Source organism: Capra hircus, chromosome 1, assembly GCF_001704415.2.
Source record: "Capra hircus breed San Clemente chromosome 1, ASM170441v1, whole genome shotgun sequence".
In the NCBI taxonomy this organism is placed as follows: domain Eukaryota; kingdom Metazoa; phylum Chordata; class Mammalia; order Artiodactyla; family Bovidae; genus Capra; species Capra hircus.
In genome coordinates, this window is record NC_030808.1 from 115,702,919 (window position 1) to 115,775,007 (window position 72,089).

The following is a 72,089-nucleotide window of genomic DNA, read 5'->3' on the forward strand; positions in this document are numbered from 1 at the left end:
ATCTATTTTAATGTTAAACCTATCACATTCTACTGGAATAAATGAAAGATAATCATGCTATGCTACCTTTTTGATGTATTGCTTAATTTTTTGGCTAGTAATTCATTTCAGGATTTTGTATCTATGCTCATAAATGTGAATGCCTGTAATTTTTCTTTCTTAAACTGACCTTGTCAGGTTAAAAATCATGACATATCCACTTCTCAAAATGCAACTTTTGTTAATTTTCTGAATTCTTTTTTAGAAGTAGAGATATTTGTTTTAGAAATACATGTTAGCGTTTGTGTTTAAATCTATTTGACCCTTTACTAAGTATGTGTCTGTGTGTAAAAATATTAAAATGATGATTCAGTTTATTTCATGATAGTAGAATAATTCTTGTTCTATATTTCTCCTACAGTCAGATCTTCCTTTGGTGAATCTTTCCATTTCATTAAATTTAACAGCATAGCAGTAAAAGCTTTCAAAGTATACTATTGTCCTTTTAATATCTGTGAGATATGTAGTTATAGTCCCCTCTTCATTCTTTATATTGGTTTATTAAGAGTCTCCTCCTTTTTTTTTGTTTTGTTTTGTTTTGTTTTGTTTTGGTCTATCTCACCAGAGATTAGAGCTTCCCTGATGGCTCAGTAGTAAAGTATTCATCTGCAATGCAGGAAGGAAGATTTCCCTTGGAGAAGGAAATGGCAACCCACACCAGTATCCTTGTTTGGGAAATCCCATGGACAGAAGAACCTGGCAATTAAAGTTCATGGGGACGCAAAAGAGTCAGACACAACTTAAGCGACTAACCACCACCACCAGAGATTAATCAATGGAAGTACATTTGTTGACTTTGCTGATTCTATTGTGTTTGTTTTCAATTTCATTTGTATGTTTTTCTATCTCTCATATCCTTACTTCTATTATTTTATCTTTCCTTCTAATTTTTAGGGACTCTTCTTTTTTTAGTTTCATGACATAGTTGCTGACTGGTTCATTTCAATAATTTTTATATATTTAGTTAAGGCTGTATATTTTCCCCTAGATATTGATATAGATGTATTTCATAAAGCATAACAATAATATTTTCATTGTATTGTGAAAGTCACTTAGTGGTCTCCAACTCTTTGCTACCCCATGGACTATACAGTCCATGGAATTCTCCAGACCAGAATATTGGAGTGGGTAGCCTTTCCATTCTCCAGGGGATCTTCCCAACCCAGGGATTGAACTCAGGTCCCCCTCATTGCAGACAGATTCTTTACCAGCTGAGCCACAAGGGAAGCCCAATAATATTGGACTGGGTAGCAGTTCAAAGATTTGCACATTTTCATTGTTATTTCTTCTTTCACACTTGGATTCACCAGGAATGAGCATTTTACTATCAAAACATAGACTTTTCTCAACATTTTATTGGTAATCCAAAGTATTATGCTAACTATGGATAGAGATATAATCAAAATAACTTGATTTCTCAAATTTTATTGTGCATATAAATCACTTGGAACCCTTGCTAATATGCATATTGCTATTCAGGAACTCTGTGATAAGAGCAATAATTCTGCATGTCTAATAAGTGCCCAGATACTGCTGATACTGCTAGTCCACAGACTATGCTATGAATATCAGGGGTCTATTTGGTTTCTGTTCTTTGAATTGATTGATGCTTGGTTATAACTCTGCATATGCTTGATTAGAAAAAAATATTTTGTGTGCTTGAAAAGAATGTACTTTCTGATAATTATTATTTTATGTTCACTGTTAAATTTATTAGCCAAGTTGTTCTAATACTGAAAGAGGTTAGTAAAAATCTTCCACTTTTGCTATTAATTTGTCAATTTTTCCTTTATTTCTATCAGTTTTTTTCTGTGTATTTGGAGACTATGTTATTAATTGCATATAAATTGATGGGATCTTTTTCATCTTCCAGTGGAATGGATTTTAAATTAGGAATGTTGCATGCTAAATCTGGTGATAGGTTTTTCTTCTAAAACTAATTAATCTGATTATAAAGTATTAATGATCATACTAATTAGCATTTGCATGACATATATTTTACTAACTTTTAAATTTCTATCTATTTACTTATATTTTATTGCATCTTTCACACAACTTATGGTTATTTTAAAATTTTATCATTTCCTTATTTTATATTCTACCAGAAGTTTTAAGCTTCACTGGTGGCTTAGTGGTTAAAGCTTCTGCCTCCAATGCAGGAGACCCGGGTTCGATCCCTGGGTCAGGAAGATCCCCTGAGGAGGAAATGGTAACCCACTCCAGTATTCTTGCCTGGAGATTCCCATGGACAGAGAAGCCCAGTAGGCTACAGTCCACAGGGTAGCAAAGAGTCGGACACAACTGAGTGACTTCACTTTCACTTTTCACACTAAAACCTTCATTAATATATTTGGTTTAAATTTATAAAATTTATCTATTATTGTACATTAAGTTTATCTCACCTATTCTTTTTTCTGTCTTTTGCATTTTTTAATGTAATATCTCATTATTCTATTATCTTGGGATATCATTTTATTTGTACTTTTTTTGAATAAATTTTTATAGGATACAATAGGAATTAAAATAAAATTCATTAATTTATGAATGTCTAATATGAATTGTATCTTTATTATCTTCTTAGACAATAGAAAGCTACTCAGTTCAGTTTGGTCACTAAGTTGTGTCTGCACCCTGTGAATTGCAGCACACCAGGCCTCCCTGTCCATCACCAACTCCTGGAGTTCACTCAGACTCATGTCCATTGAGTCAGTGATGCCATCCAGCCATCTCATCCTCTGTCGTCCCCTTCTCCTCCTGCCCCCAATCCCTCCCAGCATCAGGGTCTTTTCCAATGAGTCAACTCTTCGCATCAGGTGGCCAAAGTACTGGAGTTTCAGCTTTAGTATCATTCCTTCCAAAGAACACCCAGGGCTGATCTCCTTTAGAATGGACTGGTTGGATCTCCTTGCAGTCCAAGGGACTCTCAAGAGTCTTCTCCAACACCACAGTTCAAAAGCATCAATTCTTCGGTGCTCAATTTCTTCACAGTCCAACTCTAATACCCATACATGACCACTGGAAAAACCATAGCCTTGACTAGACAGACCTTTGTTGGCAAAGTAATGTCTCTCCTTTTCAACATGCTATCTAGGATGGTCATAATTTTCCTTCCAAGGAGTAAGTGTCTTTTAATTTCATGATGTAGTCACCAACTGCAGTGATTTTGGAGCCCAAAAAATAAAGTCTGACACTGTTTCCTCATCTATTTCCCATGAAATGATGGGACCAGATGCCATGATCCTCGTTTTCTGAATGTTGAGCTTTAAGCCAACTTTTTCACTCTCCTCTTTCACTTTCATCAAGAGGCTTTTTAGTTCCTCTTTACTTTCTGCCATAAGGGTGGTGTCATCTGCATATCTGAGGCTATTGATATTTCTCCCGGCAATCTTGATTCCAGCTTGTGCGTCCTCCAGCCCAGCATTTCTCATGAAATACTCTGCATATAAGTTAAATAAGCAGGGTGACAATATACAGCCTTGACGTACTCCTTTTCGTATTTGGAACCAGTCTGTTCCATGTCCAGTTCTAACTGTTGCTTCCTGACCTGCATACAGATTTCTCAAGAGGCAGATCAGGTGGTCTGTTAGTCCCATCTCTTTCAGAATTTTCCACAGTTTATTGTGATCCACACAGTCAAAGGTTTTGGCATAGTCAATAAAGCAGAAATAAATGTTTTTCTGGAACTCTCTTGCTTTTTCCATGATGCAGTGGATGTTGACGATTTGATTTCTGGTTCCTGTGCTTTTTCTAAAACCAGCTTGAACATCTGGAAGTTCACGGTTCAATTATTGCTGAAGCCTGGCTTGGAGAATTTTGAGCATTACTGTACTAGCATGTGAGATGAGTGCAATTGTGCAGTAGTTTGAGCATTCTTTGGCATTGCCTTTCTTTGGGATTGCAATGAAAACTGACCTTTTCCAGTCCTGTGGCCACTGCTGAGTTTTCCAAATTTTGAGTGCAGCACTTTCACAGCATCATCTTTCAGGATTTGAAATAGCTCCACTGGAATTCCATCACCTCCACTAGCTTTGTTCGTAGTGATGCTTTCTAAGGCCCGCTTGACTTCACATTCCAGCATGTCTGGCTCTAGGTGAGTGATCACATCATCATGATTATCTTGGTCATGAAGATCTTTTTTGTATAGTTCTTCTGTGTTTTCTTACCACCTCTTTCGTAATATCTCTGCTTCTGTTAAGTCCATACCATTTCTGTCCTTTATCGAGCCCATCTTTGCATGAAATGTTCCCTTGGTATCTCTAATTTTCTTAAAGAGATCTCTAGTCTTTCCCATTCTGTTGTTTTCCTCTATTTCTTTGCATTGATCACTGAGGAAGGCTTTCTTATCTCTCCTTGCTATTCTTTGGAACTCTGCATTCAGATGCTTATATCTTTCCTTTTCTCCTTTGCTTTTTGCTTCTCTTCCTTTCACAGCTATTTGTAAGGCCTCCCCAGACAGCCATTTTGCTTTTTTGCTTTTCTTTTTCATGGAGCTGATCTTGATCCCTGTCTCCTGTACAATGTCATGAACCTCATTCCATAGTTCATCAGGCACTCTATCTATTAGATCTAGTCCCTTAAATCTATTTCTCACTTCCACTGTATAATCATAAGGGATTTTATTTAGGTTTTACCTGAATGGTCTAGTGGTTTTCCCTACTTTCTTCAATTTGAGTCTGAATTTGGCAATAAGGAGTTCATGATCTGAGCCACAGTCAGCTCCTGGTCTTGTTTTTGCTGACTGTATAGAGCTTCTCCATCTTTGGCTGCAAAGAATAGAATCAATCTGATTTTGGTGTTGACCATCTGGTGATGTCCATGTGTAGAATCTTCTCTTGTATTGTTGGAAGAGGGTGTTTGCTATGACCAGTGCATATTCTTGGCAAAACTCTATTAGTCTTTGCCCTGCTTCATTCCGTATTCTAAAGCCAAATTTGCCTGTTACTCCAGGTGTTTCTTGACTTCCTACTTTTGCATTCCAGTTCCCTATAATGAAAAGAATATCTTTTTTAGAATACTACAATGTTGTAATTAGTCCTTCATGCATGTGTTACTGTCAGTTTTTAATATTAATTTCTTTCTATTTTTAGATCACAAGACATAGCTATTAATGTTTTATACAGTCAACATTCATTTTCATTTTTGGTTTGTCAATATATTTACCTTTTTTTTTTAATTTTGTAATTAGTCCTTCATGCATGTGTTACTGTCAGTTTTTAATATTAATTTCTTTCTATTTTTAGATCACAAGACATAGCTATTAATGTTTTATACAGTCAACATTCATTTTCATTTTTGGTTTGTCAATATATTTACCTTTTTTTTTCCTGTTCTTTATTTTTCCCTGCCTTTTTGACCCTTCATCTGGGGTTCATTTTCTTCTGCTTGAAATAATCCTCTTTAAAATCCAAAGGATATTATGTTGGGTTGTGAACTCTCTTGAATTTTATTTGTAAGAAAAGTGCTCATTTTGTCCTCAGACTAGAAAAGTATATTCATTTTAGTCTTTTTCTGGTGCTTTTTCTGTGCTAAGTCGCTTTAGTAGTGACTCTATGAACTGTAGCCTGCCAGGCTCCTTTGTCCATGAGATTCTCCAAGCATAAGACTGGAGTGGGTTGCCATGCCCTCCTCCAGGGGATCCTCCTGACCCAGGGATTGAACCCATGGTTCTTGCATTGGGAGGTAGGTTCTTTACTACTAGCATTGCATGGGAAGCCCTTTCACCATATGTTAATGACTATTCTCATTATTTTGTATTTTCTGTCTTTTAATTTCTGTGTTCAAAATACAATTTGTCTAACCTCTCCCAATATTCTATACTGTATTGCAGTCAATATATTGACCAACTTCTACACTGTAAAACCAAGAGTGAACTCCAACATAAACTATGGACTTTAGATGATTATGAGGTGTAAATACAAATTCATTAACTGTAACAAATGTATTACTCTGAGTGGGAACATTGAAAATGAAAGAGGTTATGTTATGCATGGCAGAGGGTATATTGGAAATTTAAAAAATATATATTTGTTTAGACTATGCTGTATCTTCACTGCTATGAAGGCTTTTCTGGCTGCAGGGAGCAGGGGCTACTCTCTCTAGTTGTGGTGTGTGGGCTTCTCATTGTGGTGACTTCTCTTGTGGTGGAGCATGGGCTCTAGGGCACACAGGCTCAGTAGTTATGGTTCCCAGGCTGTATAGCACAAGATCAATAGTTGCGGTGCGTGGGTTTAGTTGCTCTGTCGCATGTGGGATCTTCCCAGACCAGGGATCAAGCCCATGTCTCCTGCATTAGCAGGTGGATTCTTTATTACAGAGAAACCAGGGAAGTTCTGGAAATTTCATATCTTCTCATAAAGGCCAGGTCAAATCTTCCAGCTTTAGCATAGGAGAAAAATATTTGTGGAACTCCAAGATAGAAAAGAATATTCCTTCTCAAAGATTCTGGAAAATAGATTAGAAGCACATTCCCCCTGTGAGAGCAGTAAGTGAAGGAAGCCATAAAAGTTTTTGATATATCTTTACTATATCTTTAATAAAAGCCACTCAATTATATGTAAATAGAGTATCATAAGAGATATGCATTGATTGGAATAGGTTTTGAAAGAATGGTGGAAAACTTTGCTGTACCCAAGCCCAAGCTGTTTGATAAACAGGAGAAAGGTAAAGCACTGTGCAAAATAAAAAGCACTGACATAGACTTTGTAAGTCCAATTTTTAAAGTTCATTTCTGAGTTTAATATATAACTTGCTATTTCAAGCAATATATTGGTTAATATATAACCTCAACTTAAACGTTGTTAAATAACTCCACTATAAAATGTTGGAAGTCAAGATGTCTTATATGGGTCTTTAAGCTAACTCTGATGACTTTAAGGTAAAATAAGTGTTTTCTTTGTCAGATTGTACTTCCTAGAGAACAAGAAAAAGAATTTGGATAACTACTTTTTCTATGTTTTCAAAGGAATTCCTGCATAGAGTTTGGTTGGTACAAAAGGAAAAATTTTAACGTACAGATCTATTTGCCCAGGAGAGAGAGAATCGAAACTTAAAGCTGTATTTCACTAGAACACTTCCGACACTCATTTTCTTAACAAACCATGAACTTTAAATAACCCAACCTCAGATATGCAGATAATACCACCCTTATGGCAGAAAGTGAAGAGGAACTAAAAAGCCTCTTGATGAAAGCGAAAGAGGCGAGTGAAAAAGTTGACTTAAAGCTCAACATTCAGAAAACTAAGATCATGGCATCTGGTCCCATCACTTCATGGGAAATAAATGGGGAAACAGTGGAAACAGTGTCAGACTTTATTTTTGGGGCTCCAAAATCACTGTAGATGGTGACTGCAGCCATGAAATTAAAAGACGCTTACTCCTTGGAAGAAAAGTTATGACCAACCTAGATAGCATATTCAAAAGCACAAGGCCATGGTTTTTCCAGCAGTCATGTATGGATGTAAGAGTTGGACTCTGAAGAAACCTGAGCACCGAAGAACTGACGCTTTTGAACTGTGGTGTTGGAGAAGACTCCTGAGAGTCCCTTGGACTGCAAGGAGATCCAACCAGTCCATTCTAAAGGAGATCAGCCCTGGGATTTCTTTGGAAGGAATGATACTAAAGCTGAAACTCCAGTACTTTGGCCACCTCATGCAAAGAGTTGACTCATTGGAAAAGACTCTGATGCTGGGAGGGATTGGGGGCAGGAGGAGAAGGGGATGACCGAGGATGAGATGTCTGGATGGCATCACCGACTCGATGGACGTGAGTCTGAGTGAACTCCAGGAGTTGGTGATGGACAGGGAGGCCTGGCGTGCTGAGATTCATGGGGTCACAAAGAGTCGAACACGACTGAGCTACTGAACTGAACTGAACTTAACTGACCTGAATCTAACTGGAGATTCTTTCATGAATAATGATTAAGGGCATTTGTATACAGACCTATGGACTCAACAGTACTACATGGACAGCTACCTTTCAGTTCTTAATGACCACAGCCATTGTGGTGGATGCCCTTTCACTTTTCAGTTCTCAAAAAGTCTGCTTTTCCTCCTTCAAAAATGACTCAGTGAATTTCTTGTCTAATATGCAGTCTTTGCCTGGCAATTAACTTAGCATTAAAACAAAAACATATAAATTTTTCATATAGTCTGCAGGATTACATAACAGGTTAAGACTCAGGGGGAAATGTTTAAAGATTACCTATCACTCTTCTCTCTCTGTCTGTCTCTGTCTCTCTTGTTTTGATTTGTTCAACAATTTCTTTTCTTAAAATATATACTTTAATTTTCAAAGCATTCAGGTGAAACTAGTAATAAGTCATGGTAATAGATCTAAGTAATAGAAATTGTGGGGAATAATTTTCTTAACCAAAGGCAAATCTTTCTCAGGTTAAAATAGATATGTAGAAATTAAACTTCACCCTTAAGATGCTATCTTTAAAAAAAAGTTATTGAGGAATCTGCATACCATTTTTCAGAGTAGCAGTACCAATTTACATTCCTTCCAGCATTGGATCAAGGTTTTCTTTTCTCCACATTGTCACTAGCATCTCCCTCTTGTCTGTTTTTAAAATCATCATCCTAACTTGTGTGAGGTGATATTTCACTGTGGTTTTGATTTGTATTTCCTTGATGATTAGTGATATTGAGTACTTCTTCATGTACTTGTTGATAGGTTTGATGGAAGGAATTTACATGTGTTGAGGTATAGGGAGGTCATTTTGGCTTATACATGATTTGGTTTGAACTTTATGCCAACCCAAAAGAGTCTGTCTTATGACCTGTCAAACATCCACTTGCTTTAACCAATTTTTAAAAATGCAATTACTAGATTGTGTAGAAGGTCCATTTTTGAAGACAGGGATAAATGCCTCCACTTCCTATGTCACTGATGCTAGTTCTCCCTTGATGAGGTTTTCTTCCCAAATACCAACATCATGCTGATTCTTTGTGTATGTTCTAGTCCATCTCTTTTGAAAGCTTGTAGGAATGTACCCATCATGTTTGATATTTGTTCTTTGTTCTGACAGGATATAAAACTGTGGATCAGGCACCCAAAATGGAGCCAGGTAGCCATTTTGTGGATGTAGTTTTGGATATGTTCTTGCATCACTGAAAACTTGAACTTTCTGAACTGTATAAAATTCAAGGACAGCATCAGCCATTCTCAAAATATCATCTGCTAGTGTTAATGAACATGAGTCTGGGTCTGTTCATCCAAAACACAGCAAAGTCAATCTACTGACACTGGATTGTGGTGAAGGAAAGCACAGCATTTAATGCAGGATGCCAGGCAAGGAGAATGAGCAGTTAGTGCTCAAAAGATCTGAACTCCCCACTAGTTTTTGGAGATGGATTTTTAAAGGCAATTCTGGTGGTGTGGTTGCAGGGTGCCTGAGTATCTTTCATATCTTTTTAAATTGATTGTTGGCTGAGGGTGATATTTTGGGAGTCAACATCATCAACCTTGTTTTCCCAACTGGTTTGAGGTCCATATGCTGGTTGTTAGTAGTTTCCATCTGTGGGAATCTGGTGTCTATAAAAACAACTCAGGAGGGGCTTCCCTGGTGGTCCAATGTTGAAGACTCTGGCCTCCCAATCCATGGAGTCCAGCTTTGAACCCTGCTCAGGGAACTAGATGCCCCACGCAGCAATGAAGATGAAAGATTCCATGGCCCCCAACTAAGACAGGTGCAGCAAAAATAAATACAGAAGCACTTTTTTTTTTTTTTAAGTACATTAGGAATGTGCTTCAGACACTGTTATCAATGTTCTACTGGGAGATCCTGTGTCTCTGCTATACTCTTGATCTATTGTTTAAAGTGTTATCAGTTTGCTGGCCCTATCACTATTCTTTGTTGGTACATGTTCACATTTTCTTAATCATCAGCATTCTAAAAGTTGGAGTATAATTGCTTTTACAACGTTGTCTTAGTTTCTGTTGTATGATGAAGTAAATCAGCTATGTTTACACATATATCCCCTCCCTCTTGAGTCTTCCTCCCCTCCCCCATATCCAAACACTCTGTCATCACAGAATACCAAGCTGAGCTCCCTGTGTTATACAGCAACTTCCTGCTAGCTATCTACTTTCATACATCAACCCTACTCTCTCAATTCGTCCCACCCTCCCCTTTCCCACCGTGTCCACATGCCCATACCCTATGTCTACACCTCTATTCCAGCACTGCAAACAGAATTTCTCAAAAACCTCTATCAGAACAAATAGGCTTGGCAATAGATTGAATGGAATGAGACAGTGTCCGTCTGGTGGTAGGGATGCACACATGAAAGCACTTTGTGTGGTGTTCTTTGTTGTGCATTTCTACCCCACCTGACAGAACTTTCTACAGCTGTTTTCTGTTTTTCTTCAGCAGAGAGCAAAGGCATCAGGATGGGAAGTTGACAAAAATGAGGAGTGCCAGGGTCCAGCCCCGGTGGATCCAGGGAATTTGAAGGTGGGGACGGCGTTGGCATTCTTGGAAATATACGTATTTAATTACAGATATATAGAGAAATTAGAAACGGATAGTGTAGTAGGAAAATTAGTGGAGAAAAAGAGGCTGAATAACTTGGTTTACGTAGAATAGCATCCATGCTCCAGATGGGAATTCAGCCAGAAAAACGGGGAGCAAGAAAGAAACGACATGGGGGAATCAGTCTTTCCAGAAACTGATCCGATTTCTTCATTTGGGGGTTTGCTTATATACCTTTTGTTACACATAGGGATGAATACAGAGTCACGTGGGGGTCAGCAGTCCTGACCTTTATCAAAATCAGATGCTTCACATAAAAAGGTCTTAGGGATTTTATATCATCTTCTGGCCATGAGACCTGCTGACATTTTATGATCCTTTCTTTCTAATAACCAAAAAACTTATTTTTTCCAAGGGTGTTTTTTCTTAAACCAGGCACCACCCTCCAAATAAAGTTGCATTCCTATAGGATGAGGGTGTAGTGAGTTACAATCAAGAAAGGAATTTATTTAACCCAAGGTTAACATGATTAATCTTAAAGGTTAATACTTATTTCTCCTATATGCTTAAAGGTTAATACTTATTTCTCCTCTATGCTAGTTATATTCATTATAAGGGCAGGGAACATGGAGATTTAGCAGCAAACATCAGCCCAACAAATGAAAATCCTTTCACCAATGTTCCTCTTAAGATCTATTTAGTCTTAAGATAGTGATAAAGTTACATTTTTACATAGTAAGGACACAGTGACTTATAACAAAGTACAGTGATCTATTACAAAAGAGAAAATTCATTAACTCAAAAAGTCTAGTATTGCTAACCTTAAAAACTACTATATTTCCTTTACTATATTCCAAATACATTGATTAATATATTCCCAGGTGTCTAAGGATATGGAGGCCTTGTGGCAGTCATTGATTCAACAATGAGAAAAGCCCTATGCTAATTAAGACTTTAAAAATACTCCAAAACTCTCTGTGCTGTTTTGGTTGAGAGGTAGTAAACAATCATGTGCTTAGTGGCAGGAGTATGGATAATCCTGTCGCACAAGCTAGTCTGTCAGCAGAGAGGTTTGACCTAAGACACCCTTGTCCCACCCAGGGCAGGGAATTAGCAGCAATTATTGACACAGCAAATGAAAAACCCTTCACCAATATAATTTCTAACCAACCCACTATACTAATAATTTCTAACTCCCCAAAAGAATTTCCTTTAGTAAGTCTAAAACATCTTGTGCCTCTCAGATTGGGAGGCTGTAAACAATCACATGTGGCCGGACAAACCTATACAGGTGGGCTAGATAACCTTCAGAGGAGTTCGTAAGCTGAGACACTCTTGTCACGCCCAGGAATTTTTATTGCCTTGGAGCTGCACGTTTACTCCTTCTCTGAGAGAAACGGTTATGGGAGAGAGCATAAAAAAGACTCTGGTTTTGGGGTAGATGCTCAGGAACAGGGGGTTTCCTGAGGCTTGATCACGCCTTTGCATATGCCAAGCCTCCTTCCTCATGACCTTTGCCATGGGTGGAGTTCCTCATGCTGGCCCCCTGCAGAGGAGTTTAATTTACATAGTCATTCACTGATTGTCATGTACCCTGATGCTTAAGGAGCACAATTAAGAGTCTCTTATTGGAATAAAAATCTGTTCTTTAAGAAACGAGGAAAAAAGTAATAAATATAAAGAATTGTATGACTTTGTGTAATTCATCTCTGGAGTACAAAAATTGATTGACTTTGTAGATTAAACAACCAGATAAATTGAATACAGAGAAAATACCATGTAATTATTTCAATTTATGTAGCAACTATATTAGACAAAATTCAGCAATTATTTTCTTGTCCCAAATTCAAAAAGCAAACTTGAAGAAGAGAATAAACACATTTGGTAAAAAGAAACTCTAAAATGTAGACCTAATATCAAGCTGTTAGATAATACACTTAATATCAAATAATTAAAATCCGAACGCTGGAAAAAACACAAGAGTATCCATTCTTGCCATTCTTTCCCTAACACTTTACTGGAGATCCTAGGCAGAGCAATATGACCAGAAAGAAACAGAAAAGTCATGAAGACTGTTAATAATTATTGATAAGGGGGCGGTCCTAAGATGGTGGAGGAATAGGACGGGGACACCACTCTCTCCCTCAAAAATTCATCAAAAGAACATTTCAATGCTGAGTAAATTCCACAAAACAACTTCTGAATGCTGGCAGAGGACATCAGGCACCCAGCAAAGCAGATCATTAGCTTCAAAAACAGGTAGGAAAAAATATAGTAAGACAAAAAAAGAGACAAAGGAGGTAGGGAGGGAGCTCTGTTCTGGGAAGGGAATCCCGTCCCGGGAAGAGACTCTTAAAAAGAGAGGTTCCCAAACACTAGGAAACATTCTTACAGCCGAATCTGTGGTGAGCTTTGGAAGCACAGAGGGCAACGTAACAGGAAGGAAAAATAAATAAATAATTAAAACCAACAGATTACCAGCCCAATAGTAACTCCCCCAGCGGAAAAGCAGTGCAGACACGTGCATCCGCCACTAGCAAGTCGGGGCTGGGCAGGGAGGAGAGGGAGACGCAGCTGGCAGTGCTTTGTAAGAATCCGGCTGTGGGAGGCACGGGCTGCAGTGCTTTTTTGAGAATCGGGCCCGAATGCCCCACTCGTGGACAGAGCGAACTAACTTGGGCTAGCAAACCAGACTGTGGGATAGCTACCACGTGAAACGCTCGAACATAAGACACCACCAGGACCGTGCACAGAACAAAAGACGGATCGGAAATAGCCGGCTACAGACCATCCCCCTCCGGTGACAGGCAGCCAGAGCCTTAAGGGCTGGAAGGGGGCAATCGCAGCCCAAGAGACATTACCTACCAAAATGCAAGCAGGCTTCTTTGTTAACTAAGACTTCTGGGGGTTCTGGACAGTCATCATCCGCCTGAGAAGGAACGCCAGCGGTACTCCCAGGAAACTGAGCAGAAGGGAAAGGCCATAGTTGCAGCAATTGCACTCGCCAAACACCTGAGCTACTCGGACCTGGGAAGGGCACAAAATGCAGGCCCAACCAAATCTACGCCTCTGAGGGCTTCCTGAGCGCCGAGACTGAGCGGCTTAGACCGGGGAGGTGCGTGACGCCTAGGGCTGGCCTCAGATGGTTCCCTGGTGGAGCTATGTAGAGCCTGAGCAGTGTGCGCCAGGAGCAGGGGCAAGCCCAGAGTGGATGAGACACTGCAAGCACACGCCAGTAATATTTGTTTGCAGCATCCCTCCCTCTCCACAGCGTGACTGAATAGTGAGCCTAGTGTGTCCACCACCGTACTCCCTGTGTCAAGACGGAAATCAGACACTGAAGAGACCAGCAAACAGAGGAAGTTAAACAGAGGGAACTGCCTTGGAAGTGACCCCACACAACCCACAACACCAGGGAAAGGGCCAGATATACCTTTACTACTTTTACAATCATTTTTTTTTCTTCTTTTTTGAGTTGATGGGGTTGCATGATTGTTTTTTCTTCTTTTTTTTTTCTTCATTTTTTTTAACTTTCTTAAATCTTTAAGTACTCTATTTCTCTAATTATAATTTTTAATAATTCTTGTGGCTTTGTTTTTTGTTTGTTTGTTTTGCTTGTTTGTTTGTTTTTTCTTTCTTTTCTTCCTCTTCTTCTTTTCTTTAATATTGTATTTTTGAAAATCCAATCTCTACTCCAGATTTTTAAGCTTTGCTTTTTGGTATTTGATGTCAATTTTGTACATGTAAAAACCCAATCTTCAGTACCCAATTTTACCTGAGAACGAGATTACTGGCTTGACCACTCTCCCCTCCTTTGGACTCTCCTTTTTCTACACCAGGAGGCTTCTGTCTCCTCCCTCCCCCTTCTCTTCTCTACTCAACCCTGTGAATCTCTGTGTGTTCCAGATGGTGGAGAACACTCAGGGAACTGGTTACTGGCCAGATCTCTCTCTCTCCCTTTCATTTCCCTCTTTTATCCTCCTGGCCACCTCTGTCTACTTCCTCCCTCTCCTCTTCCCTGTATAACTCCATGAACACCTCTGAGTGGTCCAGACTGTGGAGCGTACATAAGGAAGTGATTACTGGCTAGCTTGCTCTCTCCTCTTTTGAACCCACCTCATCTTATTCCAGTCACCTCTTTCTACCCCCTCCCTCTTCTCTTCTCCGTGTAACTCAGTGAACCTCTATGGGTGACCCTCAATGTGGAGAAAACTTTCATCTTTAACCTAGATGCTTTATCATCAGTGCTGTATAGATGGAGAAGTCCTGAGGCTAGGGTAAAAATAAAACTGGAAACCAGAAACAGGAGACTTAAGTCCAAATCCTAAGAAACATCAGAGAAATCCTGAAATCAGGGAACATTAATCAATAGGAGCTCATCAAACGCCTCCATACCTACACTGAAACCAAGCACCACCCAAGGGCCAACAAGTTCCAGAGCAAGACATACCATGCAAACTCTCCAGCAGCACAGGAACATACCCCTGAGCTTCAATATACAGGCAGCTCAAAACTACTCCAAAACCATTGACGTCTCACAACTCATTACTGAACAAGTCATAACACTCCAGAGAGAAGAAATCCAGCTCCACCCACCAGAACTCCAACACAAGGCTCCCTAACCAAGAAACCTTGACAAGCCACTGATACAACCCCACCCACAGTGAGGAAACTCCATAATAAAGAGAACTCCACAAATTCCAAGAATATAGAAAGGCCACCCCAAATGCAACAATATAACCTAGATGAAGAGACAGAGGAATACCCAGCAGGTAAAGGAACAGGAGAAATGCCCACCAAACCAAACCAAAGAGGAGGAGATAGGGAATCTACGTGAGAAAGAATTCCAAATATTGATAGTGAAAATGATCCAAAATCTTGAAATCAAAATGGAATCACAGATAAATAGCCTAGAGACAAGGATTGAGAAGATGCAAGAAAGGTTTAACAAGGACCTAGAAGAAATAAAAAAGAGTCAATATATAATGAATAACACAATAAATGAGATCAGAAACACTCTGGAGGTAACAAATAGTAGAATAATGGAGGCAGAAGATAGGATTAGTGAAATAGAAGATAGAATGGTAGAAGTAAATGAATCAGCAAGGAAAAAAGAAAAACGAATTAAAAGAGATGAGGACAACCTCAGAGACCTCCAGGACAATATGAAACGCTCCAACATTCGAATTGTAGGAGTCCCAGAAGAAGAAGACAAAAAGAAAGACCATGAGAAAATACTTGAGGAGATAACAGTTGAAAACTTCCCTAAAATGGGGAAGGAAATAATCACCCAAGTCCAAGAAACCCAGAGAGTTCCAAACAGGATAAACCCAAGGTGAAACACCCCAAGACAAATATTAATCAAATTAACAAAGACCAAACACAAAGAACAAATATTAAAAGCAGCAAGGGAAAAACAACAAATAACACACAAGGGGATTCCCATAAGGATAACTGCAGATCTTTCAATAGAAACTCTTCAGGCCAGGAGGGAATGGCAAGACATACTTAAAGTGATGAAAGAAAATAACTTACAGCCCAGATTACTGTACCCAGCAAGGATCTCATTCAAATATGAAGGAGAAATAAAAAGCTTTACAGACAAGCAAAAGCTGAGAGAATTCAGCACCACCAAACCGGCTCTCCAACAAATACTAAAGGATATTCTCTAGACAGGAAATACAAAAAGGGTGTATAAACCCGAACCCAAAACAATAAAGTAAATGGCAACAAGATCACACCTATCAATAATTAGCTTAAACATAAATGGGTTGAATGCCCCAACCAAAAGGCAAAGACTGGCTGAATGGATACAAAAACAAGATCCCTATATATGCTGCCTACAAGAGATCCACCTCAAAACAACGGACACATACAGACTGAAAGTGAAGGGCTGGAAAAAGATATTCCACGCAAACAGAGACCAAAAGAAAGCAGGAGTAGCAACACTCATCTCTGATAAAATAGACTTTAAAACAAAGACTGTGAAAAGAGACAAAGAAGGCCACTACATAATGATCAAAGGATCAATCCAAGAAGAAGATATAACAATTATAAATATATATGCACCCAACATAGGAGCACCGCAATATGTAAGACAAATGCTAACAAGCATGAAAGGGGAAATCTACAATAACACAATAATAGTGGGAGACTTTAATACCCCACTCACACCTATGGACAGATCAACTAAACAGAAAATTAACAAAGAAACGCAAACTTTAAATGATACAATAGACCTGTTAGACCGAATTGATATCTATAGGACATTTCACCCCAAAAGAATGAATTTCACCTTTTTCTCAAGTGCTCACGGAACCTTTTCCAGGATAGATCACATCCTGGGCCATAAACCTAACCTTGATAAATTCAAAAAAATCGAAATCATTCCAAGCATCTTTTCTGACCATAATGCACTAAGATTAGATCTCAATTACAGGAGAAAAACTATTAAAAATCCCAACATATGGAGGCTGAACAACACGCTTCTGAATAACCAACAAATCACAGAAGAAATCAAAAAAGAAATCAAATTATGCATAGAAACGAATGAAAATGAAAACACAACAACCTAAAACCTGTGGGACACTATAAAAGCAGTGCTTAGAGGAAAGTTCATAGCAATACAGGCATACCTCAAGAAACAAGAAAAAAGTCAAATAAATAACATAACTCTACACCTAAAGCAACTAAAAAGGAAGAAATGGAGAACCCCAGAGTTAGTAGAAGGAAAGAAATCTTAAAAATTAGGGCAGAAATAAATGCAAAAGAAACAAAAGAGACCATAGCAAAAATCAACAAAGCCAAAAGCTGGTTCTTTGAAAGGATAAATAAAATTGACAAACCATTAGCCAGACTCATCAAAAAACAAAGGGAGAAGAATAAAATCAATAAAATTAGAAATGAAAATGGAGAGATCACAACAGACAACACAGAAATACAAAGGATCATAAGAGACTACTATCAGTAATTATATGCCAATAAAATGGACAACGTGGAAGAAATGGACAAATTCTTAGAAAAGTACAACTTTCCAAAACCGAACCAGGAAGAAATGGAAAATCTTAACAGACCCATCACAAGCACGGAAATTGAAACTGTAATCAGAAATCTTCCAGCAAACAAAAGCCCAGGTCCAGACGGCTTCACAGCTGAATTCTACCAAAAATTTCGAGAAGAGCTAACACCCATCCTACTCAAACTCTTCCAGAAAATTGCAGAGGAAGGTAAACTTCCAAACTTATTCTATGAGGCCACCATCACCCTAATACCAAAACCTGACAAAGACTCCACAAAAAAAGAAAACTGCAGGCCAATATCACTGATGAACATAGATGCAAAAATCCTCAACAAAATTCTAGCAATCAGAATCCAACAACACATTAAAAAGATCATACACCATGACCAAGTGGGCTTTATCCCAGGGATGCAAGGATTCTTCAATATCAGCATATCAATCAATGTAATTCACATTAACAAATTGAAAAATAAAAGCCATATGATTATTTCAATAGATGCAGAGAAGGCCTTTGACAAAATTCAACATCCATTTATGATAAAAACTCTTCAGAAAGCAGGAATAGAAGGAACATAGCTCAACATAATAAAAGCTATATATGACAAACCCACAGCAAACATTATCCTCAATGGTGAAAAATTGAAAGCATTTCCCCTAAAGTCAGGAACAAGACAAGGGTGCCCATTTTCACTGCTACTATTCAACATAGTTCTGGAAGTTTTGGCCACAGTGATCAGAGCAGAAAAAGAAACAAAAGGAATCCAAATTGGAAAAGAAGAAGTAAAACTCTCACTGTTTGCAGATGACACGATCCTCTACATAGAAAATCCTAAAGACTCCACCAGAAAATTACTAGAGCTAATCAATGAATATAGTAAAGTTGCAGGATATAAAATCAACACACAGAAATCCCTTGCATTCCTATACACTAATAATGAGAACATAGAAAAAGAAATTAAGGAAACAATTCCATTCACCATTGCAACGAAAAGAATAAAATACTTAGGAATATACCTACCTAAAGAAACTAAAGACCTATACATAGAAAACTATAAAACACTGATGAAAGAAATCAAAGAGGACACTAATAGATGGAGAAATATACCATGTTCATGGATTGGAAGAATCAATATAGTGAAAATGAGTATACTACCCTAAGCAATCTACAGATTCAATGCAATCCCTATCAAGCTACCAGCGGTATTTTTCACAGAACTAGAACAAATAATTTCAAGATTTGTTTGGAAATACAAAAAACCTCAAATTGCCAAAGCAATCTTGAGAAAGAAGAATGGAACTGGAGGAATCAACCTGCCTGACTTCAGGCTCTACTACAAAGCCACAGTCATTAAGACAGTATGGTACTGGCACAAAGACAGACATATAGATCAATGGAACAAAATAGAAAGCCCAGAGATAAATCCACACACCTATGGACACCTTATCTTCGACAGAGGAGGCAAGAACATACAATGGAGTAAAGACAATCTCTTTAACAAGTGGTGCTGGGAAAACTGGTCAACCACTTGTAAAAGAATGAAACTAGATCACTTTCTAACACCCCACACAAAAATAAACTCAAAATGGATTAAAGATCTAAATGTAAGACCAGAAACTATAAAACTCCTAGAGGAGAACATAGGCAAAACACTCTCCGACATAAATCACAGCAGGATCCTCTATGATCCACCTCCCAGAATACTGGAAATAAAAGCAAAAATAAACAAATGGGATCTAATTAAAATTAAAAGCTTCTGCACAACAAAGGAAACTATAAGTAAGGTAAAAAGACAGCCTTCTGAATGGGAGAAAACAATAGCAAATAAAGCAACTGACAAACAACTAATCTCAAAAATATACAAGCAACTTCTGCAGCTCAATTCTGGAAAAATAAACGACCCAATCAAGAAATGGGCCAAAGAACTAAATAGACATTTCTCCAAAGAAGACATACAGATGGCTAACAAATACATGAAAAGATGCTCAATATCACTCATTATTAGAGAAATGAAAATCATGACCACAATGAGGTACCATTTCACACCAGTCAGAATGGCTGCGATCCAAAAGTCTACAAGCAATAAATGCTGGAGAGGATGCGGAGGAAAGGGAACCCTCTTACTCTGTTGGTGGGAATGCAAACTAGTACAGCCACTATGGATAACAGTGTGGAGACTCCTTTAAAAATTGCAAATAGAACTGCCTTATGACCCAGCAACTCCACTCCTGGGCAGACACACCGAGGAAACCAGAATTCAAAGAGACACATGTACCCCAATGTTCATCGCAGCACTGTTTATAATAGCCAGGATGTGGAAACAACCTAGATATCCATCAGCAGATGAATGGATAAGAAAGCTGTGGTACATGTACACAATGGAATATTACTCAGCCATTAAAAAGAATACATTTGAATCAGTTCTAATGAGATGGATGAAACTGGAGCCAATTATACAGAGTGAAGTAAGCCAGAAAGAAAAACACCAATACAGTATACTGACACATATATACGGAATTTAGAATGATAGTAATGATGACCCTGTATGCGAGACAGCAAAAGAGACACAGATGTATAGAATGGTCTTTTGGACTCTGAGGGAGAGGGAGAGGGTGGGATGATTTGGGAGAACGGCATTGAAACATGTATACTATCATGTAAGAAACGAAGTGCCAGTCTATGTTTGATACAGGATACAGGATGCTTGGGCCTGGTGCATGGGGATGATCCAGAGAGATGATATAGGGTGGGAGGTGGGGGGGGATTCAGGATTGGGAGCTTGTATACAGCTGTGGTGGATTCATGTCAATGTATGGCAAAACCAATACAGTATTGTAAAGTAAAATAAAGTAAAAATAAAATTAAAAAAATAATAATTATTGATTAAACTCATATTCACAGTTGAAACAATTATCTACATAGAAAATCATAAATCATTTAGTGTAGAGCTTTCAGAACTACTAAATGAATTAAGCAAGGCCTTAGGATACAAAGTCAATATATAAAAGCAACTGGCTTCTATATCCCTGATGTCAACAACTAGAAAATGAAAATTACAAGTAAATATTGTAATTTTGAACAGGTTTAAATATGAAAAAAATCAGATATCAATTTAAGAAAGTAACATAATAATGCACGATTTGTTTCTGGACTTCTGTTTTGGTCTAATTCACATCCATTCACTTATTCAGCAGTGTTTTTGCTTGTTTTATTTTAAATACACTAATAATTCAGTTAAGGAAATATTTTCTAGTATGCTGAACTCAAACACTGGACTGTCTTTATTTGATAAAGTTTTCCACTGCAGAATACCTTGAGGTAGGCAGAGGATAATGACAAACACCAGTAACAGAAGAATTCAACAAAATATTTTTACAGCACTTTTTTCAAATAATTGAATTCATTATGTTTCATAAAGTCTCTATTTAGAGGCACACATACAATTTTTAAAAATAAATTTATTTTATATAAAACATCTTCAAAGTTACCTATCACACTACTCATTAATTTATTTTCCCAAAACTATTTTTAAATTTATAATGCTATAGTGTGGTTTGGTATACATTTGAGGACATGCATATATGTATGTGTATGTATATACAGATATATATATATATGTAGATGTAGATTAAATACATTGGTATATGAGCATATGTGCAAACATATATGTATGAAAGTGAAAGTGAAGTTGCTCAGTCATGTCCGACTCTTTGCGACCCCATAGACTGTAGTGTACCAGGCTCCTCTGTCCATGGGATTTTCCAGTTAATCGTACTGGAGTGGATTGCCATTTGCTTCTTCAGGGGATCTTCCCAACCCAGGGCTTGAACCTGTGTCTCCCGCATTGTAGACAGACGCTTTACAGTCTGAGCCACCAGAGAAGTCCAATACGTATACACATATGCATTTTTGTTTCCTTGTGCTTCTCCTATTACTGCTCAGCTACTCATATTTGGAGCTATTTTCTTAGCTGACTCCACGTTGATGTATGGAAAAACTAATGCAATATAGTAAAGTAATTAGCCTCCAATTAAAATGAATAAATTTATATTAAAAAAAGGATTCAGTTATCCAAAAGTAAATGTTGCTTTTGTCTGGCTAAAATAATCTGTCAGCACCTCTCATCAGGATATCAAGAGATTGAGATATCTTTATATCTCAATTATTTATATTTTGCTTTCCTTGACTAAGGAGTTGTGCATTAGAAAATAAATTTTGCAGTGGTGGACAGTTGATATAGAGCTGGGACAAAAATACATAGAAAGAATAACAACTTCATTCATGCCAGCATTAAATGGATCTTATCCAAAGATCTGAAACCATGTAGCGTAAATGGTTGGTATTAAACAAGCAGACTCTTCTTCTAACTGAAATAATTTATGAAGCAAGTAAAATGAAAGGACTGTAAGAGAACTAGATGCTTGAAAATGATAGCTAAAAGTGAAAAATAAAATCCAATATACTGTGAGAAACAAAAGTGAATGAATTACTCTGAGACTAACCTATAAAAATCGTTCCTTGACAATAACAACGATTACCTACATGCAGATTTAGAAAGACTATACATCTATAATACGTTTATATGTCTATAAAACACGTATTCCTAATGTAAATACTCTTGGTGTTTGTCCTTTTTTCCTGAAATTCTGGGGCTTACCTTTTTCTATATTGATAAGATTTTTATTACAGGTTTTCATGTAGCCAATTAATATACTGATTGGCTGCTCTATAACCAACTTTAGTAAAAAGAAAATAAAGTGTTCCATGGAATGCACCCTCTATGTGGTTATGGATCACTCGAACTCCAGAATTCTGAAGTCGAGTAACATACATGAGTCCATCATCTCTTAAGACATCATATTGACAAGTGATGACATAGGTCAGGGGTAAACCACGCAACTTGCTGTCATCAGCTAGCAATGGTGAAGCTTTCACATCTAGAATCCCTGGATATTTTTTAGCTAGCTCTGAACTACCATGAGTTGGAGTCTTATAAATGTGACCTTTCTTAAACTTCTCAGGGAGCAAAGAACTCCAATTAACAAATTTGAACAGATGGCTTGATTCCAGAGGAATGTGTTGGTTGGAAAGCATTGCTTTCTTAAGTGATCTATCTGTAGTAAAATATTCACTCCAGAATCTGACCATGAGTGATTTCGACAGAACTGGATAATGTGCATTTTCTCTATATGATGGTAAATCAAAATCAAAATTCTGAAGGGCAGGATATATTAAAGATTGAACCTTGAGCTTGATCTTGATATCTGGGTCTTCTAAGAGCTGAAAAAAATTATAATGTATTGTTTTAATAAGTCTTTTTAAAGAAAAAATTAACCATGTTAAAACAATGTATTATTAAGGCTCTTAAAAATATAATCCAATAACATATTTTGATAAAAAAATAAAAATCTTAATATCAAGTAAATTTTAGTATTCAGTTCAGTTTAGTTCAGTCACTCAGTTATGTCTGACTCTTTGCAAACTCAAGAAGTCCAGCATGCCAGGCCTCCCTGTATATTAGATGTTCATAAATTTAATATGTTTTAATTTTCAAAGCAAAATTAATTCGTATCCTCCTCATAGACTGTGGAATAGAATCATTTTTTTAAAAAGAGGATCTTTTACTAAATGTAATTTCATACTTATGGAGCCTGGATTTATAATCTGAGGTTCTATAAGTTTATAATCATGTACTTGATCTTCTGTTTTCTATTATTGAACTTCCCTAGTGGCTCAGATGGTAAGGAATCCACCTGCAATGCCGGAGACTTAGATTCAAACCCTGGATAGGGAAAATACCCTGGATAAGGGAATGGCTATCCACTCCAGTATTCTTGCCTGGAGAATTCCATGGACAGAGGAGCCTGGCAGGCTACAGTCCATGGGGTCACAAAGAGTCAGATACGACTGAGTGATTAACATATTTTTCTATTATTAGAATTATTTTAAATATCTAAATATGTTAGCAAGAATTGAGATGGGAAGGAAATAGCTTGAGTTTTAAAGAGATGCTTGATTCTGGATAAGTTTAAATTATACAGGACTATTGTTTTTAATATTTGAACTTATTTGATATTTAAACTTATTACTCAAATTTAATATTTAAACTTAATAGTTTGAATAAAATTTGAATTTTTGTGCTTTTCTAAATATAGTCCCCATCTTCATCCAGAAACAGAATTCTATAGTTTTCTTCAAAGCTAATTTTCCTGCGATGTGCTTCTGTTACTGGAACAAACTGATCATTTTATCAGTCATAAAATATGTATCTAGTGTACTGCATAGTTATGTTTGGTAAGTTAAAATTTTCAGAACCAACTTTATCTTGTATGTGCCTGAAGCAATGACATACTCAGGAAGAATCAAACTGATTAGCACACCGAAAAATAGTATCACTTGCTTATCATTCAAAGCACTGGCCAGGATTTCAGGTACAATTGGGTACAGGTAGTGTGTATCCAATTTTCAAGAGAAAACTTTTATGGCTTACCTACTAAGTATGATGTTTCTTCTAAGTGATTTTGTATACATACTTTTTCAAATTAAGGAGATTCATTTTTATTCACTGTTTCCTAATTTTTTCATATTTATAGATTCTGGATATTATCTTTGAACAATTTACTTTTATTAGGATAATCATTATTTTCTTCTTTAAATTATTAATTTGGAGAATCGTATTAAAGGTATTTTAATGTTAAACCTATCACAATCTACTAGAATGAACTCAAAATAGTCATGATATACTAACCGTTTAAAGTGTTGTTTAATTTTTTGGATAGTATTTTAGTTCAGGATTTTGCATCTGTGTTCACAAATGTAGATGTTTATCATTTTTCCTTCTCAAATTGACCTTGTCAGGTTACAAATCAAGATACATCAGCCTCCTAAAATGCAACTTTCGCAATTTGTTTTTAGTAGATATTTCTATTAAAAATACTTCTCAGAGTTTGTCTTTAAAACTATTTCATCCTGGAGTGTGTGTGTGTAAAAATATAAAAATGACCATTTAGTTTATTTCATGATAATAATATACAACCTGCCTCTTGAGAAATCTGTATGCAGATCAGGAAGCAACAGTTAGAAATGGACATGGAACAACAGACTGGTTCCAAATAGGAAAAGGAGTACGTCAAGGCTGTATATTGTCACCCTGCTTATTTAACTTATAGGGAGAGTACATCATGAGAAATGCTGGACTGGAAGAAACACAAGCTGGAATCAAGATTGCTGGGAGAAATATCAATAACCTCAGAGATGCAGATGACACCACCCTTATGGCAGAAAGTGAAGAAGAACTAAAAAGCCTCTTGATGAAAGTGAAAGAGGAGAGTGAAAAAGTTGGCTTAAAGCTCAACATTCAGAAAACGAAGATCATGGCATCTGGTCCCATCACTTCATGGGAAATAGATGGGGAAACAGTGGAAACAGTGTCAGACTTTATTTTTCTGGGCTCCAAAATCACTGCAGATGGTGACTACAGCCATGAAATTAAAAGATGCTTACTCCTTGGAAGAAAAGTGATGACCAACCTAGATAACATATTCAAAAGCAGAGACTTTACTTTGCCGACTAAGGTCCATCTAGTCAAGGCTGTGGTTTTTCCTGTGGTCATGTATGGATGTGAGAGTTGGACTGTGAAGAAGGCTGAGCGCTGAAGAATTGATGCTTTTGAACTGTGTTTTTGGAGAAGACTCTTGAGAGTCCCTTGGACTGCAAGGAGATCCAACCAGTCCATTCTGAAGGAGATCAGCCCTGGGATTGCTTTGGAAGGAATGATGCTAAAGATGAAGCTCCAGTACTTTGGCCACCTCATGCGAAGAGTTGACTCCTTGGAAAAGACTCTGATGCTGGGAGGGATTGGGGGCAGTAGGAGAAAGGGATGACTCAGGATGAGATGGCTGGATGGCATCACTGACTCGATGGACGTGAGTCTGAGTGATCTCCGGAAGATGGTGATGGACAGGGATACCTGGCGTGCTGCAATTCATGGTGTCACAAAGAGTCAGACACGACTGAGCGACTGAACTGAACTGAACTGTTTCATATTTCCCCTAGAGTCAGTTCTTTTTATGATGAATATTTCTATTTCATGTAAATTTGAATGCATTGCTGTAAAGGTGTTCAAAGTATATTATTGTATTTTTAATATCTGTAAGATATATAGCTATAGTCTCCTTTTCTTCCTTATGTTAACTTATTAAGATTCCCATCTTTTTTTTTTTGTTTTTGGTTTGTCTCACCCAGACTAATCAACTATATTGCTTTTTTTAAGAAACCATTTTGACTTTGCTGATCTTATTGTGTTTATTTTTAATTTCATTTTTATGCTCTCATCTATCTCTTATCCCTTTTTTTGTCTTTGTTTTTATTTTTTAGACATTCTTTTCTTTTTTTAATTTCATGAAATTGATACTGAACTGTTAATTTTCACAATTTTTTTTATATTTAGTTAAGGCTTTATATTTTCCTCTGAATGTTGATATATCTGTGTTTCACACAGTATAATGTATATCTATTATAATGCTGGTCAAATATTTTCACATTTTCATTATGATTTCTTCTTTAGCACTTGGATTAATTAGGAATGAGCATCTTACTTTCAAAACATACAGAGTTTTCTCTTCATATTTTATTAGTAGTTCAAAGCATTATGCTAACTGTGGAGAGAGATATAATCAAAATAATTTGATTTCTCAAATTTTATTGTGCATACTTAGAATCACTGGGAATTCTTGTTACATACGCATAGTGTTATTCAGGACATCTGTGGTAAGACCAATGATTCTCTATCTCCAATAAGTGCCCAGATGCTGCTGATACTGCTAGTCCACATACTATGCTATGACTAGCAGGGGTCTATTTGATTTCAGTTCTTTGAATTGTTTGAGAGTTGGTTTATAACCCTGTATATGTGCCTGATTAAGAAAAATATTTTGTGTGTTTCAAAGAAATGTACATTCTTCTGTTTAGTATTTTATGTTCATTGCTTAAATTTATCAACCATGCTGTTCTATTACTGAAAGAGATTAGCAAAATTCTTCCAATTTCACTATTGACTTGTTCATTTTCCTTTATTTCCTATCAGCTTTGCTCTGTGTTTTCAGACTGTTATTAATTGCATGTAAATGAATGTGGGTTTTTTTTTTTTTTCATCTTCCATTACATGGAATTATAGTTAGGAATGTTGCATGTTAATTCCAGGAATAGTTTTTTTCCTCTAAGATTATTTAATATGATTATAAAATAGGTATACTGATCAGTATTTGCTTGACATATATTTTACTATCTTTTCTCTTGCACCTATCTATATCTGTGTTTTATAACATCCTAGAGATACCAAGGGAACATTTCATGCAAAGATGGGCTCGATAAAGGACAGAAATGGTATGGACCTAACAGAAGCAGAAGATATCAAGAAGAGGTGGCAAGAATACACAGAAGAACTATACAAAAAAATATCTTCACAACCCTGATAATCACGATGGTGTGATCACTCATCTAGAGCCAGACATTGTGGAATGTGAATTCAAGTGGGCCTTAGAAAGCATCACTATGAACAAAGCTAGCGGAGGTGATGGAATTTCAGTTGAGCTATTTCAAATCCTGAAAGATGATGCTGTGAAAGTGCTGCACTCAATATGCCAGAAAATTTGGAAAACTCAGCAGTGGCCACAGGACTGGAAAAGGTCAGTTTTCATTCCAATCCTAAAGAAAGGCAATGCCAAAGAATGCTCAAACTACTGCACAATTGCACTCATCTCACATGCTAGTAAAGTAATGCTCAAAATTCTCAAAGCCAGGCTTCAGCAATAAGTGAACCGTGAACTTCCTGATGTTCAAGCTGGTTTTAGAAAAGGCAGAGGAACCAGAGATCAAATTGCCAACATCTGCTGGATCATGGAAAAAGCAAGAGAGTTCCAGAAAAACATCTATTTCGGCTTTATTGACTATGCCACAGCCTTTGAGTGTGTGGATCACAATAAACTGTGGAAAATTCTGAAAGAGATGGGAATACCAGACCACCTGACCTGCCTCTTGAAAAACCTATATGCAGGTCAGGAAGCAACAGTTAGAAATGGACATGGAACAACAGACTGGTTCCAAATAGGAAAAGGAGTACGTCAAGGCTGTATATTGTCACCCTGCTTATTTAACTTCTATGCAGAGTACATCAAGAGAAACGCTGGGCTGGAAGAAACACAAGCTGGAATCAAGATTGCCAGGAGAAACATCAATAACCTCAGATATGCAGATGACACCACCCTTATGGCAGAAAGTGAAGAGGAACTAAAAAGCCTCTTGATGAAAGTGAAAGAGGAGAGTGATAAATTTGGCTTAAAGCTCAACATTCAGAAAACGAAGATCATGGCATCTGGTCCCATCACTTCATGGGAAATAGATGGGGAAACAGTGGAAACAGTGTCAGACTTTATTTTGGGGGGTTCCAAAATCACTTCAGATGGTGAGTTCATCCTGAAATTAAAAGACCCTTACTCCTTGGAAGAATAGTGATGACCAACCTAGATAGCATATTCAAAAGCAGAGACATTACTTTGCCGACTAAGGTCCATCTAGTCAAGGCTATGGTTTTTCCTGTGGTCATGTATGGATGTGAGAGTTGGACTGTGAAGAAGGCTGAGCACTGAGGAATTGATGCTTTTGAACTGTGTTTTTGGAGAAGACTCTTGAGAGTCCCTTGGACTGCAAGGAGATCCAACCAGTCCATTCTGAAGGAGATCAGCCCTGGGATTTCTTTGGAAGGAATGATGCTAAAGCTGAAACTCCAGTACTTTGGCCACCTCATGTGAAGAGTTGACTCATTGGAAAAGACTCTGATGCTGGGAAGGATTGGGGGCAGGAGGAGAAAGGGACGACAGAGGAGGAGATGGCTGGATGGCATCACGGACTCAATGGACGTGAGTCTGAGTGAACTCTAGGAGTTAGTGATGGACAGGGAGGCCTGGTGTGCTGCAATTCATGGGGTCATAAAGAGTCGGACACAACTTAGTGACTGAACTAAACTGATTCATGCAACTTCTGTTGGAGTTTAAAATTTTATTGTTTCCATTTTTGTATTCTACCAGAATTTTTAATACATCTACAACAAAATATTTATTAATATTTTTGGTTTAAATTCATAATTTATATATTATTGTGCATTCTATTTATCTCATCTATTCTACTATTCTTTTTCCCTTTTGTATTCTTTGAAAAATTTTTTATTATTCAGTTTTCCTGTGATATCATTTTATTGGTACATTTTTATAAAATTTTTTATATGTCCACTAAGGGTAAACATACAATTCATTACTTTATCAATGTGAAGATCGCTGGATGGCATCACCGACTCGATAGATATGAGTTTGAGTGAACTCTGGGATTTGGTCATGGACAGGGAGGCCTAGCGTGCTGTGTTTCATGGGGTCTCAGAGTCGGACATGACTGAGCGACTGAACTGAACTGAACTGTACTGAATATTAATTATTTCTTTATTACCTTCTTACATAATATAAAGTTATTGGAATAATTCAAAATTTTAATTAGCCCTTCTATGCTTAGGTAATTATTATTTTTCATATTAATTTATTTCTATTTTTATATCACAGGACACAATATTATTATTTTATAGAGTCATGTTCATTTTCATTTTAATTTGTGAATATATTTACCCTTTTTCCTTCTCTTTATTTTTTCCTACCTTTTTGATCCTCCCTCAGTGGTTAATTTCCTTCTGCCTGAAACAATCCTCTTTAAAATCTAAAGGGAGTGTGTATTGAATTGTGAATTTTCTGGAATTTTATTTCTAAAAAAAGTCATCATTTTGTCCTCAGATTAGAAGGATATATTCATATTAGTCTTTTTGCCATATATTTAATGAATTCTCATTATTTTGTATTTTCTATCTTTTAATCTCTCTGTTAAGTGTTACAAACAATTTTCTGATCTCTCTTCCAATTTCTATATTGCTGTATTGCAGTCAGTATGTTAAACACTTCTACATAGTAAAACCTAGAATGAACCCTAATATAAACTATGGACTTTGGAGGATATTTATAATGTGTAAATACCAGTTCATTAACTGTAGTAAATGTGCCACTCTGGGTGGGGTTGTTGATAATGAAAGAGTCTATGAATGTGTGGCAGAGGGTAGATGTAAATTCCTCATCTTCTCCTCAATTTTTATACGAATCTAAAATTGCTCAAAATGTATAAAAATGTGTAAAATCTTAAAACAACTACATTGAAAGCCTAATTTTTATGGGTAATATTTTTATTTATTGAAATTTTGTTTATTTTTCAAATATCTTATATTAGTTTTTATAGCTTCTTTCATGAGCATATTTCCAAATTTTAAAATACACTTTTATTTATTTTAAACAGATTCTACTAAAACTTTTTTTAACAATAACAATATCTGAATCTGAGTGATATTTTTTCCTGTTAATTTGTTTTTATTTTCCTCTTCGTATATCTGCTTACCTTCAACTCTCTGTTGATTACTAACAAAAACAATCAGTTTTAAGAATAAACTGGAACCTAGGATCATGTTGACTTCTCTCAGTGATGACCTATATTTCTTTCTGCCAAGCATCTATACACATATTAAATTATATTATAATATACAATATTCTGAACATATGTCATGAATATACTTAGACTACATACAATATTCTGATTTCTTAATTATACTTATAGTTACACTTTATTGATTTTCTCTCATTAAAAATGCCAGTGAACTATATAGGAAATTGTTTCAGCATTTTATATATAAAGAAGTATCAAAGTATGAAATTATTCTTAATGTTCCCTAAATAAGTAAAATAAAATTAGTGACAAATTATATTTATAATCCTGATGTATGAGTCAAAAATTAGTAAATGAAAGATAAGAAAATACAATAAGTGAAAATGCTGAGCATCTTACCTGCTGTGCCACTGCTGCAGCTAAATTCCCTCCAGCACTGTCTCCAGAGATACCGATTCTTCCAGGATCTACACCATAGCTTTCAAGAATTTGGGGGTCTAAAAACCATTTTAATGCAGTGTACACATCTTCAAATTGAACTGGAAAATGGTACTTTGGGGCTAGTCTGTAGCTGTAGGTAGGAAAACAATGCTTTCTTAATCATTGATTTTCTTATCATTTAAAATTTTTTATTTAATTTTTACTTTATATTGGCTTATATTTGATTAACACTGTTGTGTTAGTTTCAAGTGTACAGCAAATGATTCCATTACACATATACATATATTCATTGTTCTTCAGATTCCTTTCTATATAGTTTATAATAGAATATTGAGCAGAGTTCCCTGTGCTATAACCATTGGTTTTCCTGGACTCTTGACCCAAAATCAAAAGTAAAATTTTGCTTTTACCAACATATTTGTTGGAAACATGTTTTTCCCAATCATAAAATTTGACTAAGAATCTCTAAATATTGCCATTTTTATAATCAAAATGTAAAGTCCAATTGTTAAATTTGGTCAGTCTTGGGGAAAAACTAACTAGCTGCTACCTTTCCCAGAAAAACATATTTGCAGAGTGATTATTTTTGGTAAATGTTCTACCTTTTTAAAAAAATATATCATTATTATTACTTGTTTCTCTAGAATTACTGTTATTTTATCAAAATATATCAATTTAATATGATAATTATTCCATTAGTTCATTAACTGAATTTTCTGAAGTTTATGTTTAAGAAGGTTCTCACAGAGAGTGTGTTCTATAGAAAATTTAAACCCTTTTCCTACTCTTTCTAAAGTGTGTATTAGAATGGACTTTGAGACAGGTTTTGTCTTCCTTTCATGGTAAATATGGGTAATATCAATGGATTACTAACTTCTAGGCACCTTTCTAAGCACTGTTATATGTATTATAATATGTAGTCCCCATGTCAATGATGAGATATGCAAATCACTAATACTTAGAGTTCAATATCCTTTAAAATATCACACAGTTACCAATCTGCAGAGCTGACAGTCAACCCCAATCCTCTGGCTCCAAAATTTCCTTAATATCCTGCTAATTATAGGGAAAGATCCAGAGGTAGTAGTTAAATCCATGTGATACTTTTGGCTAACTTCACTTGAACAACATCTTTCCTTTCTGACCTCTGTTCCTTCTTCAAATATGGTGTATGCCTTTTCTCTCCACTGCTGGACTGGACAGCTTCTGACATTAGGTTTCTCTGTCCATAGTCAATGTCATCAGAGGCACAGATTAATTTTTGCCATAATAAGACACTCTATATAGTTGTGTGTATATTGCTATGTAAGGCATATGGCCTAAAATCAAATAACATAGCTCTTACTTGGTTGATATGACAACTGCATCAAGTCTGTCTGCTGTCCATCTTGACAGAAGGTCATAGGTATAATAATCTGAAATAAAAGAAAAAATACTGGACTGTCAGGGGACGTTCAACTTTAAGGGATCCAATATGTTGCATTTTCCTTTTATGTGCCATTTCTCAAGGATTGGCTGTTCCTTATCAGTTCCTGGAATACAGGAAAGAGTAGAGCTGCACGCAGTTCTCAGGACTGAGATCATGGGAAAGGGCACCTGCTTGGATTCTTTCGCTGACCTTGTATGTATTAGACTATACTACCTTGTATGTATTAGACTATTCCTTCAGCGACCTTGTATGTATTAGACTATCCATTTTGTTGCAACTGGTAGAATTTCATTCTCTGTAATGGCTGAGTAATCATTTTACTGAAGATATATAAGCATGCATTTCTGCTAATGAAGTACCCTTGTTCTACTAGAGACTTGGGTCCCCCACGTCCTTCTTTCTGTCTTTATTCTCTTTGGAGCGTCGAAGCCTACTGAGCTCACTTTCTCCACCGGGCTTTCAAGACCTCCTTGAGAGAATGCCCTGTGCCTTCGTGAGTGGCACAAGTCCTGTGCATGGGCTTTACTGGTTTTCCACATAACCTGAGAGATACCGCTCTCTCTTTTTCTCTCTTTCTTTTCGTCGACTCTGGTCCCCAGGTCCCAGTCTATAAAAGACCACAATACTGGACCACTATAAGAATTTAAAAATGATACTGTCAAGAATAAAGTTTACTGTGATGACTTTATATTTCTTCCCTTTATCTTAAAATATTACCTAAAGAAAAAAGTCTAATACTTAGCTTCCTGTTGATCAGTTTACATATTCACATGTCAGTAGAATGTGAATCATGAAGTCTGGTGATTATTTCACCTGCCCCTGATCAGTTTTCCTTTTCAGAGCACAGTGGCATGTCTTACCCTTGCCAACCATACTCTCAATACACTGGACCTTGGGCCTTGAACATCATCTTCATACTTTAAATCCACAGTGCTATCCATTGTGATAACATACTTGAAAAAATGTACTAAATGTCTCCTTTCAACATAAAAACTAAACTGTTTTTCTGGAGTACAATTTGATCTGGGAAAGAATAGAAATGTTCTTCAAGGGAAAAAATAATAATAAAACGCAACTCATTATTTAGTCCTATACTGTTAAGCAGGAGATGATTTCAAGAAAGCTGACTGTACCTTAACATTTAATTAAGTAATTGGAAAGCTTTTTCACATCTATATTGGGCCATTAGAAACTTGGAAAATAATCATTTGAGTCTTGAAGTATAAATAAGACATTTCCAGCAATATGTTAATGAGTTCAAAAGACAAAAAGAGTTTTTATTTGCTAAGGTGCTTAATCTTCATTCTGTGAAATTTGTAGGTTCTGTCAGTGAGTCGTGGTAGGATCTGAAACTCTTAATTTTTGTAACAAAAGTGTTAAATTCTGAATGTTAATAACATTTTATTCAGACTGAGATTTCAAAAACTTAATTCATGTTGCTTTCCTGAAAATAATTTCAGAAGCAAGAGCATGATATTTAATTGGGATTGATCATTCCCAATATGAGAATCATCATTTACATTATATGAAATGAATCTACCAATGTATCACCCTTACCATTACTACCCAAACACCAGCCACCACCATGAATATAAAACAAGCCTCTTCTTAATGATTTTGTCTTCTGTTGGGGCACATATATACGGACAGGAATATCATTGAATGTTGTATCTCTCACAGTTATGTTTTCATCTGATGTTGGTGGAAAACCTTGAATGCTTGAAAAGAGTGTCATCGATTCCATGAAATGGTTTAGCCCCAATATTTCAGCAAACAGAGCCTAAAATGAAATAAAAATACACATATACTCTAACTGTAAAAAATGATTTGAGTCAAGAGGTGTATATAAATATTCAATATGACCCCAAAACTCTTATTTTTGTCAGAAAAATCAATGGTTATACCACCAGAAGATATACAAACCCAGGTGCTTTACTACTGTAGGATGAATAACCTAAGTGACATTAATCCTCACTTATACACTCACCCAATAGATATTTATATGGAATATATAATTCTGTTGTCAATGCCCAGTAGAATTAGGCAAACTATTCATCCTCAAAAAGAAAAAAGAAAAGAAAAAAATCGCAGTCAAATGAAAGACAAGTTATAAAAGTACATTGTGATATAATAATATGGGAAAAATTCTTTGGAATAATTGTCAAGGTGAGGAAAAGGTTTTTAACTTTTACTTTAACTAAAACTTAAAAGGAAAATAGAGTTTGGATGATTAACTGAAGAGAAAACCTTTCAGTCAGATTAAGTAAGCTTAGTCTAAAGAAAAACAAAATATGGTGATAGAGAAATACAGGTTGTTTGCTATTCTTATCTTTTTAGACTCCAAGAGGTTGAATGAAAGGAAAGATTTCTTAAGAAGAATTTAATAAAATATACAACACACACATATTAAAAGCCAAACAAAACCTAAAGGCTATGAAAGGCATATTGATAAATTGTTTTGTTAAATTTAACAGTAATATATTTTAAAAATTTAGTAAAGTGGTTGAAAAGTCAAAGCACAATGTAAATAATAAACTTGCAATTATGAAAATGATAGTCTTTAAAGTATATAAAAAACTGATTGCAGTAAGAAATAGACTAACAATTCAATAGATAAAAGACTCCAACATTTGTTTCACGAAAGGTGTAGAATGACTGAGGCTCTAAGGAAGAAAAATACTCAATTTTCAAATATGTAATTCAAAAGGAATGACAAATACAACAAAATGGTGGAATAAGCACTGTTTTAACCTTCTTTCATTTCTAATTTTATTAAAATGAAGGTAAAACAAAAATCTTAATACAGTTAATGCTATGAAAGCAAAATACCACTGGCCCTCCATGCCAGTTGATTCATTGGAAAAGACTTTGATGATGGGAGGGATTGGGGGCAGGAGAAGAAGGGGACGACCAAGGATGAGATGGCTGGATGGCATCACTGACTCGATGGATGCAAGTCTGAGTGAACTCCAGGAGTTGGTGATGGACAGAGAGGCCTGGCGTGCTGCGATTCATGGGGTCACAAAGAGTGGGACACGACTGAGCGACTGACTGAACTGACTGATCCTAGGGTTGTGATCTCCGGTGGGTTGAATCCAGGCTTCCCAGGTGGTGCTTTTGGTAAAGAACCCACCTGCCAATGCAGGAGACATAGGAGAGGCCAGTTTGATCCCTTGGATAGGGAAGATCCCTTGGAGGAGGGCATGGCAACCCACTCCAGTATTCTTGCCTGGAGAATCTCACGGACAGAGGATCCTGGCAATCTACAGTCCATAGTGTTGCACAGAGTTGGACATAACAAGTGACTTAGCAGGCACACACAGGTTGAATCTACAGATACAAAATCCGCTGATAGGAGGATTCGCTTTATTAATTGGTCTGTGCCATTTAATATAAGGAACTTAAGTGTTGATATTGGTTTCTGAGGGGGTTTCTTCAATCAATCTCCTGCCACCTTGATAACAAGACTGTATTATAATATAGGCTTCTGAAAAAACACACAGTATTAGGAATCATAATAACAAAAAGCCTAATTCTCCAAGACACAGCAATACTAAAATGTGTGTGCAAACAGTAACAGAGCTTAACAAAGCAGGAATCGAGAACTGAAAAATTGAAAGGAGAAACAAAAAAATCCAAAATTATTAGTTGGAAATTGACATTCTTATCTCATTTATTGATAGCAAAAGCAAATAGAAAAATAGTAAGCATACATAAAATTTGAAAAAACTATCAACTCAACAGAATTAATGTATTGAGGACATTCCACCCAATGAAAACAATACACATTCTTTCCAACTGCATAAAGAAATTTCACAAAGATGTACCACATGACAAATTTTGGGGAAAAAATATCTCAACAAGCCAAATAAATTAAGATCACACAGAATAGTTGTCAATCCATAGTATAAGTAAAATAAAAACTGGAAACATAATAGTGTATGAGGAATCCCTACACATTTAGAAGTTAAACAACATATTCTTAAATAATTCATTGGCCAAGGAAAAGATACCTCTAAATAATTGAAAAAATATTTTTAAGCAATTGGAAATGAAATTATAGCATATCAAAATTTGTAGAGTGCAGAAAAAGCATTGACTGAAGGAAAATTCTTAGCTTTAAAGGCATTATTAGAGGAGAAGAAAGGTCTAAAGGAGCTGATCTAAGCTTCTTCCACTACAAATTTAGAGTTAGATTAGCATATTAAACTCAAAGTATGAAGGAAAGAATAAAGGGGAAAGAAAACATAGAAATCAATAAAATCAAAATAGATAAAGAAAATTAAAGGTTTATTCCTTGGGGAAAAAAATCCCATAAAATTGATCAGCCTCCAGTAAGAATAATCAAAAAAAAAAAAAAAAAAAAGAGAGAGAGAAGTTGCAGTTTACCAATATCAGAAATAAATGAAAGGACACAATTTTAAATGCTCAGACCCATAGATACAGTAGGCAGCAGTCAGTGTGTGCTCAGATCAACTGGACTGGCCACCCGGGGAGTGTGAAGTGTAGGGCAAAATGGGACTAGGACTTGGATAACTGTAAGACAGGTGGAAAGAAATTGAAGATGACACAAACAGACAAATATACGATGCTTATTAATTAGAATTGATATTATTACTGTAAAAATGACTATACTCCCCAAGGCAATCTACAGAGTCAAAGCAATCTCTGTCAAAATACCAATGGCATGTTTCATAGAATTAGAATAAAGAACTCTAAAATTGTATGGAAATACAAGATGCTGAATAACCCAGACAATTCTGGTAAAAAAGAACAGTGCTGGAGGTATCATGCATTCTGATTTCAAACTATACTACTAAGCTATACTGTTCAAATAATGACTATACTGGGAAAAAACAAACAAACCGAGACATCAATGGATTAGAATTGTGATACTGGAAAAAAACAGATCCAGACATCAATGGATTAGAATCTCAAGACCAGAAATAAACTCACACTTATATGGGAAATTAATCTATGACAAAGGGCAAGAATAAATGGGAGAAAAGACAGCCTCTTCAATAAATGGTGTTGGGAAAACTGGATTCTTAGCTACATGCTAAGAATTAAATAGGACTATCTTATCACATCATTTAAAAAATATACTCAAAATATATCAAAAACATAAATGTAAGACCTGAATCAATAAAACTCTTTAAAAAATAGGCAATATGCTCTCTGACATCAGTCTCTGCAATATTTTTTTGGAAGTGTCTCTTCAGATAAGGGAAACAAAAACAAAAATAAACAAATGGGACTACATCAAATTAAAAAGCTTTTGCACACTGAAGGAAACTATCAACAAAATGAAAAGTCTGTCTACTGAATGGGAGCAGATATTATATAAATGATATAACTGATAAGGAGTTAGTATCTAAAATATACAGATTATTAAAAATTAATGTGATTTTGTGTTTGCCATAAGAAATTGGTTTCAATTTCAACTATATGTATTGAAAATGAAGTTGCTAAAAGTATAGATCTTGTTGACCTGATGAGTAACTTTATAGAAAAATGAGAAGAGACTTGATAAATAAAAAGCATTACATTAATGTTATTATTATTCATTGTAACACATAAATTACATACATGTTTTTGTAATTTGTATATGTTGTTATTCATGTATTCACTATTACCTGTATTATTTGTTGCTGCTGTTTAGTTGCTCAGTCGTGCTTGAATTTTTGTGACCCCATGGACTGTATTCTGCCAGGCTCCTCTGTCCATGGGATTTCCCAGGCAAGAATACTGAAGTAGGTTGACATTTCCTCCTTCAGGGGATCTTCCCAACCCAGAAATCAAACCTGCATCTCCTGCATTGGCAGGCAGATTCTTTACCGCGGAACAACCAGAGAAGCCCAGGCATACCTAGCTCAACATTGTGTGTGTGTGATCAGTCGTGTCTGACTTTTGCAACCCCTGAACTGTAGCCCTCTAGGCTCCTCTGTCCATGGGATTTTTCAGGCATGAATACTGAAGTGGTTTCCATTTCTTACATCAGGGGATCTTCCCAACCCATGGATGGAACCCTTGTCTTTTGCATCTGCTGTGTCGGCAGGTAGATTCTTTACCATTGTGTCACCTGGGAAGCTCAAATATATTATATATCATGAGTAATAAATGTTTTTAAAGGAAAAGCTTTGTGATTAAATATCTTTGTGCCTTTTTCTCCCTGCCTTTTGAACAAGGGTTCTCGGGTTTTCATTTAGCACCAGGCTCCAAAAATTATTTAGCTAGCTCTACTTGATACACACGAACTGGGGCTAGACTACTATTTTACTTCCATAATGGAGTACACATGTCAGCCATTATCATGAACACTAGTGCACATATAGACACTGAAACAAAGCTGGTAGTTACAAAGAGGAAGACATTTGTTATTTCCTTAGCCTTGTTGAAGAACTCCCAGGCTTGTCTCACAATAGTAGCATCACTCCAAAACTTTGATGTGGTGAGACAAAGGACCGAGGAGCATACACTCACCTGACAGTAGCAGTATGAATCAGCTTAAAGGACTATCTGTGGGAAACAAAGTTTCTGCTTCCTGAGCTTCTTAGGCAGAATCTAAGAGAAACCCAAAATAAAACTGTACTAGGATACAATTTATCATTAACACTGAAGAAACTGAAGTTGAACGGTTTTATGAAGACCTACAAGACCTTTTAGAACTAACACCCAAAAAAGATGTCCTTTTCATTATAGGGGACTGGAATACAAAAGTAGGAAGTCAAGAAACACCTGGAGTAACAGGCAAATTTGGCCTTGGAATGCAGAATGAAGCAGGGCTAAGACTAATAGAGTTTTGCCAAGATAACGCACTGGTCAAGCAAACACCTTCTTCCAACAACACAAGAGAAGACTCTAGAGATGGACATCACCAGATGGTCAACACAAAAATCAGATTGATTCTATTCTTTGCAGCCAAAGATGGAAAAGCTCTATACAGTCAACAAAAAAAAGACCGAGAGCTGACTGTGGCTCAGATCATGAACTCCTTATTGCCAAATTCAGACTTAAATTGAAGAAAGTAGGGAAAACCACTGGACCATTCAGGTATGACCTAAATCAAATCCCTTATGATTATACAGTGGAAGTGAGAAATAGACTCAAGGGACTACATCTGATAGACAGAGTGCCTGATGAACTATGGAATGAGGTTCGTGACATTGTACAGGAGACAGGGATCAAGACCATCCCCATGGAAAAGAAATGCAAAAAAGCAAAATGGCTGTCTGAGGAGGCCTTACAAAAAGCTGTGAAAAGAAGAGAGGCGAAAAGCAAAGGAGAAAAGGAAGGATAGAAGCATCTGAATGCAGAGTTCCAAAGAATAGCAAGAAGAGATAAGAAAGACTTCTTCAGCGATCAATGCAAAACAATAGAGGAAAGGAACAGAATGGGAAAGACTAGAGATCTCTTCATGAAAATTAGAGATACCAAGGGAACATTTCATGCAAAGATGGGCTCAATAAAGGACAGAAATGGTATGGACCTAACAGAAGCAGAAGATATTAAGAAGAGATGGCAAGAATACACGGAAGAACTGTACAAAAAAGATCTTCATGACCCAGATAATCATGATGATGTGATCACTCATCTAGAGCCAGACATCTTGGAATGTGAAGTCAACTGGGCCTTAGAAAGCATTACTATGAACAAAGCTAGTGGAGGTGATGGAATTCCAGTTGAGCTATTTCAAATCCTGAAAGATGATGCTGTGAAAGTGCTACACTCAATATGCCAGCAAATTTGGAAAACTCAGCAGTGGCCACAGGACTGGAAAAGGTCAGTTTTCATTGCAATCCCAAAGAAAGGCAATGCCAAAGAATGCTCAAACGACTTCACAATTGCACTCATCTCAAATGCTAGTAAAGTAATGCTCAAAATTCTCCAAGCCAGGCTTCAGCAATACGTGAACCGTGAACTCCCTGATGTTCAAGCTGGTTTCAGAAAAGGCAGAGGAACCAGAGATCAAATTGCCAACATCTGCTGGATCATGGAAAAAGCAAGAGAGTTCCAGAAAAACATATATTTCGGCTTTATTGACTATGCCACAGCCTTTGACTGTGTGGATCACAATAAACTGTGGAAAATTCTGAAAGAGATGGGAATACCAGACCACCTGACCTGCCTCTTGAGAAACCTGTATGCAGGTCAGGAAGCAACAGTTAGAACTGGACATGGAACAACAGACTGGTTCCAAATAGGAAAAGGAGTACGTCAAGGCTGTATATTGTCACCCTGCTTATTTAACTTCTATGCAGAGTACATCATGAGAAACGCTGGGCTGGAAGAAACACAAGCTGGAATCAAGATTGCCGGGAGAAATATCAATAACCTCAGATATGCAGATGACACCACCCTTATGGCAGAAAGTGAAGAGGAACTAAAAAGCCTCTTGATGAAAGTGAAAGAGGAGAGTGAAAAAGTTGGCTTGAAGCTCAACATTCAGAAAACGAAGATCATGGCATCTGGTCCCATCACTTCATGGGAAATAGATGGGGAAACAGTGGAAACAGTGTCAGACTTTATTTTTCTGGGCTCCAAAATCACTGCAGATGGTGATTGCAGCCATGAAATTAAAAGACGCTTATTCCTTGGAAGAAAAGTGATGACCAACCTAGATAGTATATTCAAAAGCAGAGACATTACTTTGCTGACTAAGGTCCGTCTAGTCAAGGCTATGGTTTTTCCTGTGGTCATGTATGGATGTGAGAGTTGGACTGTGAAGAAGGCTGAGTGCCGAAGAATTGATGCTTTTGAACTGTGGTGTTAGAGAAGAGTCTTGAGAGTCCCTTGGACTGCAAGGAGATCCAACCAGTCCATTCTGAAGGAGATCAACCCTAGGAATCTTTGGAAGAAATGATGCTAAATCTGAAGCTCCAGTACTTTGGACACCTCATGGGAAGAGTTGACTCATTGGAAAATACTCTGATGCTGGGAGGGATTGGGGGCAGGAGGAGAAGGGGACGACAGAGGATGAGATGACTGGATGGCATCACGGACTCGATGGACATGGGTCTGAGTGAACTCTGGAAGATGGTGATGGACAGGGAGGCCTGGCGTGCTGTGATTCATGGGGTCGCAAAGAGTTGGACAGGACTGAGCGACTGAACTGAACTAAACTGATAAAAAAAAGTCAAGACAAAATTACAACATATTTTTGTTGAGAATTGAGAGAATGTGGATATTCTCATACCTTGCTGGTTGGAGTGGAAGATAATACAGAATGACTTTGCAATAATTAACAAAATTCCAATTGGCTCATCAATCCCATTTATCATAGACAAAATGCAACCTCTTGAAGTTTTTCATGCATTACCATTTTATTGCTTATAATATCAAAATACTAAAAATAACTAAACTTTGCACCTCAATATGCTGAATAAGTGAACTATATTTTTATACACTTACTGAATCCATTGCATTATGTAAAAGAATGAGGGGACTTTTTACATGACATTGTGAAAAGATCTGTAAGATATATGATTAATGAGAAATGCAAAAAAAACAACAGAATATTTGTTATGTTGTTTCTTATGGAAGAATGAAAAGGAGACAGAAATATGTTTTTATTGTTGTATTCATTATTATTAGCATCATATGTAAAATGCACCCCCAGGAAGAATCACAATAGCTAATAAAACTGGTGTTCTCCAAAGGCCTGGGAGAAAAGAATGGAAAGAGACAAGAATGCGAGCAGGAATTCTTAGTGTCCACTTTTTTCATATTGTTTTGATTTTTGAAATATATGGGTACATTACTATTCAAAAAATAAAATTTATTTAAAATTATTTTTTAAAAACTGAAGTGGACTACATAGAACAGTAGTGAGCTTTCCATTCCTGGAAATATGAATGTTGAGATTAAAGGTTTCTACTGGTCAGAACTAGCAGTTTTCAATCTGCCACCAAACAATCTTTGCTGATTCCTTTTTTATATAGAGAGAGACAGACAGACAGACAGACAGAGGGAGGAGGCTAATTTTTCAGTGAGAATGTTAGAGGAGTAAACTGGATCAGGTTTCCAAATAAGTAGTCATAACAAATCCAGTGATGGTAACTGATTGCCTTCAACTAAACGTCTCATTCTTGACTATACGGATCTTGAACACTTGGGCAAACTTTGGGATATTATGAGGGACAGAAAAGCTTGGTGTGCTGCAATTCATGGGGTCACAAAGAGTCAGACACGACTGGGCAACTGGCCAACAACAACAAACCTCTTATGTTTTTTATTAGGCATTTACAGTCAGCTTTTCTATACCATGAGGACCTACTTGCATGTCTACAGCATATGCTGTGTTCCAAAACCATTACTAGTGTTTAAATGTCATAGGTAACTACAGAGTAGTTCAAGCATATGACTTCTGAATTTTGTATGAAACTCTGAAAGTGAAAGCTTGTTGTCGACCTACGAAAAGACACCGGAATTCTTGGCCTCCAGAGGAGAAGAATTCAATCCAGGGTCAGAGATGAGGCTTGATTGCTCAGAGCTTTTGTGTAATAAAGTTTTATTAAAATATAAAGGAGATAGAGAAAGCTTCTGACATAGGCATCAGAAGAGAGCAGAAAGAGTACCCTCTGCTAGTCTTCAGCTGGATGTTATATAGTCACTAGCAGTCTGTTAATGAAAGAAAGGAATGTCTCAAAACTCAGAATGGCACCAGGCCCTTCACCCATAAAATGTATTTTGGGATAATCTCGGCACCAGACGATTCATCCCAGGCCATAAAACAATTGACTTGAATCTTGTAGAGGGGCAGATCGCCATACAAATAGTTTCGTTTACATAGATTAGGGGAACAATATCTGAGTATAGCATAACTGTCAAGTAGTTTCTGAGCCATTAGGTGGAACGAACTTGAAGACAGAGTCTGGGGTAAATGCATAGTACTTTAACATAACTTAAGACAAACATTTCCATACGAAAAATGCATTGGTTAGCTCAAGGTTTGAGAATAGTTAACTTCAGGTGAGACCAGGTGTCATTATGGCAACACAGTATTTTAAGAGAAACCTTCTTTAAATTTGTATAGAGAAGGAAAAATATATGCTAGTGTGTTTCCTCCTGCCACTTTAGAAAGATAAAAATGTCCGACACTTGCAGCCTATTTTCTCCATTTGGAGACCCCTGTCCTTCCTGAGTGTTACCCTCTCAAAAGCACACAAGAGTAGAAAAAGTAAAACAAGATTGTCACACACATATGCACACACACACACATTTTTACTGCTAGCAGAATAGATCACTTTAGAAATACAACCTGAATGCCTCCTTGGTCATCTTGTTACAGTTTGCTTTGAGATAACTCAGCTGTATAGCAGTCAGGAGAATTTGACAACAGGAAGCCAAGGTTATGAAGAATTTGTAAAAACAAAATGAAACAAAGCTAGAATCTTAGAAAACTTGACTTTCTTGATTAATAAATATTTTCACTTACCAAATATGATGAAGTTTTTAAAAAAGTATTTAACAGCATTATTTTCCACTGTTCTTCAACATTATCTGGAAGAGGTTCATAAATATAAGCTGCTAAGAGGACTCCCAATATCAGAAAGACAAAATATTTTTTCCCCATGTTGTAACTGTTCTATTTCTTAAGCAAGACAGTATTAGACATCATTTCAAAGCCTGAAACTAAATAGAGGCAAACACCACCTAGTTATTATGTAACTTTTCTGCCATGGAGTTTCCTCATTGGCACAGTAGGTTGTTATATGGCAGGTACAGAAGGCTAGCGCTGAGGATAAGAGCTGAAGGTCCAGTGCGCAGTTTGTAAAGGATAACACTCACATTTTGACAGTTCATATAAAATCTCCCTGCATTTGCATATGAGAAAAATAACTGTGAAACACCAATTTAGAGAAGAATATTCTCAAAGGTTCTGGAAAATAGAACAGACACACACTCCCTCTGTGTCTGTGTCTTAGTTGCTCAGTTGTGTCTGACTTTTTTCACCCCGTGGACTGTAGCCCACCAGGCTCCTCTGGCCATGGAATTCTCCAGGAGAGTACTGGAGTGGGTATTCCAGGGGATCTTTTACAGTGGATCTTTTGACCCAAGGGTTGAACCGGGTTCTCCTGCATTATGGACAGTTTCTTTACCATTTGAGACAGCAGGAAAGAGAGGAAAACAAAGGGATCCATAAAAAAAATTGATATATCTTTAATAATATCTTTATTATAGCTTTATTAAAAGTCAATCATATACAAATTGATCATCTTAATGGCTATGTAGTGACTGGAGTAATTTAGGAGTGAATAATGGAAAACTGCAGCACCCAAGCCTAAGCCAAGTCTTAGGTCCACTGTTGGGTAAACCCAGGCAAGATAATGAACTTTGTGAAATGAAAGGCACTGATGTAGACTTTGTAAGTCCAATTTCAAAAGTGCATTTCTCAGCTTAATATGTAACTTGCTATTTCAAATTCTATTTGGTTAATCTATAACCTTGATTGATAATATATAACCTCAATTGTTACATAACGCCACTAAATAATATTGGAAATGAAGATGTCATACATGTGCACCCAAGCTAATTCTGCTGATTTATGTAAAATGTGTGATTCTGTCACTGTTCCACTTTCTAGAAAGGAAGAAAAAGAACTTGGATAACTACATTGGTATGTGTTGTTAAGGGAATTTCTGTATAGAAGGTAGATAGTATAAAAGGAAAATTTTTAAATTACAGAACTACTTGCCCAGGAGAGAATCAAAACTTAATTCTCTGTTTAACACTTCTGAGGCTAATTTTCTTAAAGAACCATGAATTTAAGTAACCCTGACAGAATGTGGTCCACTGGAGAAAGGAATGGCAAACCACTTCAGTATTCTTTCCTTGAGAACCCCATGAACAGTGTGAAAAGGCAAAATGATAGGATACTGAAAGAGGAACTCTCCAGGCTGGTAGGTGCCTGATATGCTATTGGAGATCAGTAGAGAAATAACTCCAGAAAGAATGAAGGGATGGAGCCAAAGCAAAAACAATACCCAGCTGTGGATGTGACTGGTGATAGAAGCAAGGTCCGATGCTGTAAAGAGCAATACTGCATAGGAGCCTGAAATGTTAGGTCCATGAATCAAGGCAAATTGGAAGTGGTCAAACAAGAGATGGCAAGAGTGAATGTCAACATTCTAGGAATCAGCGAACTAAAATGGACTGGAATTGGTGAATTTAACTCAAATGATCATTGTATCTACTACTGTAGGCAGGAATCCCTTAGAAGACAACAAAAGAGTCCAAAATACAGTACTTGGATGCAGTCTCAAAAATGACAGAATGATCTCTGTTCATTTCCAAGGCAAACCATTCAATATAACAATAATCAAAGTTTATGCCCCAATGAGTAACAATGAAAAAGCTGAAGTTGAATGGTTCTATGAAGACCTACCAAAAAAGATGTCCTTTTCATTATAGGGGACTGGAATGCAAAAATAGGAAGTCAAGAAACACCTAGAGTAACAGGCAAATTTGGCCTTGGAATACGAAATGAAGCAGGGCAAAGGCTTCATTTGCCAAGAGAATGCACTGGTCATAGTAAATATCCTCTTCCAACATCAAAAGAGAAGATTTGACACATGGACATCACCAGATGGTCAACACCAATATCAGACTGATTATATTCTTTGCAGCCAAAGATGGAGAACCTCTATACAGTCAACCAAAACGACTGGGAGCTGACTGTGGCTCAGATCATGAACTCCTTATTGCCAAATTCAGACTTAAATTGAAGAAAGTTGTGAAAACCACTAGACTATTCAGGTATGACCTAAATCAAATCCCTTATTATACAGTGAAAGTGAGAAATAGATTTAAGGGCCTAGATCTGATAGATAGGATGCCTGATGAACTATGGGCGGAGGTTTGTGACATTGTACAGGAGACAGGGATCAAGACCATCCCCATGGGAAAAAAAATGAAAAACAGAAAAATGGCTGTCTGGTGAGGCCTTACAAATAGCTGTGAAAAGAAGAGAAGTGAAAAGCAAAGGAGAAAAGGAAAGATAGAAGCATCTGAATGCAGAGTTCCAAAGAATAGCAAGGAGAGATAAGAAAGCCTTCCTCAGTGATCAGTGCAAAACAATAGAGGAAAAGAACAGAATGGGAAAGACTAGAGATCTCTTCAAGAAAATTAGAGATACCAAGGGAACATTTCATGCAAAGATGGGCTCAATAAAGGACAAAAATGGTATGGACCTAATAGAAACAGAAGATATTAAGAAGAGGTGGCAAGAATACACAGAAAGCTGTACAAAAAAGATCTTCACGACCCTGATAATCACGATGCTGTGATTACTCACCTAGAGCCAGACATCCTAGAATGTGAAGTCAAGTAGGCCTTAAAAAGCATCATTACGAACAAAGCTAGTGGAGGTGATGGAACTCCAGTTGAGCTATTTCAAATCCTGAAAGATGATGCTGTGAAAGTGCTACACTCAATATGCCAGCAAATTTGGAAAACTCAGCAGTGGCCACAGGACTGGAAAAGGTCGGTTTTCATTCCAATCCTAAAGAAAGGCAATGCCAAAGAATGCTCAAACTACTGCACAATTGCACACATGTCACACACTAGTAAAGTAATGCTCAAAATTCTCCAAGCCAGGCTTCAGCAATACATGAACCATGAACTTCCAGATGTTCAAGCTAATTTTAGAAAAGGCACAGGAACCAGAGATCAAATTGTCAACATCTTCTGGATGATGGAAAAAGCAAGAGAGTTCCAGAAGAACATCTATCTCAGCTTTATTGACTATGCCAAAGCCTTTGACTGTGTGGATCACAATAAACTGTGGAGAATTCTGAAAGAGATGGGAATACCAGACCACCTGACCTGCCTCTTGAGAAATCTGTATGCAGGTCAGGAAGCAACAGTTCAAACTGGACATGGAACAACCAACTGGTTCCAAATAGGAAAAGGAGTACATCCAGGCTGTATACTGTCTCCCTGCTTGTTTAGCTTCTATGCAGAGTACATCATGAGAAACACTGGGCTGGAAGAAGCACAAGCTGGAATCAAGATTGCTGGGAGAAATATCAATAACCTCAGATATGCAGATAACACCACCCTTATGGCAGAAAGTGAAAAGGAACTAAAAAGCCTCTTGATGAAAGTGAAGAGGAGAGTGAAAAAGTTGGCTTAAAGCTCAACATTTAGAAAACTTAGATCATGGCATCTAGTCCTTTCACTTCACGGCAAACAGATGGGGAAACAGTGGAAACAGTTGTAGACTTTATTTTTTGTGCTCCAAAATCACTGTAGATGGTGATTGCAGCCATGAAATTAAAAGATGCTTACTCCTTGGAAATAAAGTTATAACCAACATAGATAGTATATTGAAAAGTAGAGACATTAATTTGCCAACAAAGGTCCTTCTAGTCAAGGCTATGGTTTTTCCTGTGGTCATGTATGGATGTGAGAGTTGGACTGTGAAGAAGGCTGAGCACCTAAGAATTGATGCTTTTGAATTATGGTGTTGTAGAAGACCCTTGAGAGTCTCTTGGACTGCAAGGAGATCCAACAAGTCCATTCTAAAGGAGATCAGTCCTGTGTGTTCATTGGAAGGACTGATGCTATAGCTGTAACTCCAATATTTTGGCCACCTGATGTGAAGAGTTGACTCATTGGAAAAGACCCTGATGCTGGGAGGGATTGGGGGCAGGAGGAGAAGGGGACGACAGAGGATGAGATGACTGGATGGCATCACCAAATCGATGGACATGAGTTTGAGTGAAGTCCGGGAGTTGGTGATGTACAGGGAGGCCTGGCGTGCTGCGATTCATGGGGTCGCAAAGAGTCGGTCACGACTGTGCGACTGAACTGAACTGACTGACTGACCCAAATTTAACTAGAAATTCTTTCCTGTCAATTGATTAAGGGGCCTTGCACACTGACCTATGGACTCATCAGTACTATGTAAACACCTGCATTTCAGTTCTTAATGACCATAATCATTGTGGAGTATGCTCTTTCTCTCTTTAGTTCTTAGAAATGTCTGCTTTTCCTCCTCTGAAAATCACTCACTGAATTTCTTACCTGGTATGTGTTCTCTGCCTGGCAATTAACTCAGTGTTAAAACAAAAACAAACAAATTTTCATATAGTTGTTGTTTTATTATTTGACGACAGGGAGAAGGCCTTGGACAGGATGAAAGAGCAGGTTAAGACTCAGGGTGAAATGTTTAAAGATCAACTATTACACTTCTCTGTCTGCCTCTGTCTCTTTCTTCTACTTTGTTCAACAGTTTCGCTCTTAAAATACATACTCTAATTTTTAAAACATTCAGGTGAATTTAGTAATAAGTCACAGTAATAGTATAAGTAATAAAATTTGTGAACAATGTCTTGCCTATCAAAAAGCAAACCTTTCTCAGATTAAAACAGATACATGAAAACTAAATTTATGCATTAACATGCTATTTATTAAAAATAAATTCTTGAGGAGAATTCATAACATTTTTCATGGTGGAAGAACCAGTTTACATTCCTTCCAACATGGGATTGGGCTTCCCTTTTCTCAACATCTTCACATTTCTCTCATGGCTTTTTAAAAAATCACCATCCGAACTGGTGTGTGGTGATATCTCACTATTTGAATTGTTATTTCCCTGATGGTTAGTCATATTGAGTACATTTTCATGTACTTGTTGATCATTTTGATGGAAGAAATTTTCATATTCTGTGATATGCATAAGTCATCCTGGATTATACATGATTTGGCTTGAACTTTCTGCCAAGTAGAGCAATCTGTCTTATGGCCTGTCAAACATCCATCTGTTTTAACCAATTGAAAAAAAAGAATGCAGTCACCAGATTGTTTAGGATGTCCAAATTTGAAGGTAGAGATAAAGGCTCCCCTTCCTATGTCACTAATGGTAGTACTACTGAAGATGAGGTTGTCTTCCCAAACGCCAATGTTGTGCTGTCTTACTATGTACATGCTATTCTGTCTCTTTTGAAACCTTGAAGGAATGTACCAGTCATGTTTGATGTCTGTTCTTTGTTCTGACAAGATAAAAATCTGTGGTTCAGACATCCAAAATAGGGCCAGGTGGCCATTGTACATGTGGTTTTGGACGTGTTCCTGCATCATTGAAAGTTGAACTTTTTGAACTGTATGAAATTAAAGGAAAACAATGGTCATCCTCAGAACATCATCTGCTAGTGTTACTGAACATAGATTGAAGTCTCCTTACCCAACACATAGCAAAGTCAATCAACGGACCCTGGATTGTGGTAAAGGAAAGTACAGCACTTACTGCGTGGTGCCAAGCAAGGAGATCTCTACTCTTTCTCATTCTATTGTTTTCCTCTATTTATTTGCACTGATCACTGAGGAAGACTTTCTTATCTCTCCTTGCTATTCTTTGGAACTCTGCATTCAAATGGGTATATCTTTCCTTTTCTTCTTTGCTTTTCACTTCTCTTCTTTTCAAAGCTATTTGTAAGGCTTCCTCAGAGATCCATTTTGTTTTTTGCATTTCTTTTTCTTGGAGATAGTCTTGATCCCTATCTCCTGTACAATGTCACAAACCTCCATCCATAGTTCATCAGGCACTCTGTCTATCAGATGTAGTCCCTTGAGTCTATTTCTCACTTCTACTGTATAATCGTAAGGGATTTAATTTAGGTCATACCTGAATGGTCTAGTGGTTTTCCCTACTTTCTTCAATTTAAGTCTGATTTTTACAATAAGGAGTTCATGATCTGAGCCACAGTCAGCTCCCAGTCTTGTTTTAGTCGACTCTATAGAGCTTCTCCATCTTTGGCTGCAAAGAATATAATCAATCTGGTTTCAGTGTTGATCCTCTGATGAAGTCCATGTGACGAGTCTTCTCTTTTGTTGTTGGAAGAGGGTGTTTGCTATGACCAGTGAGTTCTCTTGGAAAAACTCTATTAGCCTTTGCCCTGCTTCATTCTGTACTCAAAGGCCAGATTTGGTTGTTACTCCAGGTGTTTCTTGACTTCCTACTTTTGCACTCCAGTCCCCTGTAATGAAAAGGACATTTTTTGGGGGTATTAGTTCCAGAAGGTCTTATAGGTCTTCATAGAACCATTCAATTTCTGCTTCTTCAGCATTACTGGCTGGGGCATAGACTTGGATTACTGTGATATTGAATGATTTGCCTAAAAGATGCTTGTTCCTTGGAAGAAAAGTTATGACCAACCTAGATAGCATATTCAAAAGCAGAGACATTACTTTACCAACAAAGGTCCATCTAGTCAAGCCTATGATTTTTCCAGTAGTCACATAAGGATGTGAGAGTTGGACTATAAAGAAAGCTGAACGCCAAAGAATTGATGCTTTTGAACTGTGGTGTTGGAGAAGACCCTTGAGAGTCCCTTGGATTGCAAGGAGATCCAACCAGTCTATCCTAAAGGAAATCAGCCTTAAATGTTCATTGGAAGGACTTATGTTAACGCTGAAACTCCTTACTCTGGTCACCTGATGTGAAGAACTGACTCATTTGAAAAGACCCTGATGCTGGGAAAGATTGAAGGTGGGAGGAGAAGGGGATGACAGAGGATGAGACTGTTGGATGTCATCACTGAATCAATGGACATGAGTATGTGTAAGTTCCAGGAGTTGGTGATGGACAGGGAGGCCTGGTGTGCTGCAGTCCATGGGGTCACAAAGAGTGGAACATGACTGAGTGACTGAACTGAACTGAAGCAAGGAGCATGAGCAGTCAATATTCAAAATACCCGAAATCCCCAATGACTTTCAGGGAAGGGTTTTTAAAGGCAACATTAATGGTGTGGGTTGCAGGGTGCCTGATAAGACTTTGAATCTTTTTTCTGATTGGTTGTTGGCTGAGAGAGATACTTGGATCAACATCATCAACCTTGTGGTACCAACCAGTCTGAGGTTTATGTACTTGTGGTTAACAGTTTCCTAGTGTTGGAGTCTGGTGTCTGTAAAAACAATTTAGGAGGAACTTTCCTGGGGTCCATTGTCTAAGACTCTGCACTCCCAGTACTGGGCACCCAGGTTCAATCTAGTCAGAGAACTAGAGCCCATATGCTATACCTTAACCCTGGTGTCAGCAAATAAATACACACATATTTTTTAAAAAGCAACTTAGAAATGTGTTTCAGACAGGGTTATCATGTTCTGGGAGGCATGTTATCATGTTCTATATCCCTGCTATATGGTTGATCTATTTTCTAAAGTGTTACTAGTTTCTGGCCCAACAGCTATTCTTTGTTGCTACATGTTCACATTTTCCAAATCATTACCTTTTGAAAACTGGAGTATAATTGCTTTACAACATTTTATTTTTTACAACTAAGTTTTACAACTAAGATTCATTTTACAACTAGGTGAATCATCTATACGTATACATATATCCTCTCCCTCTTGAGTTTCCCTACCACCCACCCCATCTGACCCCTCTAAGTCACTACAGAGCCCCAAGCTACTTTCCTTGTGCTATACAGGAGGTTCCCATAAATGTCAGGCCTATGCTCCCAATTTGTCTCACCTTTCCCTTCCTCCCTCTGTGTCCACGTGTGCATTCTTTATGTCTGAATCTCTATTCCTGCCCTGCAAACAAAGGTGCTCAAAGACCTTTATCAAAATAATAGGCTTGGTAATAGATTGAAACGAATGATACAGTGTTGGTCTTGTGGGCTGGCGGGGGGGGGGCGGGGGGGGGGAGGGGAATTCACACATGAAAGGACTTTGTGCTGTGTTCTTTGTTGTGCATTTCTACCCCACCTGACAGAACTTTGCATTGATGCTTTCTCCTTCTCTTCAGCAGAGAGCAGAGGAGTCATGATGGCAGTTGATGAAAATGAGGGGTTTTATTTACAAAGTCATTTACTAACTGTCATGTACCCTGATGCGTATGGAGCACAATTAAGAGTCTCTAATTGGAATAAAGATCTGTTATTAAAAAGAAAGAAAGAAAAAGTAATAAAAAGTAAAAAAGGCAATAAAGTATTGTATGCCATTATGGACTTCATCTCTGGAGTACAAAAATTAACCTTGCAGATTAAACAGCCAGATAAACTGAATAAAGGGGGGAAAAAGCTTACAATTGTATCCATTTATGCAGCATCCATATTAGACAAAATTCAGCAATTATTTTCTTGTCCCAGTGAACTTAAAAACCTGAAGGAGATGAGAATATAAACACTGATAAAAAGCAACTTCGAAGTACAGACCTAATATCAAACACTTAAATGGTAGACGATATCAAATAATTAAAATCTGAACACTGGAAAAAACAAAAAAAAAAATCCTTTCTTGCCACTCTTTCTTTCCCTAACATTATACTGGAGGTCCTAGGCAGTGCAATAAGATAAGAAAGATGCATAAAAATTAAGCAGATTTTTAAGGATAATTATTCACAGATGGCAGGATTATCTACATAGAAAGTCATAAATATTTCATTGAGAAGTTTTAGAACTACTAAGCAAATTAAAGCAAGGTATTGAGATATAAGATCTCTATATAAAAGCAATTGTGCTTCTATATTCCTGATATCAATAATAAGAAAATGAAAATTACAAATAAAGTATTGCAATTTGTAACAGCCTTAAATATGAAATAAGAAGAAAAGAAGAATGTGAAGTCGCTCAGTCTTGTCTGACCCTTTGCAACCCCATGGATGATAACTTGCCAGGCTCCTCTGTCCACGGGATTTTCCAGGCAAGAATACTGGAGTGTGTTGCTATTTCCTTCTCCAGAGGATCTTTCCAACACAGGGAACGAACCCCATTCTCCTGCAATGCAGGCAGACTCTTTACCATCTGAGCCACCATGGAAGCAGGGAATATGAAATCAGTTCAGTTCAGTTCAGCCACTCAGTCATGACCAACTCTTTGCCACCCCATGGACTGCAGCATGTCAAGCTTCCCTATCTATCACCAACTCCTAGAGTTCACTCAAACTCATGTCCATTGAGTCAGTGATGCCATCCAACCATCTCATCCTCTGTTGTCCCCTTCTCTCCCACCTTCAATCTTTCCCAGCATCAGGGTCTTTTCAAATGAGTCAGTTTGTTGCATCAGGTGGCCAAAGTATTGGAGTTTCAGCTTCAGCATCAGTTCTTCCAATGAATATTCAGGACTCATTTCCTTTAGAATGGATTTGATCTCCTCACAGTCCAAGGAACTCTCAAGGGTCTTCTCCAAACCACAGTTGAAAAGTATCAATTCTTTGGCACTCAGCTTTCTTTATAGTCCTGCTCTCACATGCATACATGACTACTGGAAAAACCACAGCCTTGACTAGATAGACTTTTGTTGGTAAAGTAATGTCTCTGCTTTTTAATATGCTATCTAGGTTGGTCATAACTTTTCTTACAAGGAACAAGTGTCTTTTAATTTCATGGCTGCAGTTACCATCTGCAGTGATTTTGGAGCCCCAAAAAATAAAGTCTCTTTCTCTTTCCACTGTTTCCCCATCTATTTGCCATGAAGTGATGGGACTGGATACCATGATCTTAGTTTTCTGAATGTTGAGTTTTAAGCCAACTTTTCACTCTCCTTTTTCACTTTCATCAAGAGACTTTTTAGTTATTCTTTGCTTTATGCCATATGGGTGGTGTCATCTGTATATCTGAGGTTATTGATATTTCTCCCAGCAATCTTGATTCCAGCTTGTTCTTCATTCAGCCCAGCGTTTCTCATGATGTACTCTGCATAGAAGTTAAATAAGCAGGGTGACAATATACAGCATGATGTACTCCTTTTCCTATTTGGAACCAGTGTGTTCCATGTCCAGTTCTAACTGTTGCTTCCTGAGCTGCATACAGATTTCTCAAGAGGCAGGTCAGGTGGTCTGGTATTCCCATCTCTTTCAGAATTGTCTACAATTTGTTGTGATCCACACAGTCAAAGGCTTTTGCATAGTCAATAAAGCAGAATAGATGCTTTTCTGGAACTCTCTCGATTTTTCAATGATCCAATGAATGTTCACAATTTTATCTCTGGTTCCTCTGCCTTGTCTAAAACCAGTTTTTTAACATCTAGAATTTCATGGTTCATGTACTGTTGAAGCCTGGCTTGGATAATTTTGAGCATTACTTTACTAGCATGCGAGATGAGTGCAATTGTGTGGTAGTTTGAGCATTCTTTGGCATTGCCTTTCTTTGCGACTGGAATGAAAATTGACTTTTCCCAGTCCTGTGGCCAGTGCTGAGTGTTCCAAATTTGCTGGCATATTGAGTGCAGCATTTTCACAGCATCATCTTTCAGGATTTGAAATAGATCAACCGGAATTCCATCATCTCCACTAGCTTTGTTCGTAGAGATGCTTCCTAAGGTCCACTTGTCTTCGCATTCCAGGATGTCTGGCCTAGGTGAGTTATCATATCATTGTGATTATCTGGGTCATGATCTTTTTGTATAGTTCTTCTGTGTATTCTTGACACCTGTTCTTAATATCTTCTGCTTCTGTTAGAATGTTCAAACTACAACACAATTACCCTCATCTCACATGCTAGCAAAGTAATGCTCAAAATCCTCCAAGCCAGGCTTCGACAGTACATGAACCAAGAACTTCCAGATGTTCAAGCTGTATTTAGAAAAGGCAGAGAAACCAGAGATCAAATTGCAAACATTTGTTGGATCATAGAGGAAGCAAGAGAGTTCCAGAAAAACATATACTTCTGCTTTATTGAGTACACCAAAGCCTTTGACTGTGTGGACCACAAAAAACTGTGGAAAATTCTTCAAGAGGTGGGAATTCCAGACCACCTTACCTGCCTCCTGAGAAATCTGTATGTAGGTCAAGAAGCAACATGGACATGAACATGGAACAACAGACTGGTTTCAAATCAGGGAAGGAGTATGTCAAGCTGTATGTAGTCACCTTGCTCATCTAACTTACATGAGAGTACATCATGTGCAATGCCAGGCTGGATGAAGCACAAGCTGGAATCAAGATTGCCAAGAGAAATATCAATAACCTCAGATATTCAGATGACACTATCCTCATGGCAGAAAGCGAAGAAGAACTAAAGAGCCTCTCAATGAAAGTGAAAGAAGAGAGTGAAAATGTTGGCTTAAAACTCAACATTCAGAAAACTAAGATCATGGCATCTGGTCCCATCACTTCATGGCAAATAGACGGAGAAACAATGGAAATAGTGACAGGCTTTTTTTTTTTTTTTTTTGGACCCCAAAATCACTGCACATGGTAACTGCAGCCATGAAATTAAAAGACACTTGCTCCTTGGAAGAAAAGTTATGACCAACCTAGACAGCAAATGAAAAAACAGAGACACACTTTGTCAACAAAGGTCCATCTAGTCAAAGCTATGGTTTTTCTAGTAGTAATGGACGTGAGATTTGGACTATAAAGAAAGCTGAGTGCCGAGGAATTGATGCTTTTGAACTGTGGTGTTGGAGAAGACCCTTGAGAGTTCCTTGGACTGCAAGGAGATCCAGTCAGTGAAATCTAAAGGAAATGAGTCCTGAATATTCATTGGAAGGACCGATGCTGAAGCTCCAATATTTTGGCCACCTGATGCAAAGAACTGACTCATTGGAAAAGACCCTGATGCTTGGAAAGAGTGAAGGCAAGAGAAGAAGGGGATGACAGAGGATGAGATGGTTGAATGGCATCACCAGCTCCATGGACATGAGTTTGAGTAAGCTCCGGGAGTTGGTGATTGACAGGGAAGCCTGGCATGTGGCAGTCCATGGGGGTCACAAAGAGTCAGACACGACTGAATGACTAGGCTTAGGTAAAAATTTTAGAGAATATACATAATAATAATACATAAATTATGCTTCTGGACTACTGTTCTTGTCAAATTCATATCCATTCATTTATTTAGCAATGATTTTGCTTGTTTTATATAAACATCCTCAGCTAACTTTGCTGTTTTGGCTCAATAGTTTTAGTGCACAAGCTTAGTTTCTTGGCAGCATGTGGAATCATCCAGGACCAGGGACCTAACTCGTGTTCCTTACATTGGCAGGCAGATTCTTAACCACTTGACTACCAGCGAAGGGAACTCCAATGACAATGTTTGGGCTTCCCTGGTCGCTCAGGGTAAAGAATCTGCCTGACAATGCAAGAGATGGAGGTTCGATTCCTGGGTCAGGATGATCCCCTGGAGAAGAAAATAGCAACCCACTCCAGCACGTTTTGCCTTGGAAATCCCATCGTCAGAGGAGTCTGGCAGGCTACCATCCACGGGGTCTCAAGGTCAGACATGACTTAGTGACTAAACAGCAACAGTAGCAATAAGTTCATTCATGCTAGCAATAAATGGATCTTCTCCAAGGACCTGAAATCATGCTGAGTAAATCCTTTGTAATAAACAAGCACATATTTCTTTAGCTGAAATAACATTTATCAAGCAAGGAAAATGAAAGGAATGTAAGAAACCTAGACTTTTTAAAATGATAAAAATAGCAGACTGGAATGAAATGGCAACCCACTCCAGTATTCTTGCCTGGAAAATTCCATGGACAGAGGAGACTTGTAGGCTACAGTCTATGGGGTTGCAAAGAGTTGGACATGACTGAACAACTTCACTTCACTTCCCTGGCAGTCCAGTGGATAACACTCCACACTTCCAGTGCAGGGGATGAGTGTTTGATCTCTAGTTGGGACTAAGGAAACTAAATCCCCCATGCCATTTGACATGGCCTAAAAAAAAATAATAACAAAAATAAAATAATATATTCTGAGAAACAAAAGTGAGTGAATCCACTCTGAGACTAATGTATAAAAAACAGTCATTGACAATAACAACAATTACATGCATGTGGATTTAGGAAGACTGATCTATAAAACACACATTCTTACTGTGAATTCTTTGCAGGCTTTTCCTACAACACTAGGGTTTACATTTTTCTATATTGATCAGATTTTTACTACAGGTTTTCATGTAGCCAATTAATATACTGATTGACTGCAATTCTGAAGTCAAGTAACATACATGAGGCCATAATCTCTTAAGACATTATATTAACAAGTGATGACATAAGTCAGAGGTAAACCACACAACTTGTGGTTATCAGCTAGCAAATGTGAAGTGTCACATCTAGAATCCCTGGAAATTTTTTAGCCAGCTCTGAACTACCATGAGTAGGATTCTTGTAAATGTGACCTTTCCTAAACGTCTCAGGGAGCAAAGAACTCCAACTAACAAATTTGAACAGATGGCTTGATTCCAGAAGAATGAGTTGTTTGGAAAGCATTGTTTTCTTAACTGATCTATCTGTAGTAGTAATATATTCACTCCAGAATCTGACAATGAATGATTTCGACAGAACTGGTTAATGTGCATTTTCTCAATATGATGATAAATCGAAATGAAAATTCTGAAGAACAGGATATATTAAAGATCAAACCTTGAGCTTGATCTTGACATCTGGATCTTCTAAGAGCCGAACAACATTAGGATATGTTGATTGTATAAGTCATTTTAATGGGAAATAAAACACAATGCAGAAAAGGCATTCTTAAATTTAAAAATCCTTAAATATATAACATAATTTGCATAGTTGGTAAAAGAATAAAAATATTAATATCAAGTAAATTTTAGTAGTAGATATCCATAAACTAAATATAAATTTAAATTTTCAAAACAAAAATAATCAGTACTCTCCTCATAAACCTTGTTAAAGGATCTTTTATTATAATATGAATTGCATATTTATGTAACCTGCAGGTGTTTGATCCTCTTTTTCATCATTAAGACTATTTTAAATACCTAAGTATGTCATCAAACATTGTGATGGGAAGGAGACAGCTCTCATACTGAAGAGATGTTTGATCTTGGAAGAATATAAGCAATGTGAAACTTTAATTTTTAAATTTTTTTCAGTACTGCTCTATCTTTTCTAGGTCTAGTCCTTATCTTTCCAGGAACAGTAAAATTTTATCATTTTTTTCTAGGCTAATTTTCCTGCAATGTGCTTTTGAGCACATTGCGACAAAATGATTATTCCTCCAGCCATAAGATATGTATCTAGTAACCCATGTTTTTTCTTTTTTGTTGCACAGTAATGTTTGGATAAATTAAAATTTTCAGACTTTCAAAAGGTTTTTACAAACACTAGCAACTTTGTCTTGGATATGCCTGAAGTACTGGCCTATTTAAGAGAAGGCAAACTGATTATCACACTGAAAAATAGTATTGCTCACTCATCATTCAGAGTACTGACCAGGACTTCAGGTACAATTTGGTAGCGGTAGTGTGCATCCAATTTTCAAGAGAAAACTTTCAGTAACTACCCAATAAGAATGATGTTTCTTCTAAGTGTTTTTGTTTACATACTTTTTTTCAAAGTTAGGAAATTCTCTTCTATTCACCATTTCTTATTTGTTTCATATTTATAGATGCTGAGTATGATCTGTAAACAGTTCACACTTATTAAGATAACTGTATGATTTTCTTCTTTAAATTGACTGCTGGGTCAAGCTCACTCATCAGAACTTCCAGGGTTTGATCTGGCTGATTGAATACCCAACTCTCTGGGAAATCCAAAGTATACAAAGTACCAACAGTCAGAATTCATGTGTCCCATACAATATGCTGTTCTATTTGGGAAAACTGCATTAAGAAAGTCTATTTTTCCCTGGAAATTCCTGTGGGGTATACCCTTGGTGAGACAACTTCATGAAATTCTTATGAGAATAAAACAAGCTTTAAATTAAGCCAAATCCACTGTAATCCCTAGCAAATTTCAACAAGGGAATCAGTGCTTTCAGCCAGAGGATGGTACCATATGCCTTCAAAATGAAACGGTCTCTTAGAGGCAAACATACTACTCTCACTGAGTACCTAAGGTTCCTGCTTATAAGTTTCTGTTACATGATTGAATATTGCACAGTCCTCAAAAATATGACCCACTCTGATTTTGGTATGGTGAAAAGATCCCCAGATGCTTGGTTTGTGTTGGGTTGCTGCATGGAGAAGCAAACTTTCAGTAGTTTCTTGGTTTTCCTCCAAAAAATGTGCAGCTTTCATAACCATGAGACTAGTGACCCACTAACAATCACAGAAAATCAACTACATTAAATCTCTTTTCCCACAGATGACGCCGCCACTGCAGATTGTTCCAGCTGTGTTAGTAAAGTTCAGGTTCATTTTTGCATAGCTTTACATTAACTTTTTTTAAAAAAGGATTAATAAAAATTTCCTAGCTTTTTTTTTTTCCTTTGGTGTGTGAGGGAACCCGAACATGAGTTTGTTGGGAATAGAGGCAGATAGAGCTGTCTCTTGTGGTCCACTGTTTCCCTCTGAGAGAGAGTACAGCAAGTGTTAGCTAACATCGTGGACCATACTGTGAGAGCCCTTTCCTGTCGTTCTGGTCCTCCATCTGGGGTTAATGTTCTTCTGCCTGAAATCATCCTCTTTAAAAATCCAAAGTGACAGTAGGCTGGGTAGAGAATTCTCTTTAATTTTATTTGTAAATATATGTCCTCATTTTGTCCTCAGATTAGAAAGATACATTCATATTAGTCTTTTCCTCCATATGCTTAAATGTCTATTCTTATTTTGTATTTTCTTTTAATCTGGCTGTTCAGTATTACAATTTTTCTGGTCTGTCTTCCAATTTCTAAATTGTATTGCAGTCAATATAATAACAAATATCTACATTGTAAAACCAAGAGTGAACCATGAACTTTGGATGGTGATGATGTGTAAATACAAGTTCATCAACTGAAACAAATGAATCACTCTGGGTGGGGATGTTGATAATGAAGGAGGCTATGTATGTGTGGCAGAGGGTAGTCTGGAAATTTTTATATTCCCTATTTTGCCATGAATCGAAAACTGCTCTACAAATAATCTTAAAGTCTATGTTAAATGCTTAACTTTGAAGGTTAATACTTTTATATATTGAAGTTTTATTTATTTTTTGAATAATCTATAATTTACAGCTTCTCCCATGAGCATATTTCTAAGTTTTTAAAAATATTTTTATTTCTATTAAACAGATTCTACTAAAACATTTTTTCTAAGGATAATGATACCTGAATCTGGGTGATTTCCCCCCCTGCAACTAGTTCTTACTTTCCTCCTTATATATCTGCTTATATTAGCTTTCTATTGATTATTGAAATGAAAAATTAATTTTTGGAATAAATTGAGACCTAGGATCAGGTTGCCTTCTCTCAGTGATGATCTATATTTGTTTCTAGTAAGATACATATTATAGTAAGGCAATGGCACCCCACTCCAGTACTCTTGCCTGGAAAATCCCATGGGTAGAGTAGCCTGGTAGGCTGCAGTCCATGGGGTCGCTAAGAGTCAGACACGACTGAGCGACTTCCCTTTCCGTTTTCACTTCCATGCATTGGAGAAGGAAATGGCAACCCAATCCAGTGTTCTTGCCTGGAGAATCCCAGGGACGAGGGAGCCTGAGGGGCTGCGGTCTATGGGATCGCACAAAGTTGGACACGACTGAAGCGACTTAGCAGCAGCAGCAGCAGCAGCAGCAGCAGCATAATATATAATATTCTGAATATATATTATAAATATACTCAGATTAAATAAAATACTTTGATTTCCTAATTATAGTTATTGCTATAATTTATTGATTTTCTTTCTTAAAAATGTTTATATACTATACAGGAAATTGTATCAGCATTTTACAAAAGTATTAGAGTATAAAACTGTTCACCTCAGTGTTCCTCAAAATAAGTAAAGGAAAAAATACTGACAGATTGTATTTATAATTTAGAAGTAAGAATAAAAAATTTTTAATAAAAGATAAAAGAAAACCTAATAAGTAAAAATGCTGGGCATCTTACCTGCTGGGTCAGTCTTGCAGCTAAATTCCCTCTAGTACTGTCTCCAGAGATACCAATTCTTCTAGGATTTACACATCTTTCAAGAATTTTGGGGTATAAAAATCATTTTAATGCAGTTTACACATCTTCAAATTGAACTGGAAAATGGCACTTTGGGGCTAGTCTGTAGCTGTAGACAGAAAAACAATCATTGATTTATTTACCATTAAATTTTTTTAATGTTTTATTTAATTTTTATTTTCTTTTGGGGTGCCCCAGGTGGTGCAAGCAGTAAAGAACCTGTCTGCCAATGCAGGAGACATAAGACACGCAGGTTTGATCCCTGGGTCGGGAAGATCCCCCAGAGAAGGGCAAGGCAACCCACTCAAGTATTCTTGCCTGGAGAATCCTATGGACAGAGGAACCTGGCTACAGTCCTTGGGGTCACAAAGACTCAGACATGACTAAAGTGACTTAGCATGCACATAGTTGATTTACATATTAGTTTCTAGTGTATAGTAAAGTGGTTCAGTTGAACATATGTCCATTCTTTTCCAGATTATTTTGCCATATAGATTATTACAAAATAATATATAGAATATTGAGTAAAGTTCCCTGTACCATAACCATTGATTCTTGGTCATATACTAAAATAAGGCAGGCACTTCTGATCCACAATCAAAAGTAAAGTTTTGTTTTTATGAACAGGACATTTGTTGAAAAATGTATTTTTCTTAATCATAAAATGTGACTGGCAATCTCTGAATATCATTTCTATAATCAAAATTTATAGTTTGATTAATTTGGTTCAATTTGGGGGGAAAACTTTGTAGCTGCTATCTTTTGCTGGCAACAAATATTTAAGGAATGACTAGTTTTGGTAATTCCCATACTGTTTCTTAAAAAATCAGACATTATTACTACTTGTTTCTCCACAGTTATTTTTCCAACTTTATAAAATTATTCCAATTTGACACAATATTTATTGCATTAGTTCATGAATTCTTTATTTTCTAAGGTTTAAGTAGCTTCTCACAGAGAGTATATTCTATAGAAAATTAAACCTTTTTCCTATTCTTTCTAAAGAGTGCTCTAAAAAGGACTTTAAGATAGATTCTGTCTTACCTTTCATAGTTAACATGGTAAAAGTTGCTTTATTGAGTGGATTACTAGCTTCTAGGCACCATTCCAAGCACTGTTATAGGTATTATAGCATTTAATCCCCATATAAATAATGAGTTTTGCAAATTATTAATATTTAAAGTTCTCATCCTTTAAAATATCACACAGTTACCCATTTGAAGAATCTACATTCAATTCCAGTCCTCTGGCCCCAAAGTCCACCTTCTTCAGTTCAGTTCAGTCACTCAGTCGTGTCTGACTCTTTGAGATCCCATGAATTGCAGCATGCCAGACCTCCCTGTCCATCACCAACTCCTGGAGTTCACTCAGACTCATGTCCATAGAGTTGGTGATGCCATCCAGCCATCTCATCCTCTGTCGTCCCCTTCTCCTCCTGCCCCCAATCCCTCCCAGCATCAGGATCTTTTCCAATGAGTCAACTCTTCCATCAGGTGGCCAAAGTACTGGAGTTAACAACTTAAGCATCAGTCCTTCTAAAGAACACCCAGGACTGATCTCCTTTAGAATGGACTGGTTGGATCTCCTTGCAGTCCAGGGGACTCTCAAGAGTCTTCTCCAACACCACAGTTCAAAAGCATCAATTCTTCAGCGCTCAGCTTTCTTCACAGTCCAACTCTCACATCCATACATGACCACTGGAAAAATCATAGCCTTGACTAGATGGACCTTGTTGGCAAAGTAATGTCTCTGCTTTTCAATATGCTATCTAGGTTGTTCATAACTTTCCTTCCAAGGAGTAAGGGTCTTTTAATTTCATGGCTGCAATCACCATCTGCAGGGATTTTGGAGCCCCCAAAAATAAAGTCTGACACTGTTTCCACTGTTTCCCCATCTATTTCCCATGAAGTGATGGGACCAGATGCCATGATCTTAGTTTTCTGAATGTTGAGCTTTAAGCCAACGTTTTCACTCTCCTCTTTCACTTTCATCAAGAGGCTTTTTAGTCCCTCTTCACTTTCTGCCATAAGTGTGGTGTTATCTGCATATCTGATGTTATTGATATTTCTCCCGGCAATCTTGATTCCAGCTTGTGCCTCTTCCAGCCCAGCGTTTCTCATGATGTATTCTACATAGAAGTTAAATAAGCAGGGTGACAATATACAGCCTTGACGTACTCCTTTCCCTATTTGGAACCAGTCAGTTCCATATCCAGTTCGAACTGTTGCTTCCTGACCTGCATACAGGTTTCTCAAGAGGCAGGTCAGATGGTCTGGTATTCCCATCTCTCTCAGAATTTTCCACAGTTTCTTGGGATCCACACAGTCAAAGGCTTTGGCATAGTCAATAAAGCAGAAACAGATGTTTTTCTGCAACTCTCTTACTTTTTCCATGATCCAGTGGATCTTGGCGATTTGCTCTCTGGTTCCTATGCCTTATCTAAAACCAGCTTGAACATCAGGGAGTTCACAGTTCAGGTATTGCTGAAGCCTGACTTGGAGAATTTTGAGCATTACTTTACTAGCGTGTGAGATGAGTGCAATTGTGCGGTAATTTGAGCATTCTTTGGCATTGCCTTTCTTTGGGATTGGAATGAAAACTGACCTTTTCCAGTCCTGTGGCCACTGCTGAGTTTTCCAAATTTGCTGGCATATTGAGTGCAGCACTTTCACAGCATCATCTTTCAGGATTTGAAATAGCTCAACTGGAATTCCATCATCTCCACTAGCTTTGTTCATAGTGATGCTTTCTAAGGGCCACTTGACTTCACATTCTAGGATGTCTGGCTCTAGGTGAGTGATCACACCGTCATGATTATCTTGGTCATGAAGATCGTTTTTGTACAGTTCTGTGTATTCTTGCCATTTCTTCTTAATATCTTCTGCTCTGTTAGGTCCATACCATTCTGTCCTTTATTGAGCCCATCTTTGCATGAAATGTTCCCTTGGTATTTCTAATTTTCTTGAAGAGACTTCTAGTCTTTCCTATGACAGACCTAGAGTCTGTCATACGGAATGAAGTCAGAAAGCAAAATTCAAATATCAAATATTAACTCGTATATGTGGAAGCAGGAAAATGGTATAGATGACTCTGTGCTAGGCAGAAATACAGATGCAGATATAGAGAACAGATATGTGGACACAAGTGGGGAATGGGAGTATTGGATGCACTGGGAGATTAGGATTGACATATATACACTACCATGTGTAACACAGATAGTTAGTGGGAACCTGTTGTATAACACAGGGAGCTCAGCTCAGTGCTCTGTGTCCCAGAGTAGTGAGTGAAGTGGGGGTTAGTCCAAGAGGAAGAAGATATATGAACACATATAGCTGATTCACTTAGCTGTACAGCAGAAACTAACACAACATTGTCAAGCAATTATACCCCAATAAAGACAAAACAACAAAAGGTGTTTCTAGTTCCTTGGCCCAATGACTATTCTTTCTTGCTATATGTTCACAGTTTCCTAACTATTAATTTTGAAGGAGATGTTTGATACTTAGGTGAGGTCTGAAGCAAAGCTTTATATTTTAAGAGAGAGGGAACACAGGGAGTTGGATAGCTGAGATGTCCTCAAAAGATTCCACTCACTTTCATTAGCAGCTACCAGTTTCAACCCCATGGTCTCAAGGTCTCCACTTGTAATTATGCAACCATTTCAGACTCCATTCAATTCTTGCTTAACAAGCACCCTTACTTTTTGACAGCCTCCAATCCTAATTCTTGACAAAGAATTTTATAACTTTGCAGTTTTTCCTATGTAAGTCTCTCCCATTTTATACTGTGGTGGAGCATAATTCAAGTGCTTCTCAAAATACAGATTTGCGATATAGCTCTCCTGAGCTATATTATCGGTTTGGCTCAAGTAAAACTCTTTTCTATTTCTATTGTAGAGTGTTGATTATTTCCATTAACAATTTGTATGCCCCCTTTGAAAAATGTCTAATCAAATACTTTTGAAAAATGTCTAACCAAATACTTTTCTTTCAAAAGAAAGCTTTTTTTTTTTTTTAATTGAGTTGCATGAGTTATTTGTGTATTTTGGATATTAACTCTTTATTAGAGAGTCATCTGCAAATATTTTCTCCCATTTCACAGGTTGCCTCTTCATTTTGTTGATGATTTCCTTTGTTGTGCAGAAACTTTTTAGTGTGATGTAGTCTCACTTTTATTATTATTATTGCTGCACTTATTTAGGTGTCAAATCCAAAAAATCATTGCCAAGACCAATGTTAGGATATCTGCACACCCATATTTATTGCAGCATTATTTACAGTAGTGAAGTATGGACATAACTCTTACCAAGCAAGGATTTGCTACCCAACCTGCATAGAAACCAATACTATGGTAATGGCTTCTGAGAAAAGAAAAAGCTCTATTGTCAGGGTGAAGGGCAAGGACATAGGCAAAGTTCAAATCTGTCTCCACAATTCAGGGTTCAGGGAAAAATTTAAAAGGCTAGAGGGAACAAGCTCATATGCACAAATGCTTATGGGGCAGGTTTTGATTAGGTTTTGTAATGTGACCATTTATGGTAAGGATGGTAAAGGGGCTTCAGCATTGAATCTTTTTGGAAAATAGACTCTTTGCTTCTGAAGGGATTCTAACATTCAGGTTCCAGTCACATCCTAGTTCTTTGATTTGATAGTGCGTGTGTGTGTGTGTGTGTGTGTGTGTGTGTGTGTGTGTAGGTGGGGGATAGTCAGGGTAATTTAGTTACAGTTGTTACTTGAGGTAAAAAATTTCTATATTGTGCATGTTTTGGCTGCATGACTTGTAGTTCTGTTGTCTTTAGGAAACAACAGAGTATCTTGGTAGAAACAGGATAAGGCTAACTTGGGCTGCTTTTTTTGTTACACAACCTCAGTTCAGTTCAGTGGCTCAGTCGTCTCCAACTCTTTGTGACCACATGGACTGCAGCATGCCAGGCTTCCCTGTCCAACACCAACTCCTGGAACTTACTCAAACTCATGTCCATTGAGCCAGTGATGCCAAAAAACCATCTCATCCTCAGTCGTTCACTTTTTCTCCTGCTTTCAATCTTTCCCAGCATCAAGGTCTTTTCCAATGAGCCACTTCTTCCAATCAGGTGACAAAAGTATTGGAGTTTCAGCTTTAGCATCAGTCCTTCCAATAAATACTCAGCACTGATTTCCTTTAGGTTTGAGTGGTTTGAACTCCTTGCAGTCCAAGGGACTCTCAAGAGTCTTCTCCAACGTGAAAGTTCAAAGCATCAATTCTTCAACGCTCAATTTTCTTTATGGTCCAACACTCATATCCATATATGACTACTGGAAAAACCATAGCTTTGACTACCTTTGTCAGTACAGTAATGTCTCTGCTTTTTAATATGCTGTCTAGGTTTATCATAGCTTTTCTTCTAAGGAGCAAGTGTCTTTTGATTTCATGGCTGCAGTCACCATCTGCAGTGATTTTGGAGCCTCTGAAAATAAAGTCTGTCACTGTTTCTGAAAGGTTGCTGTTGAATCACAATGCCGGGATTCTTGGCCCCTGGAGGAGAAGAATTCAATCCGGGGCCAGAGACAAGGCTTGATCGCTCAGAGCTTCTGTGTAATAAAGTTTTATTAAAGTATAAGGAGATAGAGAAAGCTTCTGACATAGGCATCAGAAGGGGGTAGAAAGAGTACCCACTTGCTAGTGTTAGCAATGCAGTCATATACTCTCCAGTAAATCAAAAGAATGTCTGGAGGTTGTAAAGACATCAGACCTACTCCCAAGTTTACATTGTAAGATAACAGAATTAGCCAGAAGGTTTAATCCAGAGACTGTCCTCAGGCAGAATACATAATACATTGTTGTTATATAATCCTTGTAAAGAGCAGGTCTAGGCTCAGAGGTTAAAGCTTCTGCCTCTAATGCGGGAGACCTGAGTTTGATCCCTGGGTCAGGAAGATCCCCTGGAGAAGGAAATGGCAACCCACTCCAGGATTCTTGCCTAGAGAATCCCATAGTGGGCTACAGTCCATGGGGTTGCAAAGAGTCGGACATGACTGAGCAACTTGACTTCACTTCACTTCACTTCAGCCAGAAGGTTTAATCCAGAGACTGTCCTCAGGCAGAATACATAATACATTGTTGTTATATAATCCTAAGGAATGTAGAGAAGGAAAAAAGTTTGTCCTTTCTTCCTCCTTGAGAATTCCAGACCCCTCTCTCCTTGGGGACCCCTAGACTTCTTATCAACCTGCCTAGGAAATGACTCTCTCATTCCCCCCTTTTTCTTTTAGGAGAATTATGTTGCCTAGGGAAAAGGGGCATCGTTCTGGTTCCATAACTGCTTCCGAGCTGAGAAGGGGCATTGTCCCTAAATTGGCGAGGCAACATATTCTCCTAATCCTCATATTGAGGATATCTGATCCAGGGGCCCCAAATAGTAGTTGGAGGAAGGTGCAGCAGTAGCAGGAGTTTGAGCAACCATTTGTAAGTTAAAAGCTTTCATGCGGCTAGAAACAAATCCAGTTACACAGTTACAGATGTAAGGCAACATAGTCATTAAAACAAGTTAAAATCAAAATTAAAAGTCACATTATGTCCATAGTTAAAGTGCAACGTGTTGCACCAGTCCATTTTAGGGTTGGTAGATGTCATCAGATGAAGAAGAGGCATTGCATGTGATTGTTGTCGAAGGTATTCACAGACTTGGAGAAAGTCCTTTCCTTGGAGATGTCCACCACGGGAAGCCTTCCACTGATGAAGAGAATCCTTATAACCTCCTTAGCCTGTTCACTACGACAGAGAAAAGCCTCAATCCATCCAGTAAAAGTATCTACCCAAACTTGTAAGAAAGAATATCCATTAGCTTTTGGCATATGAGTAAAATCAATTTCCCAGTCCTCTCCAGGATACTTCCCACTTCATTATAATCCAGAAGGGGAGAGATTTTGTCTGTCATCCAAATATTAACCTTAGAATTTAAGATTCCACTCACATGAGAAGTCAGTACAGTAAGGTTTCATCCTTTAATTATTTTTAAAGCTTCAGGTGCTAATAAAGCCGCTGCCCCAATTACTCTTAGGCAGTGGGGCCACCCACGTGAAATTACATCTAATTCTCTGCTTAGATAAGCAATAGGTTGCTGGTGAGGCCCTCGGGGTTGTGTCAAAACTACCAAGGCCATACCTTTCCTTTGAGTGACAAACAAATTAAATTCTGACCCTGTGGGCAAGCTCAGAGCTGGAGCTTGCAGGAGAGCAGTTTGAAGAACCTTAAAAGCCTTTTGAGTTTCTGGTGACCAAACCAGTTTGTCAGTTTGGGCCTGCTGAGTTTCAGCTATAAGTTTATATAAAGGCCGGGCAAGTTCCCCATAACCCGGAATCCAAATGTGACAGCAACCTGTGATTCCCCAAAATCCTCTCAATTGTCTTAAAGTCATAGGTAGGGGATGATTTAGTATAGGCTTAATTCTCTCCGGGCCTATAGCCCTAGTCCCTTCTGATATGATTAGGCCCAGATGTCTAACTGATTGTTGACACAGCTGAGCCTTTTCTCTTGATGCCTTGTAACCACAGCCTGCCAGAAAGTTTAAGAAATCTTCTGAGGCTCGCAAACAAGCTTCCTCTGTCTCAGCACAGAGCAAAATATCCTCTACATATTGTAACACCACCACTTCAGAGCTATTAATGTTTTGTAGATCGCATGACAAACTTTGTCCAAATAAGTGAGGACTGTCATGAAACCCCTGGGGCAAAACTGTCTAGGTTAACTGAGAAGCTGGCTGCGTAGGGTCTTCAAAGGCAAATAAAAATTGACTTTCCTCTGCCAAAGGCACTGAATAGAAGGCATCTTTTAAATCAATTACTGAGAAATATTTGGCTCATTCAGGAATTTCAGACAATAGAGTATAAGGATTAGGCACCACGGGGTGTAAAGGAACTACAGCCTCATTTATTATACGTAAATCTTGAACTAGTCTCCATTTACCATTTGATTTCTTTATACCCAAAATAGGAGTGTTGCAAGGACTGTTACGGGGAATTAATAGTCCCTGTTCCTTTAAATTTTCGATGATGGGTTTTAACCCTTCCTTAACCTCAGGTTTTAGAGGATACTGCTTCTTCTGTGGAAATAAGTGTGGGTCTTTGAGCTTGACAACTACAGGAATAGCATTTTGTGCTCGACCCACAGATTTTCCATCAGCCCATACTCTAGGATTTACATTTTGTTCAACTAAAGGAAGAGAAAGGGAGGGCTCCATATTCATAAAAACAGAGGCATGGACCTTGCTCAGTATATCCCTCCCCAAAAGGGGTAAGGGAGATTCTGGCAGGATCAGAAACTCGTGTGAAAATAGCACAGAATCCCAGTTGCGAGATAAAGAATAACTGAAATAATACCTTTTGGCTCATCCAGACAGTCCCATTACGGAAGCAGATCGGGAAGACAGTGGGCCAGGGGCTTCAGTAAGCAGAGTAAGTTGCCCCAGCATCTAAAAGGAAATCGACGGATTGGCCCCCCACAACTATTAAGACCCGGGGTTCCTCAGGTGTAATTAGGACCGGAGCGTGTGTGGGGACCCCCGGGCACCTTCAGTCCTGATGGTCTTGAGAGTCTCTGAGGGTAGTCTCTCTTCCAGTGTGGTCCTTTGCAGACCGGACATGGAGCCAGGAGCGGCTTGGATGCCTGAGGGCAATCCCGCTTGAGGTGCCCCTCCTTTCCACAGTATTATAGCAAGCCCATCCCTTTTCACCTGGGTCCCTCTGGGCATTTTTCTCCAGCTGCTTAAGTGCATTTTTCATAGCCATTGTGAAGGTTTCCACAGTTTCCTTTGTCTTTCTTTGCCTTTCTTTCTTTTCCTCATATTCCCTACCATAATAGACCATCTGAGCCAGTTGTAACAGAGTATCTAAAGACTGATTTGGTCCATACGCCCATTTTTTAGCTTATGGCTGATATCTGGAGCTGAGTGATAAATCTATCTTTTAAGATCACTTTTCCTTCTTCACTTTCAGGATCAATCTCAGTGAATCTGTGAAGAGCTTCTCTTAGTCTATCTAGGAATTTACTAGGAGCTTCCTTCTCCTCTTGTTCTATGTCTGCCAATTTGCTACAGTTTAAAGGCTTAGAATGCGCCTGCCTGAGTCCTTCAAGAATACATCTGACAAAATGACTCTGATTCCATCTTCCTTTAGCTGTGTTGTAGTCACAGTCTGGTTCTATAGTTGGGACCGCCTGATTGCCAGTGGGGAGGGCTGCTATCTTGTCCTCCCTCTTCCCTACTGATTCATTACCAAGCCATTCATCTCTATAAGCAACTGCTTTTCCCAAAACTCGAGTCTTTGAGTCGGGAGTCAGCATTTGTCCCAAGATATACATCACATCTTTCCAAGTAAGGTCATAAAGCAGAGTAACACCTTTAAAAGCTCTAATATATTTTTCTGGGTCCTCTAAATAGTCTCCCAGATCCTCCTTGATTCTTTGTATTTCTTGATAAGAAAAAGGCTTATTAACTCTCATAGACTGATTATTTCTCCTGGTGGGTGTTTCATAAAGAGGCAACAGCTTGTGTAGCTGTTCCTCAGTCTCTCTGGCTGTTCTGCACATATGATCCCAGGGATAGACTGGAGCAACATGTTCGTTTTTTTTTCTCTTTGTCTCCTGTCCTCCATCTCATCTCTTACTTCGATGGTCTGAGTTTCTACTGAAACCAGAGTAGTCTGAGGTCGTACTGAGACAGGAGTTGTTTGGACCTCCACTTGGGCACTTTGAATCTCAGTTTGGGTTTCCATTGAGACCAAAGCGGTTTGAATCTCAGTTTGGATTTCCACTGAGACCAAAGCAGTTTGAATCTCAGTTTGGGTTTCCACTGAGACCAAAGCAGCTGTTCTGAGGAGGGTTTTCTGGCTTTCAGTTAGCTCAGCTTGGAACCCCGGGTACAGGGGCAAAGTAGGAGGACAGGAGGGAGCTGAAGGTTTCACGCCCAAATCTATACCCTTAGGACATAAGTCTGGCATATTTTGCAGAGAGAAAAAGGACAACACATATGCTACTTCTACCCATTTCCCTTGTTCCTTACAGAACCGGTCTAATTGTAAAACAGTATTATACTTAAGAGACCCTCCAACCGGCCACTGTTCGCCATCCTCCAATGGATACCGTGGCCATGCAGTATCACATAGGAAGACAAGGTGTGTCTTCTTTAAGGGGATCGAATCTATCCCAGTTTTTCAAGATACAGTTCAAAGGAGTGAGGCTGGATTGTTAGCTCCCATCTGTAAGAGAGAAAAAAAGCGACTAGGGCCATTTTTCTACCAGAGGCTTCCCTCCCTGCTCTAGATGGGGGTGTAGACAGACTTTACACCAAAAGCTTTTCCTTCCTGGTCGGACTTAGTCTGTCCCTTACCGACGCAGGCGCCGTCTCGACCTTCCCGGTTCTACCACCGAAATGGGGTGGGGATGTACCAGGGGTAGACCTGATAACATCTCTATCTGATGTCCAGCTCTTCACCTTTAACCTTGCTTGCCTCTGATGCCAGCCGGGGTGCAATCAGAGTACCCTTCCGGAATGCCTCCCAAGCTAAGACCGCTGGGGGAAATGTTCATCACCTGAGTGCCTGTGCACGACCCTGAGTATATTCCTGACCACAATAAGACCCATATGAACATAAAGCTGAGATGTTCTTTTCAAGCATCACCGCACCAGTATGAGAGCCTCCCCTGGTCTGCTAACAGCCAGCGTTACCAAAGGAAAAAACCCATTGCAGTCCCAATCTGAGTAACCTTTAACCTCAGAGATGTTCTTGGGGCTAAAGCTCCATCTAGCTTCCAAACTTTCGATTCCTAGCGAGGCTAGGCGCTTTCTTGACTACCAATCCAAGTTTGCCACAGTACACAGTAACAGTATAGATCACAAGTCCCTTGAAAGTCTATGATCCGATACATTAGGTTAGTACTTCTAATTCCCAAGGAGTTATGAAATGGTCAAAGAGACCGAAAGGTTTGACCAAGAAAGGAGAGTTCGGTCCACATGTTTTGACCATTTCTGGTCGGTTCCCAAAAGAGACATTGGGTGCCTCTTGGTCTTGGCAGGTCGGTAGAAACCCCAGACAGGTTTTTGCCATAAGCCGTGTGAGATCACAGTGGAACCGCAGAGCAGGGCTCCTCACTTGCTTCGCACAGGGCATGTCATTCATTCACACAAGCACACCGTAGAGTTAGTAAAGCACAGCAGAAAATGTGTTCACTAAGAGAACAAAGAACTAGAGCTTCAAGCATCCTTACCTTGTCCTGAAGGATCCCGGACGAGCCCCCAAGATGAAAGGTTGTTGTTGAATCACGATGCTGGGATTCTTGGCCCCGGGAGGAGAAGAATTCAATCCGGGGCCAGAGACAAGGCTTGATCGCTCAGAGCTTCTGTGTA

General features: G+C 37.8%; 1 protein-coding gene and 2 pseudogenes across 1 annotated transcript; all 3 read right to left on the minus strand.

Moving 5' to 3' along the window:
- On the minus strand, positions 22,161–43,533 carry LOC102189434 (arylacetamide deacetylase). Its single transcript, XM_013965733.2, has 5 exons — positions 43,362–43,533; positions 33,482–33,704; positions 31,841–31,910; positions 30,454–30,625; positions 22,161–22,809 (listed from the first exon to the last, which is right to left on the minus strand). Exons 1-5 carry the CDS (start codon positions 43,497–43,499, stop codon positions 22,213–22,215), a joined length of 1,200 nt encoding a protein of 399 aa, XP_013821187.2. The 5' UTR covers positions 43,500–43,533; the 3' UTR covers positions 22,161–22,212.
- LOC102181165 lies at positions 56,780–71,152 on the minus strand (annotated as a pseudogene).
- LOC102176168 lies at positions 58,263–58,859 on the minus strand (annotated as a pseudogene).

Bases quoted from the DNA above. Each gene is read 5' to 3' on its own strand.
- LOC102189434 (XM_013965733.2), bottom strand. From the start codon at position 43,499: ATGGGGAAAAAATATTTTGTCTTTCTGATATTGGGAGTCCTCTTAGCA. The intron at 31,911-33,481 runs GTAAGGGTGATA...CTTTTATTTCAG, and splicing joins CTGGTGTTTGGGTAGTAATG to ATTATTATACCTATGACCTT. The intron at 22,810-30,453 runs GTAAGATGCTCA...AATTTTTTTCAG, and splicing joins CTGCAGCAGTGGCACAGCAG to CTCTTAGAAGACCCAGATAT.